General features: G+C 35.0%; 5 protein-coding genes across 6 annotated transcripts; 2 read left to right on the top strand and 3 right to left on the bottom strand.

Annotated features, from left to right (window-relative positions):
• Positions 1-599: 599 nt before the first annotated feature.
• On the bottom strand, positions 600-3,068 carry LOC110649117 (actin-97). The gene is made up of 5 exons (XM_021803539.2): positions 3,009-3,068; positions 2,434-2,503; positions 1,796-2,189; positions 963-1,576; positions 600-839 (listed from the first exon to the last, which is right to left on the bottom strand). Exons 2-5 carry the CDS (start codon positions 2,491-2,493, stop codon positions 774-776), a joined length of 1,134 nt encoding a protein of 377 aa, XP_021659231.1. The 5' UTR covers positions 2,494-2,503; positions 3,009-3,068; the 3' UTR covers positions 600-773.
• Positions 3,069-6,803: 3,735 nt separating this feature from the next.
• LOC110649118 (very-long-chain enoyl-CoA reductase) lies at positions 6,804-10,734 on the bottom strand. 2 transcript variants are annotated; one of them, XM_058133590.1, is made up of 5 exons: positions 10,493-10,734; positions 10,121-10,221; positions 9,850-9,889; positions 7,841-8,595; positions 6,804-7,188 (listed from the first exon to the last, which is right to left on the bottom strand). In XM_058133590.1, the coding sequence occupies exons 2-5, from the start codon at positions 10,187-10,189 to the stop codon at positions 7,120-7,122; spliced, it is 933 nt and encodes a 310-aa protein (XP_057989573.1). In that variant the 5' UTR covers positions 10,190-10,221; positions 10,493-10,734; the 3' UTR covers positions 6,804-7,119. The 2 variants fall into 2 exon arrangements, with proteins under 2 accessions (XP_057989573.1, XP_057989572.1); XM_058133589.1 differs by having other exon boundaries at positions 10,121-10,733.
• A 16,895-nt stretch (positions 10,735-27,629) lies between these two features.
• On the bottom strand, positions 27,630-29,181 carry LOC110649123 (KIN17-like protein). The gene has a single exon (XM_021803553.2). The coding sequence runs from the start codon at positions 29,006-29,008 to the stop codon at positions 27,815-27,817; it is 1,194 nt and encodes a 397-aa protein (XP_021659245.2). The 5' UTR covers positions 29,009-29,181; the 3' UTR covers positions 27,630-27,814.
• Positions 29,182-33,025: 3,844 nt separating this feature from the next.
• On the top strand, positions 33,026-40,441 carry LOC110649119 (uncharacterized). Its single transcript, XM_021803548.2, has 7 exons — positions 33,026-33,396; positions 34,361-34,674; positions 34,728-34,867; positions 37,385-38,148; positions 38,304-38,492; positions 38,591-39,167; positions 39,321-40,441. Exons 1-7 carry the CDS (start codon positions 33,026-33,028, stop codon positions 40,155-40,157), a joined length of 3,192 nt encoding a protein of 1,063 aa, XP_021659240.2. The 3' UTR covers positions 40,158-40,441.
• A 16,384-nt stretch (positions 40,442-56,825) lies between these two features.
• LOC110650619 (uncharacterized) lies at positions 56,826-58,550 on the top strand. The gene is made up of 2 exons (XM_021805676.2): positions 56,826-56,973; positions 57,440-58,550. The coding sequence occupies exon 2, from the start codon at positions 57,494-57,496 to the stop codon at positions 58,256-58,258; it is 765 nt and encodes a 254-aa protein (XP_021661368.2). The 5' UTR covers positions 56,826-56,973; positions 57,440-57,493; the 3' UTR covers positions 58,259-58,550.
• Positions 58,551-60,948: the final 2,398 nt, after the last annotated feature.

The raw sequence follows: 60,948 nt of genomic DNA, 5'->3' as shown, positions 1-60,948 counted from the left end.
TATTAATATATAATATTTTATCAATATTTCAGTTTTTATGTAAAAAATAATAAATAAAAAATAATTTATAATTTATTTTGATTAAATATTAATTTAGTTGAAGACAACTTGAAACTTGCTATTATAGGTTAGAAAAAGATTTTTTTATTAAATAAAATTAAAATTAAAAAATTTTATTTTAATAAATTAAAATTAAATTATTAAAATAAAATAACCATATAAATTAGAGACATACGGTATAATTTACCACTATATTTCCCCTTTTAGGTTAATCCAAAAACACACCCTCATGCTTATTTTTACCAATCTATGTAATCTATACATGAAACTGAAAAATAGATTAACCCAACATTGCCAAGTGCAAGCTATTTTTTCGCCAAATGGCATCTTATATGAAGAGAAGAGATTCTTTATCTCCTTTTTCGTGGCTTCCCACTTTACATCATTCACACCTGCATCTCGACACCATCACTGTATGAAACAAAAGCACGAATTGAGAGACATTAAGAGCTCAGGGTGCAGCCAAGATGAATCTTAACAGTAAAGAAGAAAACTTAAAGCTCAGAATAGTGATAATGAAAGAATTGTGGACGAGACCATTTGGGCAATCAACTCATTGCCTTCTCAAAATTATCACTCCAAAATGTCATAATAAACATAGAAGCACAATAAAGCTAGAATGAAAAAGTGGGCAAGCCACCCACTTGCTTGCCAAAGAACAAAACAGTACTTTCTTTTCCCCTCTTTCTTCAACAATCCTATTCTCAAAACATTTAGAAACATTTCCGATGCACGATTGATGGCCCAGACTCATCATATTCTGCCTTTGCAATCCACATCTGTAATCAATGAACAAGCAAACAAAGTCCCAATGAGAGGCAAATAAAAAAATAAATAAAATACTTGGGTTAAACTCAGAGTAAGAAACTTATGCGTATATCCATGAATGAACTTGAACCAACCTGCTGGAAAGTGCTGAGGGAAGCTAAGATGGAGCCACCAATCCATACACTGTACTTCCTCTCTGGTGGTGCAACCACCTTGATTTTCATGCTGCTTGGGGCTAAAGCAGAGATTTCCTTGCTCATTCTGTCAGCAATGCCAGGGAACATGGTTGTTCCACCACTGAGGACAATGTTACCATACAAGTCTTTCCTGATATCAACGTCGCACTTCATGATGGAGTTGTATGTGGTCTCATGGATGCCTGCAGCTTCCATTCCAATCATGGATGGTTGGTAAAGGACTTCTGGGCAACGGAAACGCTCAGCACCAATTGTGATGACCTGCCCATCAGGCAATTCATAGCTCTTCTCAACTGAAGAGCTAGTTTTGGAGATCTCTAGCTCCTGCTCATAGTCGAGGGCAATGTAAGCCAGCTTTTCCTTCATGTCCCTAACAATTTCCCGTTCAGCTGAGGTGGTAAAAGAATATCCACGCTCAGTGAGGATCTTCATCAAGTGATCAGTAAGGTCACGGCCAGCCAGGTCAAGACGAAGGATGGCATGTGGGAGGGCATACCCCTCATATATGGGGACTGTGTGGCTGACACCATCACCAGAGTCCAACACAATACCTGCATAGCAAATTCCACAAATCACACTAATAAATAGGATAATCAATTTGCTAAAATAAAACATATGATATGCTTGGAATAAGATGAATTAGACTACCAGCAAACAACAAATTAAATAGAAAATAAATTAACTACAGAATTATTATTTTTTTTTTTTAAAATGCTATTTGATTTTTCAAATGAAACCTTTTGAATATTGAAATTCATTAGACTGCTTACCAGTTGTACGGCCGCTAGCATACAAGGATAGGACAGCCTGAATGGCAACATACATGGCAGGAGTGTTGAAGGTCTCAAACATGATTTGGGTCATCTTCTCACGATTAGCCTTGGGGTTCAGCGGAGCCTCAGTTAGAAGTACAGGGTGCTCTTCTGGGGCAACACGAAGCTCATTGTAGAAGGTGTGATGCCAGATCTTTTCCATGTCATCCCAATTGCTCACAATACCATGCTCAATTGGGTATTTCAAAGTTAAAATACCACGCTTGGATTGAGCCTCATCACCAACATATGCATCTTTCTGACCCATGCCAACCATCACACCAGTGTGACGAGGACGACCAACAATGCTGGGAAACACAGCACGTGGAGCATCATCTCCAGCAAATCCAGCCTTAACGCAGATGTTGAAATCAGTTTCACAAAAATGTTACAAATAATTAAAAAGCATACCCAATGCATTAAGCAATAGCACAAGAAACAGTAGTCTCATTGATCTAGTTTCTAGAGAGAGTCTTTTGTTCTTAACAAGATGAGATCTGTTATTTTTCCCAAAAACACATTGGACAAAGGTTCCCAACACAACTTTCCAAAATCAACAATAAAATCTTTTCACAATAAAAAGTTCAATGAAATACCTTCACCATTCCTGTTCCATTGTCACAAACGAGGGGTTGCACATCCTCACCATCAGCCATATTTTAATGCCTGCAAATACCAAAATCTGGTCAATACATGAAGTTCATAATCTTTCATAACAACAAGGTCACTGAGTCAATTTATCCCCTAATGTAGACTCATGGCACATCCACATTATATTATTAAGCTCAGTAAATCTATTTAGTGAATTCATTTATCAAGTAGGAGAAGTTGGCGAAGGACAGTGACATGAAATGTTTAAATATTATTAGGAAACAAAAAGAAAAGAAAAAGAATCCATCCAAATGCAAGAACTAGTTCAAAATTTCCCAATTGATTTACTTTTCATTTTGAAACAAACCAACAGAGCCACCACGAAGGAAAAGCAAAAATCTGATCTTAAAATTCAAAATTTCCCAATAAAATCACTAACTTAAGATATCAAATTGCATTCAAGAAAAGAGAATGAAGAAAAAAATGAACAAACTTCAACACTTTCTCTGGAAGATCCAATTGCAGCTAAACAAATGAATGATAAAGAGTAATTAATCAGAGATTAAAAGAGAAAACAGACCTTAATTAAGAGAAGAAGAGACAATCTGAAAGAAAGTGAGAGAGAGAGAGAGAGAGAGAGGAAATAGGCGTTGGAGGGTAGTTTAGTTTACTTATGAATGGAGGGGAAGGGAAATGGTCATATAGGAAGGGCGAGATGCAATGTGGGCCGTCAGATTTTTTTTAAATTTTAGTGTGGGGCTTTGCTTGCAGCGAACAGAAGAACGCGTCATGGGCTTAATTCCCAACTCCTTCCGTTTATCCAGTCATTTTATTTTTTGGCTACCTTAACCCTTTCACCTTTTCCCCTTTTTTTTTTCTTTTAAAAAATTTATTCTAAATATTTTTTGAAAAAATTTAAATTTTAATTCCTTATTAAATCTAGTAAAGTTAATAAAAATTAATTAGTTAAAATTATGTGCATCTCAAGTTATTTATTTTTTTATTTTATATAAATAAATATATTCTTATTGTAGTTAATAAATAAATAAATATTTTTAAAATTAAAATATTTTAATTTTAAGTTAATTATATTGTATCATGCATACTATTATTTTAAAAAAACATAATATTTTATTTTAAAATATAATAAATTAATCTAAAATTTAAATAAAAATAAATTTAAACTCAATTCATTTTTGAATTAACAATGATTATAAGCTAAAAATTAAAAAAAAATTGACATTTGTATTCATCAATAATTTAAAATTTATAAATTTTAAAATATTTAAAATTTATTTTAATTTATCTTCTTTATTTATAAAATCGTTTATATGTATATGAAAATTAAAATTAAAGAATACAAAAAATATTAACAAAAATTTAATTCCTATATTCATCAATAATTAACACTCATAACTAGAAAAATAATAATGTTATTTAAAAGGTGAATTGGATAAAAAAAAAAGCTAAACATTTTTCTAATTAATAATTATGTCCAAATGTTGTACTTTTGGATCATATATTCTAACATTTAATATTGGGGTTAATTGTATTCAAACATCAAAATTTTAACATTAATTTTGTTAATAATAACAAAATGTATTGACTATAAATTGCTTTTTCACTTCTCTTTTCTATTCAAGGGTGCCCAAACGGTTCGGTTTGGTTCCAAACCGAATCGAATTGATAAAACCAAAAATTAAAAATTTTAAAAATCGAACCAAACTGATCATTAAGAGACAATCAAATTTAACAAAACCGATAAATATCGATTTGATTCAGTTTTAAATTGATCAAACTGAATTTTGTAAAATTTCATATTTTTAACATTAAATCTCAATAACAAAAATAAAAAAAAAACCTTAGAAATAAGAACTCAAAAATCTTGGAGTTTTCTTTATATATATATATTAGTAATTTCGATTTGGTGCGATTTTTTTTATTTTTTATGAAAATAACAAAACCAAAATGATTAATTGAAATGATTAAAATTTATAAACCGAATTAAACCGATTGAATTTCAAAATCAAACCGATTGAACTAAATTGACTTAATTTGATTTGGTTTTTTAATTTATACTGAAATGTGCTCATCCCTATCGCTATTAATCTTGTTAATTTTGTTATCAATATATTGTTTTTGGATTAAATGTTGAGACTTCAATCGAGTCATAATTGAACGGGATTATTTAGTTGTGATATAAACAATTTTTAGTAACTCTAAATTCTTGCTAAATCTATAAATTTTTTAAGATATTTTAATTCAAAATATCGATTCAAAATTTTAATTTAATTAATTATTTCGTTAAAAATAAAACATTACTATATTGGTATACAAATCAATATAATATAATAACTAAAGTTTTCATCAATATATAAAAAATAAATAATTTAAATTTTATTTAATTCAAGTTAAATAAAAACTAAAAATAAAATTATTATCATGCAATACGCAAGCGCATGACTAGAATTTTTTTTAATGGCATTTTTTTATTAAAAAAAAAAAGAAAAGGATAAGAGAAAGAAAAAAAAAGTTAACTAATTAACTAATTAAAAAAAATTAAGAGTCTAATTTTTGTGTAAAAAGCTAAGGAAAATGGAAAGAAAAAGAATTTTGCGGGATTTTATGTAGGAAAAAAAAAACCTCTTTGAGCAATTTTATCTTCCTTCTAAATTAGGCGAAAAAAAATGAAAAATAATGTTAATTTTTTTATTTCCTAGTTAATTTTTTTCCTATTTTTAATTTAATTTAACTTATTTTTTAATTTTATAAAATACTTAATTTTATTTTTTAATTAAAAATTTACATCATTAAAATATTTATTCAAATATAATTAGCAAAAATTTATGTTAATTAGTGAAAAATTTTAAAACTCAATTTATCATAAATTATAGTATCTATTAAAAAATATATATCTTAATTAAAGTAAACTGTGTATAAAATATATATTTTATTTAATAAATACTACGATTCATGTGAGATACATTGTTTTCAATTATATATTTATTTTAAAATTATTTTCTAAAAATGTATAAACTTATTTTACACTTTATATTTATATATATAATTTTATTTGACTTCATTCAAAAAATAATTACTTTAATTTTAATTAATAAAATATTTTTTAATATAAAATTTTAATTAAAAATAAATATAGAACATATATTTTTTTATATAAAATTTAATCAATGTACTAAAAATATTAAATCGTGATTATATCTAAAATTTTATTTTTTCAATCAAATCACAACTATGATAAATTTTAAAGATTTAATTAATTTACATGTAAATTAAAAGTTATTTATATAAATCTGAATTGACCCAAATTTTGATATTTTTTTATATAATTGGCTAAAATAATAAATCAGTCATTGCCAATAGTTTAATGGTTGAATGCTCCTATAATAATGCAAGAATCAGGATTTTGATATTGACAATCCAATAACTTTTAAGATTTTTTTAAAGTACCAAGAAAAAGGAACCCACTTTCATACTGGATTGGCAATTTTGCGTTGGAAAAGTAGTCAGAATTAGCAAGTGCTTTTTCCAGAATTGTCATTCGAAACTAGCTGGAGCAAGCTTTTCCAGCCTACAATGGTTGTATTGAAGCTTTCCACTTCAATACTTGGTGTAGGCCACCATAGCTATGGCCACAAAAGTACTCATGGACATCACAAGTGGAAATGATGATGAGTTGGTTTCAGATCAGGAAACCTAAGTTCCTCACTTGCTGTCTATCAATTATGATTTCCATTGGAACTGTAAGCTTTCGAGTAAATTCTTGCTCTGCTCATCTAACTTTGATGTCAGCAAGAAAAGAGATTTTGCAGATCACATGTATGGCTTTAGTACCTTAGTTTACATATTATATTTTCACCATGATTGATCTCTATTCCTTCATTGCTTCCCTTAATTTAATGTTTATAATATGATACTCAAGTCAATAAAAAGTCTCACGCTCATGCTCTCAAGATTCTAGAGATTACCCACAACCTAACTCAGCTTCAATTATTGTAGCTTTAACTTTCTACCAACAGTCATCATAGCCACAGCAGCCATAAAATAAAAGGTTGAAGACGTCCATAGCTCATGGCAAATCCCTTAAATGCATTTCTCTCAAATTTGGCAGACAATAAGCAAAGTTAAATGGGAACAACGTGGCCAGCAGTTCCTGTTTCACGGTGAGGAATCTTAAAATGACCAATATTTTTCATATCAGCTATCACTATCAATCAGAGTTTAGCTTAAGTTTCCAAGTTGAACATCAACTTAGCCATTGCATTTCATATATATAAATTTAAAACCCTCAGCCATTGCTTAATGGAAAATCCATGATAAATTCTAAAGAAAGCATGAGAAATATACCAAGTAATGATGATCCTCAAGAAGCCACAATTCAATAAATTAGTTAAACCAATAAGATTCATAGAACTCCGCAAGTAATTTAACAGACTGGAGATAGTTTTAATAAAATTTAAAAAAAAGAAAAAGAAAAAAGCATTTGACATGATTATCCCCTATTTTCCAGTAATTTCCTGTCTAAATAAAAGAGACTAAGATCTTCAAGCAATTCGTTGAAAGTGTGAGCTCCTCCTAATATCTGAGAAGAATGAACCACAATCTGGAATTCACAATGTTGCCCAAAACCAAGTGCTGAAGCATCGAACAAGTAGCAGAATAGCTGGTCATTTCTACAGGAATGGGGGCAGGATAACCCATCGGCGAGGATATTTAGGTCTTCCATCCTTTCCATCAAAAAGCTGCAGAAGTCAAATAGATGTTAAGGAACATTATAGTAGCAACAGCAAAGAAAATGAGTGTATGGAAAGTCTCCCATTTTATATTTTGAGATTACTTTTTCAACTCCAGTGAAAAGGGGAAAAAGAAGAAAAAATTGTTTACCATGGCAAATACACACCAAAATATTTAGAAGTCCAAAGAAATAGAAAAACAGTTAAAAGTTACTCATATTTTCTAGCCATATTCACATATTATTCTGTAGGCAATGTAATAGTCAAGGGAAGGAGGAAACATTATGATTATGAGTTGGATTGAAAAAAAAAAAAAAAAAAAAAAGAGAGCAATCAACGAACACTTTATATTGATTAATCAAATCTACTAGGAAAAATCATGCATATAAGAACATGTAGACATCAATATGAGTATTTGTCTGGTATACAAGGTGTATTCCATAAACATAATGAGAAAAATTAGATGCACTATCTTTTCTGATATTCATATCATCTACCGACTAAGGCAACAAAATACAATCTTAATGCTTTAGATGGTATACAAAATTCAAAATAAAAAGATAAATTCAGGTTGCATATTTTTAAGGTGAGATTCGTGATTTCCAACCTTCATGCAGAATATAAAATAATATAAACTAGCTCAAAAAGTATAGAAGGTTACCTTCTTCAATCGCCGGTGCTTTGCAAGGGCCCAGTTGGTCATGATCATAGCAGCAACCACTAAAAAGGCATAGCCTGCAACAGTCTGTGTTGCAATAGTGAAACCCAACCACTGATAAATCTCAGTTGTGTAATTTGCACATGTCACAATATTGAAGAGAAACCCACGTGGGATTTGGTACCCTCCACTCCCATCTGGAGTGCGAAGATTTCTCAGCAAAATGTGGCAATAAAAATTTGCAACTTGACAAATCAAACCAAAGCCAAATCCAATCTTCATTTGAAGATCACTAACAGGAGTATAAAGTGGGTGGTTCAGATAGTAGGCAATGTAGGAACCAAAGGTCCAATAATAAGCACAATTTCGGAAAACATTGGACAGAGGTGAAGTTGCATGACTGAATCGGTGCACAAAAAATGTTTCCATAATACGTTTGAAGTAGTGGAAACACCAGTAGCATAAAGCATATGTCTGAACTGGATGGATGACACGTTCCCCCTTGTAGCCAAAGTACTGGTACACCGGGAAGAAGTAAAAGACAGGGTATAGGATCAAAGGACCCAAGTACTCCCAGAAAAAAAGCGTGCGGTAAGAAACTTGTGGACCCAAGTCCTTGAAAACTACAGTTATGTTGTCTGAATTCCCATCACAGTAATCCTTAAGACTCTTCTTGTAATTGAGGACAATAGGCCTGTCCTTTGATCCTGGTGGAAGAGGCAGGGTCAGCCGCTGTCTTGAAGGGTAGAATTTTTTAGCTGTTGATGTAAGCAGTGAATCAGGTTACAAAAATAAAATCACATCTGATACTCCAAATGCATACGTAAACAATTATCATTTTCATTTGCATATTCTAGGATGGGTTGGGAAATGGGCTTTCCAAATAGAATCATTATTTTTCATATTCACATCTGAATTAACAAGTCTAGATTGATGAACTAGAGACAAGTATGCATGATACATCAAATACCTTTCAAAATTTTAAATAAAAGGAACCACTCAAATTGAATTTCAATATAATTTGGAAATTTAACAAATGAAAATGAAAAATGAATCCACCATGGAAAAAAAATAACATACAAACTCAACACAAAAGTAAATTTTCATAAGATAAGATAACCATACAAAAGACATTTTAGGTGGTTCAACTTTTTGGGGTTTTCAATTTGAGTGTCTGAATTTTATTTCTATGGACTTAACTACCTGAACTGAAAACAAACTCGCAATCAAGTACCTTTACACTTTCCAAGTGATTGGAAATGCATAATAGATTAAAATATAGGAAAGCATGGAAATTTTAATATTTAATATATTTTTTTAAACATAGGCATGGAATATTTAATTTTTTTTTTAAATATGACCTCTCACTTTCTCTTTCTTAGATTTTTTTCCTTTTCAAATTTCTCATCTTATAACCCTGAGCATCCATGAAGGTGTCACTTCAGGATTTAAAAAAAAAAAAAAATACAGTCCATGCATGATCCATCTGCTAACTTCATTGCACTTCCAGTCACTCAATTTCACAAAAAATAAGTTCAAACCCTCAAATGGAAAATTCCAAAAAATTTAGGCAACTTAATGTCACGATCCCTATGATATAAACAAAAGCCTATAGATAACTAAGCCCCACACGAGCTTGTGTTATGCATTTTTTTCATGAAATTCTTACATACCATCATAGCCATATAGTTGAACTGATTACTGACTGGGAAGAAAGAAAATAACATGTTCTGCCAAGTTTCTAGTTGTTCCAGCCAGTAAACTCAACTTTGGCGAGTAAATTAAAATAATGCATTTGTGCCACACAAGCAACAATACAAGCCCTAACACCTGCATGAAGCAAATCAAAGAAATTGTGTGTGTGTGTGTGTGTGTGTGTGTGTGTGTGTGGCGAAGGAAGATGTAGACATGAGATCAAATCATGATACGATCTACAAATTAGACTCAACTTCAATGTTCCAGTCATTGAAATAAGCCTCAAAATCAAATAATGAAGTATATGCAGCACTTACTTCTCTTATAAATTGCCTCCTGCAGATCAGCCACAGAAGCCTACAAAACAAACCAAAAACATAAAATTGCAATTGAAATCCAGAACAATCAGGGAAACTTAAGTCTTCTACTTAATTGAACCAGAAGAAATCTTTTATTTTCGTTTTATTACTTACTCTCCCATTATGGAGTCACAGAGCAAATTAAGAACATCTTATTTCTCTTTCCACCGCTCTCAAAGCAACCAACCATACTAATAGAGTAATTATAAAATCTAGAGAGAGAGATTACCGAATCATTAAGCTCAAGGCCTCCTTTAACCAGCTCTCTACCACTGCGTGAAACCACAGTGACCTTCATTTTGGAGATGAAATGAGAGAGACCCAATTCACCAAATGAAAAACAAAACAAACACTTTAAACTTCAAAGAATTCAGCTCAAGATTCACAGATAACAACAGAAACTGAGAGAACCAAAGGAAGAACTGGGAATTTTGAACGAGATGTCATACAGACACCAAGTAGAAGCAAAGCAGCGGTTGCAATAAGAAAATAAGAGATGAGTTTGGGCCTCTATCAGGGGGATACAATAAAGACGTGTGGCTGGGAGGTAGGAAAGCTAACAATGTTGGGTTAAATGAAGAAGATGAACCGCACACCCACCTCAATCGCCATTCGGTTAATTTCGTATCAGAGGTAGCTTCCAGTATTGTGGACTTGTGGGCCAGTATTGACTCCTCCCATAACAATTGGAAAGTGAAATATCAAAGCTATATAAATCAAGTCGGTATGAATTTTTAGAAGTTGTTCTTTTTTTGGTACATAGAAAATTCAGAAATTTCTTGCTTATGTTGATTTGAGTTTTCGTATGGACAATCTAGATAGATATAAAAGTAAATTTATTTATTAATTTATGCAAATTTTATGAAAAATATATAATGCTTTGTGAATTAATTGCGAATGGATAGCACTTGTTTGATATTATTAATTTTATTATTTTTCTTCTTTAGATCGGATCAACAATTTAAACATGTCTACTAAAATTCTGGATTCTTAGTCACATTATTAGTTTTCACTTCCCCCATTTCATATGATATCATATTTGTGGTTTAATTGTCAAATACTACTTTCATCCTATGTTAAGTAATATTTTAGAAAATTTTTTTATTATTTTATTTGTTATTTTAAAAAAATTAAGAAAATAGTAATTATTTTTTTAAAATTTTATCTTTTTTATTATTATTTTCAATATATTTATTTCTCCTTGACTTTTCCATATTCTAGGGTTACTTCTGCCACGACCCAACCTATGGCGGGACTGCACTAGGACAGTGACCTAAGCCCCGAGGCCGTAGTAAGCCTGTTCATTAACCCAACTCTAAGGCCCATTTGGGCTCAAATTCAAGAAATCAAACGGACAGAGTCCGGCCATAAAATGGACTTTCCAACGGGGAGTTTTCGACTCACCCGACCTATAAACACAATAAATACTCAATTGGGGAGCTCAGCTCACCCTCCACATACTCATCAGCATAAAAATAAATGGGAGCTCAGCTCCCTCATCCAATCCATCAAACATGCATAGCATATTAAGTTTACAGGTCCCAAAATAATAATTTAGTTTACAGACCCAAATCAAATAAACATTTCTAACACATGCGAAAATTCTAAGATTTTACAAGTTTATACAAACATTAGTAATCGACCTGCGAGAGAGAAAGCAGGTTAACCTCAAAAATATCCTCCTGTGGCCTGTAAAAATTTTTGAACAGGAGTGAGCGTTCGACTCAGAGAGTAAAATATCAATTTTAACCATAATCTCTATAACTATATAGTACTAATGCAACCTGTGGAGTGAAATGCAACAGCAACAACATTTTCACATCATAACATCAAAAAGGTAATTTGGAGCACTCACGCACCCTGTAACATCAATCATAATATATGGGAGCTGATCCCCTATACAGCTCTCTTAAATCCAACCTGGTGCCAGCGAAGAACTCAGCTCGGACTTCCACTTAATAACCAAATCGGGGGTCCCAGCGAAGAACTCAAGCCGTGACTACCCCCCGAAGGATCGGGTCCCAGCGAAGAACTCAAGCCGTGACTACCCGTCCTATCCATAGTCTACATCACATCACACGCACGCCAACTCACGCACACTGCTCCAAATTACCACAACAATACTCATGGCACGTTAACAGTTATGAATGCAACATAAATCGTGCCTAGAGTTTAACTACATAAATATATGCATATAAGTGATGCATGGGCATGCTGAACATATAATAATATCGAAATTACAATTAAAATTAATATTTTACTCACAGACTTGACGACAATCACTGTGGCGGCTGGGCGGAGGAAGAAGGTGTCGCTCACGACAATTATATTACAATTATTTAATACAATCGACTCAATACAAACAAAGAAAAAGACCAATACGTCCTAAGTCGCAGAAAATCCGTGAGTCTCACCTATACCTAGGACCTACCCAACCTGCAAAATGGCTCAAAACACACTTCTATATTTACAATCCATATATCCACAGCTCAGTCATATCACACAGCCCCTCCTGGGCCCATCAAATCAATCATCCATCACAGTATGTAATATTTCAATTTAGTCCTTATAATTGACCATTTTTGCAAAAACTGCCCAAATAAGTTCTAAAAATTCTAAAACTTTGCCCCGCGGTCCTTAGCAATATTACTAAGCTATTGCAAAAAGAATCATAATTTTCTAAGCTACCACGAATATTTTACGGATTTTTAATCCTATTTAAGCACTAGAAAATTACGTAAAAACAAGGTTCGGGTTTACCTTTGCCGATTCCGACTTCGGGGACGCGCTCGGGACGTCTGACAATGGGGGGCTAGCCAAAACCTCGGTCCAATTCGGAGACTTTTCCGGTAACGGGTCTGTCTGGCCGGAATTTCACAGACCCGGTCAACTGTCGAATTTTCGCGAATTGAGGATACCTACACGAAGCCCATAACACGGGGGTTAGTACATAAATTTTTCAGAATTTTCTAAGCTCATTTAATACTCGGAAATACACTGCGAAGTTCCGTGGGACCCACCGAAAAACGGTGTTGGAAAAATTTGAAATTTATGTCGCCGCGAAGCTCTCGACGAGTGGAGCGTGCTGGTACCCTCGGTTTTCTCGTGGGATTCACGGTTTTCGAGAAATCTAGCCCAAAAGTCGAAATGGGCTAAAATCTTCCCGAGCAAAAATCGGACAAACCGCTCGATGGATTTCGGCGTTCTTGGTGTCTATGGAAAGCTCTCGTCGAGTAGATGATTTTAGACACAAGACCCGGTCCAATTGGTGGCCGGATCGGCCGGATTTTGGCCGGAGAAGCCGAAACGCCGCGCTGAGGAGGCGTTTGTTTTCGGCCGCTCGGGCGGCCGGCTAGCTGGGGTGGCAGGGGGTGGCGGCCGCCGGGTGGCAGGGGGAGGTGGCTGGCCGGCGGCAGGGGAGGGAGGAGAGAGAAAAGAGAGAGAAAAGGGAGAGGGAACGACGCGCGCGGGGAAGAAAAAGGGAAGGGAGCCGGTCCGATTCGACCGGTCCGATCCGGTCCGGTTCGATTCGAAATACAAAATTTTAAATTTTAACTCTGCCTCGGAACCGAAAACGAGGTCCAAAAATTTCGAAAAAATTTCAGAAAACTCAGAAAAATACGTAGACTCCAAATATATTTTTAGTTTTGCCACGTGGTCTTTAAATTAATTTTTAAAAATCATTAAAGTTTATATTTTCGAAAAATCGAACCCGATTTTTAAAATCCGAAAAATCTCAAAAAAAAAAAAAAATTCCAAAAATTTAATAAAATTAAAATACCAAAAATGCTCATAAAATTTAAAATTTTGGGGTGTTACATTCTTCCCCCCTTACAGAAAATTCGTCCTCGAATTTTACACAAGGCAGAATAAAGCACATGATTATACATTGAACAAATAAGGGTACTTGCTACGCATGTCCCGTTCTGACTCCCAGGTGCACTCTTCCACTGACTGACTCCTCCACAAAACCTTAACCATAGGAATCTGTTTTGATCTCAGCTGTCTCACTTGGTAGTCCACTATGGCTATAGGCTGCTCCTCAAATGTCAAGTTCTCTTTTAGCTCTATCACATCCGGCTGCAGTACATGAGAAGGATCTGGAATGTATTTCCTGAGCATGGAGATGTGAAACACAGGATGAACGTGAGAAAGGTTGGGTGGTAGCTCCAACCGGTAGGCAACTGCTCCAACTCTATCAGTAACCTCAAAAGGTCTAATATACCGAGGTGCCAACTTGCCCTTCTTTCCAAATCTCATGACTCCCTTCATTGGAGAAACCTTCAGGAATACATAGTCACCCACTGCAAACTCCACATCCCTCGTCGGGAGTGCATAACTCTTACATCTCTTGAAAGTTGTCCTCGATCGTTCACGATTAAAGGAACTACCTCAAGTGTACTGCACTAGGTCTACATCATGCACCTTCGCTTCCCCATTTCATCCCAACACAGAGGAGACCTACACTTTCTTCCATATAATGCCTCATAGGGTGCCATCCCTATCCGAGTGATAATCGTTGTTGTAGGCAAACTCCACCAAAGCTATTGCTCATCCCATTGACCTCCAAAATCCAAGACACTCATGCGAAGCATGTCTTCGATGTTTGGATTATCCTTTCTGATCTGTCCATGCGAGGGTGGAAAGCCGTCTTGAAGTTCAATCGTGTGCCAAGTGCCTCTGCAACTTTCTCCAAAACCGAGAAGTGAATCGGGGCCCTCTGTCGGATATTATGGGCGGAACTCCATGCAATCGACTATTTCTCGAATGTAGAGCCGGGCATCTTGTGCCACGAGAATATGTAGTCTTCACGGGTAAGAAGTGGTGATTTGGTCAAGCGGTCCACAATTACCGATATCGAGTCATATCCTCGCGTGGTACGAGGCAACCTACCACAAAATCCATAGTGATCATTTCCCACTTCCATTACGGGATAGGAGCTCTTGCAGCTTCCCGACAGTCTCCGTGTTCAAACTTCACCTTCGACAAGTCAAGCACTTGGACACAAAGTCTGCTATGTCTCTCTTCATGCCATTCCACCAATAGCTATCTTTCACATCATGGTACATCTTGGTGGAACACAGGTGGAATCTTGTCTGTGTGTAGTGTGCCTCTCGCATGATTTCATTCTGAGGTTGTCCACATCGGGCACACATATCCTAGAACCTTGCACTAGGGCGCCATCATTGGCAAATCCAAACTCACCACCTTCACCTTCTTTGTACTCTTTCTATGATCTTCATCAATTGTTGGTCTCTGTCTTTGGGAAACTCTAACTCTGTCCCTCAAGTCGGCCTCACGAAAAATGAGCCAACAATACCCCTCATCTGAAAGATCTAGGATTAAACCTTGATCCATCAACTCATGTACTTCTGAATCAACGGTCTCTTCTCTCTTGAAATGTGCGCCAAAGCGCGGAAGATTTTCTGCTCAAAGCATCTGCTACTACATTGGCCTTCCCAGGGTGGTACTGGATGGTGCAGTCATAGTCCTTTAGAAGCTCCATCCATCTCCTCTGTCTCAAGTTTAAATCCCTCTGTTGGAAGATGTACTTCAAACTCTTGTGGTCGGTGTATATCTCACACACTTCGCCATACAGGTAGTGTCTCCAGATTTTCAGTGCAAAGATTACAGCCGCCATTTCTAAATCATGGGTGGGGTAGTTCTGCTCATGCCTCTTCAGCTGTCTTGAAGCATAAGCCACTACCTTTCCATTCTGCATCAAAACACACCCTAGGCCAACTCTGGAGGCGTCACAATACACGGTGTATCCTTCACCACTCACAGGTAGTGTCAACACAGGGGCAGTGGTTAGACACTCCTTAAGCTTCTGGAAACTCACCTCACAGTCATCTGTCCAAATGAATGGAACATTCTTCCTAGTCAACTTAGTTAGGGGAGCCGCTATCCTGGAGAAATCTTGCACAAAACGCTGTGTAGCCACTAAACCAGAAAACTTCGCACCTCGGTGTTGTTGTAGGCCTAAGCCAATCGATTCTGACTTCAATTTTCTTGGGATCCACTTGAATACCGTCACTAGAAACCACGTGTCCCAAGAATGAGATGCTTTCTAGCCAAAATTCACATTTTGAAAATTTGGCATATAGCTGGTGCTCCCTCAAGGTCTGCAACACCATCCTCAAGTGCCACACGTGTTCTTCCTCGGTCCGAGAGTACACCAAAATGTCATCTATGAATACGATGACCAAACGGTCCAAAAATGGCTTGAACACCCTGTTCATCAAGTCCATGAAGGCTGCTGGTGCATTAGTGAGTCCAAAAGACATCACCAAGAACTCATAATGACCATATCTTGTCCTGAAAGCCGTTTTGGACACGTCCTCATCCCTGATTCTCAACTGATGGTAGCCTGATCGCAGGTCTATCTTGGAAAAGAATCTAGCCCCTTGGAGCTAATCAAACAGGTCATCGATCCGAGGAAGTGGATACTTGTTCTTCACAGTCACCTTGTTCAGCTGTCTATAGTCAATACACAACCTCAATGACCCATCCTTCTTTCTCACGAATAGAACAGGAGCACCCCAGGGTGAAGTGCTCGGACGTATAAAACCCTTGTCCAAAAGCTCTTGTAGTTGCTCCTTCAGCTCTTTCAATTCTGCTGGTGCCATCCTGTAAGGTGGCATTGATATGGGGTTTGTACCCGGAACAACATCAATGCAGAACTCTATTCCCCTTTCTGGTGGCAACCCTGGAAGCCCTTCAGGGAAGACATCCATGAATTCTCTGACAACATGAACATTTTCCATGCTGACACCTTCTACAGATGTATCTCTCACCAATGCCAAATACCCTTGGCATCCACGCCTCAACATTTTTCTGGCACTAATTGCTGACACCAAATTATATGGAGCCACGCTCCTGTCACCATCAAAGCTAAACTCTTCCACACCAGATATGTGGAAATACACCTTTTTGTTCCTGCAGTCTAAGGTGGCATAATGAGTTGCCAACCAATCCATCCCCAAAATTACATCAAAATCCATTACTGGTAGAGGAACCAAGTCTGCTGGAAGGATCTTTCCATCCACTACCACTGGGCTACCCGGAAAAACCATATCTACCTCTATGTTGTCACTAAGTGGGGTAGCTACCGACAAAGGGCATTCTAAAGTTATAGGGTTTCTACCCAACCTCATGGCAAACACAGGGGAGACAAATGAGTGCGTAGCACCCGGATCTATTAAAACACGAGCCTCATAGGAACAGACCAGAAGAATACCTGCCACAACTGCATTGGAAGCTCGAGAATCTCGGTGGGTCGTGGTGAAAACCCGAGCTTGACCCCTACCCTGAGTGGCGTAACTCGACATCGACTTCTACCTCGACCGCCTCCAAATCCATGTCCCCCTTGTCCTCGGCCCTGTTGGCCACTGAACTGACTGCCTGCCATGTTGGAAGCACCTGGATACATCTGGCGAGGAACATTTGCAATAGAACCCTGTGACCCCATCTGTGGCTCACTGAAAACGGGGCATTCCCTAGCAAAGTGACCTGGTTGGCCACACCTGAAGCATACTCCTGAACCCATCAAACAAGGTCCTGAATGTCCTCTTCCACACTGTGTACAAGGTGCCAAGGAGGATCCTGAACTGCACTGTACCGGCGCGTGACCACCGCTGATCCGTACACAGTGCGAATCCTCGTGGTTTGTGTCTAAAACCACTTCTCTTGTTCCTACTCTTTCCTCTGTAATTACTCTGGCCACCACTATCCGGAGTACCCATTTGGGGAACACCGGTAGAACCCTCTGCTCTGTTTTTCTTTGCTCTTCCGCTGTCATCCACAGCATAGCTAATCTCAATTTGTCTGGCTCGATCAACCACCACATCAAAAGTCTGATCAGACATCATGGCCAGGTTCGCATACCTCCTGTCAAGCCCCTTTAGGCATCTCTTCACCTTCATAGTTTCTGTAGCTACTGCTGTAGGGGCATATCTGCTCAATTCCAGAAAATTGCAGAGCATATTCATCTACAGACCTGCCATTCTGTCTTAAGGCCTCAAAGGCCCACTGTTTCTGATCTCTGAAGCTTTCTGGCACAAACCGATTGATGAAAAGTTCCACAAACTGAGTCCACGACAAACCCTCCATCCGAGGTAACACGTAGTCATTCATCCATTATCTAGGCATAGGCCCCATGACATGCTGTATACACTCTATTAGTCTTCTATCACCAATCGCACTGCTCTCGCCTGTCTCAGAATCCAAAAACCGATATGCATCGTCTGACACATCATAAGTACCAGGCACCAACTTCTTGAAATTTATGATCTGTTTGTAAGGTTCTCCTCTTGGTGCGGTGGACTACTGCTGTTGTGGAGGGTGGACCATATACTGCGCCATCATGTCGATGGTTCTCTGCAGACCAGCTAGAGTAGCTGCCATTGGGTCCATGGGACCCTGTGCCATAAAGGATCGATCTCAGATCGGGGTGGCTGCCTCTACTTGAGCTCTAGGCCTCCTACCCCGCCTTCTGGCGGCGCCTCATCTGGCCGACACCTCGTCAGGCACATCTGGTTCTGGTGCAATGGCAGCTCTCCTGCTTCTACGCATTTTCCTGAAATTCAGCAGCATTAGCCCACAAAATTCAAAACTGCTCATTACACAGCTCTATAGACTCATATTTATACATAATATATGGAGCAGAAACTAGAAGCAAAGACGACAATGCAAGACGAATGTGGACCCTATTTTTCCGCATGTGACTCCTAGTAGACTCTTCCCAACACTTTAGACAAACATTCCCTAAGAATCTGGAGCCTAAGCTCTGATACCACATTTGTCACGACCCAACCTATGGGCCGGACCGGCACTAGGACCTGGGCCAGCCTAAAGCCCCCGAGGCCAGTAGTAAGCCTAACTGTTCATTAACCCAACTCTAAGGCCCATTTGGGCCCAAATTCAAGAAATCAAACGGACAGAGTCCGGCCATAAAATGGACTTTCCAACGGGGAGTTTTCGACTCACCCGACCTGTAAACACAATAAATACTCAATTGGGGAGCTCAGCTCACCCTCCACATACTCATCAGCATAAAAATAAATGGGAGCTCAGCTCCCTCATCCAATCCATCAAACATGCATAGCATATTAAGTTTACAGGGACCCAAATCAAATAAACATTTCTAACACATGCGAAAATTCTAAGATTTTACAAGTTTATACAAACATTAGTAATCGACCTGCGAGGGAGAAAGCAGGTTAACCTCAAAAATATCCTCCTGTGGCCTGTAAAAATTTTTGAACAGGAGTGAGCGTTCGACTCAGAGAGTAAAATATCAATTTTAACCATAATCTCTATAACTATCTAGTACTAATGCAACCTGTGGAGTGAAATGCAACAGCAACAACATTTTCACATCATAACATCAAAAAGGTAATTTGGAGCACTCACGCACCCTGTAACATCAATCATAATATATGGGAGCTGATCCCCTATACAGCTCTCTTAAATCCAACCTGGTGCCAGCGAAGAACTCAACTCGGACTTCCACTTAATAACCAAATCGGGGGTCCCAGCGAAGAACTCAAGCCGTGACTACCCCCAGAAGGATCGGGTCTCAGCGAAGAACTCAAGCCGTGACTACCCGTCCTATCCATAGTCTACATCACATCACACGCACGCCAACGCACGCACACTGCTCCAAATTACCACAACAATACTCATGGCACGTTAACAGTTATGAATGCAACATAAATCGTGCCTAGAGTTTAACTACATAAATATATGCATATAAGTGATGCATGGGCATGCTGAACATATAATAATATCGAAATTACAATTAAAATTAATATTTTACTCACAGACTTGACGACAATTACTGTGGCGTGGCGGAGAGGAAGAAGGTCGTCTGGCTCACCTGACAATTATATTACAATTATTTAATACAATCTGACTCAATACAAACAAAGAAAAAGACCAATACGTCCTAAGTCGTACCGAAAATCCGGCAGAGTCTCCCCTATACCTAGGACCTACCCAACCTGCAAAATGGCTCAAAACACACTTCTATATTTACAATCCATATATCCACAGCTCAGTCATATCACACAGCCCCTCCTGGGCCCATCAAATCAATCATCCATCACAGTATGTAATATTTCAATTTAGTCCTTATAATTGACCATTTTTGTAAAAACTGCCCAAATAAGTTCTAAAAATTCTAAAACTTTGCCCCGCGGTCCTTAGCAATATTACTAAGCTATTGCAAAAAGAATCATAATTTTCTAAGCTACCACGAATATTTTACGGATTTTTAATCCTATTTAAGCACTAGAAAATTACGTAAAAACAAGGTTCGGGTTTACCTTTGCCGATTCCGACTTCGGGGACGCGCTCGGGACGTCTGACAATGGGGGGCTAGCCAAAACCTCGGTCCAATTCGGCTTTTGCATGAACGGAATTTCACAGACCCGGTCAACTGTCGAATTTCCGCGAATTGAGGATACCTACACGAAGCCCATAACACAGGGGTTAGTACATAAATTTTTCAGAATTTTCTAAGCTCATTTAATGCTCGGAAATACACTGCGAAGTTCCGTGGGACCCACCCAAAAACGGTGTCAGAAAAATTTGAAATTTATGTCGCCGCGAAGCTCTCGACGAGTGGAGCGTGCTGGTACCCTCGGTTTTCTCGTGGGATTCACGGTTTTCGAGAAATCTAGCCCAAAAGTCGAAATGGGCTAAAATCTTCCCGAGCAAAAATCGGACAAACCGCTCGATGGATTTCGGCGTTCTTGGTGTCTATGGAAAGCTCTCGTCGAGTAGATGATTTTAGACACAAGACCCGGTCCAATTGGTGGCCGGATCGGCCGGAGAAGCCGAAACGCCGCGTGGAGGGCGTTGCGCATGGCTGCGCGCTGGCTGGGTGGCAGGTGGTGGCGCGGTGGGATGGGGTGGCAGGGGAGGTGGCTGGCCGGCGGCAGGGGAGGGAGGAGAGAGAAAAGAGAGAAAAGGAGAGGGAACGACGTGCGGGAAGAAAAAGGGAAGGAGCGGTCCGATTCGGCCGTCCGATCCGATCCGGTTCGATTCGGCGGTTCGATTCGAAATACAAAATTTTGAATTTTTACTCGCCTCGGACCAAAAATGAGGTCCAAAATTCAAAAATTCCAAAAACTCGAGAAAAAATACGTAGACTCCAAATATATTTTTAGTTTTGCCACGTGGTCTTTAAATTAATTTTTAAAAATCATTAAAGTTTATATTTTTCGAAAATCGAACCCGATTTTTAAAATCCGAAAAATCTCAAAAAAAAAAAATTTCAAAAATTTAATAAAATTAAAATACCAAAAATGCTCATAAAATTTAAAATTTTGGGGTGTTACAACTTCAAGCATACTTTAACCAATTAATAATAATTTTTTTAATAAAAATAAAATTATTTAATATTTTTTCTTAAAAAATACTTGAAATAAAATGTATGGAATAATGATGAGGCATTCAAACCCTGGGTCCAACTCCAACTCCAACTCCAACGTTTCAATTCCGAGCCACCTTGTCTTGTTTATGGATATTATAAAGTCAAGAAAGGGGAAATTAATGCTCATGACCTCATCTTAACAAAAATTAAATTTTTATATTTAATAATATATTTTAATAACTTGTAGAGAAAATTTAACCAGCTTTATAATATACATAGATAGATTTTAACCACCAACTAATTCAAATCTACAACAAAATAATTATAGTTAAAGGTCCTCTCATATTAAACTTGGTGCCCAGTCTTAAGCTGCAAAATGGAAAAAATAGGTGAAGCATGTTATACGATTAAAACATTAGGGCGTGATAAAGGCATATTATTTAGGTCCAACTCCCAAATTCCCAAACTTGAGTTAATCATGGTTCAAATGATTTGTCGAAAATCACACAAACATGTGCAAAGCGCAAGGGCAGCAAGGCAAAGCGTGAGAGATAATCCAGTGGTTAAAGCTTGATTGTAGTGTGAAGATCCCATACATAAAACTTGACCACTGAGATGGTAGCTGACATGCATGGTCACGCACACAAATCAGTCACCTAAGCCCATTAGATGAATTCAACTTGCTTCCATGCTATGAATCCCGTTTGAGGATTCGCATGAATCACGCACACAATTACTTTGAGATCCAAGCATATGGCATCGCAAAGGATTGAAGCCAATCCACACCTGTCTTTCTAATTGCATTTATACTCCTAATATTGTCTCTTAACTGTCCAATTTTCAAACGAACAAAAATCATATGAAGGCTTTTCAGCAACACATGACATAGAAGCTTGATATTAGAGACTTGTAATCTTGCAAAGAGAAGAAAAACAAAAAACAAAACAATAGTTCATTAAGTTAAGAATGGGCAGAGAAAAAGAAACATAAAATGAAATCAGGCAAGGCTTTAACAATGACTATGAAAAGATGAGCAATAGTTGATAACTAAATTCGATGACTATATATTCATGTTCGTTTGTAAATGATTCACAATCCAACACATGATAACTACTGCCAGAATTGCCAAATGATATGATAATAAGGGGAATAGGAACCGTGAGAATGTATGGGAGGAAAATATTGTACAAATAGGGTAGCATTGTAACCAATTGTGTTAGCCAATAAGTCAGTAATATAAGAATTACTTCTCTCTTTATAATTCTCTCTCTCTCTATTTCTTATCCCTATTTCTTCCGTTCTCTCATCTCCTTTTTTGTACTTCTCATCCCTATTTCTTCTATTCTCTCATCTCCCTTCTTCTTATTATCTGAGGAAGTACCCTAACTCAGGGATTCTGCAACAAATTGGCATCAGAGCCCTTTAATCAGTGGGCAACAACTAGAATGCTTCATCAATGGGAGATCAGTAATAGTCTCCCAAATACCAGGTTTCTTTCTATTCTTATCTTCCTTTCTTCTTTTCTTTCCTTTCCTCTCTTTATTCTCTCTAATGCTGTTCTTCTATCTCTTCCCTAATTCTTTTCAATTTCTTCCCAATATCTTCTATTCTAGATCTGTAACACTAGAACTAGGGTTTCTTCTTCTTCTTCTTCTTCCTTCTTTCTCTATTTCTTCTTCCTTCATATCTAAGATTCCTTTTCCTTCTTTGCCAAAAATTTTTTTCCTTTCTTTCTCCTGTTTCTTGCTCTGTTTCTTCTTCTCGACAGAACCCTATTCTTTTTCTTCATCCTTTCTTCTTGAAATTCCAAGAATTACTTGAAATAAAATCTCTCCTTCCTTCAATTTTTCTATTTTTCATCCTCTTTCTATCTCTTCTTCTTCAGATTTCTTTAATTTCTCTTTATTCCTCTTCCCAATTCTTCTTTCTTGATCTGTTAGGGTTCCAACTTAACTCAACTCAGCTAAGCCTTTATCCCAAAAATTTGGGGTCGGCTATATGGATTCGCTTTCTCCACTTTGAATGATTTTGGGTTAAATCCTCATAAATGTGTATCTGTTAGGGTTGCAAATTTAGATAAATATTCTAGCATTTCCCTTTCCCTTAATTCTTTCCATTTCTAGCTCCGAAACTCTATTTTAGTTTATGGAAATAATTCCTTGGTTCAAACCCTGCTCTTGAAAATCTTGACTCTTACTAACCTTTCTTTCCCCGTTCCTATATTTTCTGAATATGGACGTACAATCTTGGGAACAACAGTTAAGGAATTTGGAACAAGGCATTTGTGAAATTGTTGATGGGGCATTTAAAAGGTACAAGGAAAGGCTGGATAAAATATAGGAGAAGTGGGGGATATCGTTTCAAGAGAAATGGAGAAATTTGAAATAGAGGACCAAATGTCCATTAATAATGTGAACATAGCAGAAGAGGACCACAATGTAGACTATTTTCATGTGCAAATATTGAACTTAGATGAGGAACAAGTGGAAAATCATGCTTCACTTGCTACTGAGGAATTTAGAAGTGACTTGCAGCCAGGAGGTAGATGTTAAGGCTCATATCCTTAACCTGAAGTTGGAATAAGTGAGTCATGATATTCCAGAAAAGCAGTCCATAATGATTTCAATTGGTGATCAGACAGATAGGATATCATTTGAGCTAGTGAATTAAGAAGAACAACAAGGAGATATTGTTTCAATTCCTGAGGAGGTGCCAAAAACTGACCAAGTTTAACTAATTTCTAGGCGTTACTTTTGCTACATATGATCCTTTCCAAACACATGGCATAACCTGGATGACTCAAGGGTAATTAAGGTTGATGAAGAGGTTGCTTTTGAATTTCATTGCTATAATTTGGAGTGGGTTTCCTATGAGATTATTCTTCTCAAAGAGGATGAGTAATAGAAATGGCAAAAAAACAAAATGAAATTAAAATTCTATCATTGGAGGGAGAAAGTGCAATGGCTGATTGTAAGAAAATATGTGCAGAAAATTCCAGTACATCAACATTCTAATTGGAAAGGCAATCTTGTTTAGATAAAATGCTTCCTGCCAATTCAATCCTAGCATTCAAGTGCAGCTCCACTGTAGCATTCAAGATGCTTACATAGAAGATTTTTCTTTTATTCATGGAACCTTTTCATTCTTAGGACAAGAATGATCTCAAGAAGTGGGGAATGTTATGATAATAAGGGGAATAGGAACTGTGCGAATGTATGACAGGAAAATTTTGTATAAATAGGGTAGCATTGTAACTAATTGGGTCAGCAAAAAATTCAATAATACAAGAATTACTTCTCTCTCCATAATTTCTCTTTCTCTCTTTCTTATCCCCATTTCTTCCGTTTTCTCATCTACTTTCTTCTACTTCTCATCCCTATTTCTCCAATTCTCTCATCTCCCTTCTTATTATCTGAGGTAGAACCCTAACTCAGGGATTCTGTAACATGATATTCCCTCTAATCCTAGTTGATATGATTCTTCCAATGTGCTCACAAAAACACCCTGGCTCTAAATAACATAAATGCAAGACCTTTAAATTGGAACTAATTTTATTCTCTCAATAACCTTATAATCTCTGGCAACGGGGACATTTAGTCTAACAAGCGTTAGAATCTATGGGAAAAAAAATAAAAAATGCAAGTTAAATAAAAATATGCATATTAAATGCACCAGCAATGTGGCTAGCTGAAATGCATCCATATGCACGCAAATTATTTCACATGCAACACCATCCCAGATCACCACTGCTTCTGGTATAGCCAAACTAGTGTCTTCTTCATTGTGGTCTAAAAATGTGCACGGCACAGAACTGAAAACTACATATATGCCATGAAAAAGCTAAAATAATGCATCTGGCATTATTTTTCTTACTTCCAATTCCAAAAGAAAACATTCCACAGATATTTAATCTCAATCTCAAATGCACCCAAAAGAAAAGGAAAATTACAAAGCTCTGAACAAAGCAGCATCTTAATAGGATTGTGAAGCTAAGGAGAGTGAGAATCAAGAAGCTACAGCAAAAGGAGCCTCCAATCAAGAAAAAGTGGTGAAAAAAGTCATGAAAACCAAATAATTGAAATGGAAAATTTTTTTTAAAGAAAAAGGGCAAACAGTTTATTGGCAAAAAATTTAGCACACAACCACTATCTAACATATTTAAGGAGGTGTTCTCTCAATAACAGCTCTAACATCAATCCAAACCATGGTTTTAAATAACAACCATTACCTAATTTAAAGGTTTTTTAGCTTCTTGTTACGTTACACCCGTTATTTAAAGGCAATAGAAAAAATGCACCTATAACAGCCGTAATGGCCTTTATGTAACGGTAACGACCATTATTAATGGTAACGGTTCGTTACCTCACTTTTTTTTGTCCTTGTCGAAATGGATGCAGTAGCTCTTCCTTAGTTTTAAGCTGCTATGTCTCGCTTTCTCTCTCAATTTTCTATTTTTAACAAATCTTTCACTTCCTTGTCTGTTGAACTAAGATAATCAACTAGTATCTTTCTAGTTCTACACATACATATCTTGCAAAAGATAAGTTATTTATTTATTTTTGGCTTTTTTCTTATTTTTTGAAGAAAAATATGTTTGATGCTAGGGTTTTTTTATTAAATTTATAGCATGAAGCATGAGTTTGCTTGATCTATATGTTATTATTTTTTTTCCTAATTTGAACTATTTTCAAAATTAATTTTAGGAAAATACATAAATAATTAGAAAATAACATCAAAGACACTTTTAGGCTTTATTAATGTTTGTTTAGTGTAATGTTAGTTCTTTACTATCTACATATAGTTATTTTAGTTTTGAATTGATTAATGCCAATAATGTCAAAGAATGATAGATTTAATGTTTTTATTTGATATATGTATGCATATTATTTAGTTGTATATATTACTTCTACTTATATTTTTAAATATCTATTAATTTCGTGAACTTTGCAAATTTTTTAAAGAACTTTGTGCAGCTATAGACTGTTACCGTTATCTTGCAGCCATCATAAGCCTATTTCTGATACCTGCGACCGTGACCACGAACCAGCCACGATTTAAATCCTTGATCCAAACAGACCAAGCACCTCCTTAAATATGTTAGTTAGAAGATACTAAAACTGGTTTAAAATTAAATTTGATATATTTTAGTAATAAGAACTGCAAATAATTAACTAACTTTTTTCAACATTGAAAATAGTGCCTTTTCAAAGTGCGCTTTTTTAGCCTTCCAACCTCAAACTGAAATGGTCCCTTATATGGTTCCATTTCCTCTAAATTGTAAAAGAGAACTGAGTAAGAAACAATAGCAAACTTTAAAAACTCCTAATATGCAACCAGCTGCTTTTATTTTGGCATCAACTGGTTTATGATCTAATCTTGAGTGCAAAGCAGTAATCTGAGCAACAGGTTAAATCCTAACACAAAATTCATAGATTACAATAGACGAGAAGAAAACATAATTAATCAAACCAGTAAAGAAAGTCAACCACAACATGATACATGAGATCCTAACCTCAAGAAGCTAATTCAAATTATATTTCATAAAAAATGGGAAGATCTTTGATTGCCAAATCCATGAAGAAAATAAAATGCAAAGTTATGTTCTTGTGTCAAAGATTTTCCACTTTACATACCCTTATTCACGAGGAGTAAAGATTAGTTTAGACTCTTCAATCCTTAAGCAGTTGAAAATAGTGCAAAGAATTTAAACCAGCTACAAAGTAGCAACAAAGTAACTTTGACAACATATTGTCCTAGAGACTTTTATTTCTCAGGAAACCCAAATCAACAGTCAATATATCACTAGTCTTTACTATAGAGATCTATGATAAGCTTCTCTGATGAATTCATGTGAGCTACTAAATACCTGGTAGAAAATTTCAAAAGGAATGCAGGTAATGCAACAAACCATCACCTAGAAAAGAATTTGGAGAAGTCAACAATGACTTGTATTACAGAGTATGATAATGTTGATTGTTAAGTTACTTAAGCTGCTTGACCAATCTACAAAGAGGGGCACTTAAACAAATGTAGCCTAGCAATTTCATATCAATAATTTAAACAGCATTGCTTAGTCATTCAACTGCATGTCTGTCAGATAATTATGAGGATAATTCATTTAATTATCTATTTAAGTAGTAAATTGGAATTCAATAAAAAAGCAAAGTACAACTTGCCATGTAATCCTAGAATGAGTATAATAAATTGTGGATATGAATTCTACTAATATCGTATTTATATTGATGATGTTGCACTGAAGCTCAGCAAAGCAAAAAAAGTTATATGGCACATGACAAATTAACAAGCAAAAAAACTTGCATCTAACTTACAAAAGGTAAGGGGGTATGAAAGCTGGAAGTTTAAAGATGAGTTTCTCAATTCTTTTGTCAATTTATAAACAGTTTCTAGATCATCCATCCAGAAGGAAAAGATACAAGATGATAAAAGATGCATCAACAGACTCTAGAAAAGATTAAAAAAAATGAGGAACAACCACAAAAGTTGAAAGATAATTCCTGGCACTGAAGTAAAATGTATCCAAACTCACTGAGCAAGTTTGCATATGTCCTCGTACTCCACAGCCTTGAGCACTCTTCCATCATAAATCCCCTTCTCTACCTGCACCTTGGCGCAAAACTTCTCTGTATCCACTCCCAACAACCTCGCATTTGACCCTCTGTAGGCTCCATTAACTATTCTTACAAGACCCCCAATCTGTGGAATCACAGTTTCAAGTTCTTCCTGATCAACTCTCAACACATGCTTACTCTCAAGCATCTCAATTTCCCCAACATATTTATCAATCACTTTCCTCAACACCCCTTTTTGCTTATAATAACCTTTCTCTGCCAATGTCTTACTCATCACCTTAACAATTATCCCTTCACACAGCCAATAATCCTTCCGATTGCTCCTCTCCTTGGCCTTCTCTTCCTCCCTCATCAACTCCTCCAACGCCGATTTCCCACTCTTAACCACATTACCATTTTCTTCATTCTTTCTATCCTTCTCCTCAATTTCTTCAAATACCAATCTAGTGGAGCTCTCTCCTTTTTCCTTAACAACATTATTTTTTGAACCAAGAGCAAAGCCAATCCTAACCCCACCCTCCAACTTCAATTCCTTAGCTGCAGGCTCCACCACTTCAGTACTCTCTTTCTCAGAATCCTCATTTCTAATTGTTGTATAAAATTGCTCAGCCTTCTCAATCTGTTTCTGGATTTCCCTCTCTTGCTTCTCCTCCTCAGCCAAATCTGCTCTAATTCTCTTATTCTTCATCTTTTCCTTAAAAAGGGTCTCTGAATCTCTATCAATATAAGTAATAAACCACCCTTTCGGCGTCTCCTCAACCTTGCACTTCCCCGTCCGACCCAAATACTTAACAAATTCTGTCAAGGTAGCCCACTGCGTGGAGTTCATATGTACGTGATGCCTGTCGTGGATATATTCATTGTAAACGACGGTAGCAGCCACCCGCGAGAACCGGTGGCTCCGCCGCATGAGGTCGAGGAACGTGTTCTCGAACTCGTCGGAGTAACCTTCGACGATGCGGTGAGGGTTTTGACCGAAGATTTGCATCTGACGCTGGTGGCTCTCGCTCATACAGTGGCACTTGAAGCCATTCTCGTCGCGGCACTGCTTCTGACACATTTGGCAGTACCATCGGAGCTTCTGGAGACCTTTGGCTTTGATTCTGTTGGCGATTGCTTTTGGAGTGAGAAAATCGTTCTTACCCATTTGAGATCAGAGATAATTGAGCTCAAAGACAGAAATTATAAAGGTTTTCGAGATGGGTTTGGATTATGTATAAATATTCAGCGGGATTTGAATCTAACTGAATCGATTTCAAGAAAAAGAATTGAATCAATTTTTACTGAGAAAAAACAAATTAGGGCAAAGAGCTTAACGAAGACAGAACATTGTTGGATTTTATCGATTATGGACCTCGTGTTTGGGGTGGGCCTTTCTCTTATATAATATATATAAATTAAAATAGATTTTACTTTAATATTCTGCAGCCTTTATCAGAAAAATATTGAAAAAAAAATTATATATATATATATATATATATTTCATTATTTATATTATTTATAAAAATAAAAAAAAATATATATTTATAACAATAAATATATTCGTTACTATTAATATGCATTAGCAACAAAGAGTTCACAATCCATCGCTAATTAATCTTTATAATGAGGAATTAGGAGACTATACATAAGAATGTTCCTAGTAGTTTCAAGATCCATCAAAGCATTTGCTTTCAATCATATATTTCGTAGAGTACAATGAATGTTCCTGTATACAGATAGAATACCTAAGTAATTATATATAGAAGAACTAATAATCAATCAATCCCTTCCTCTAGCTCACCCTCTCAGCCATTGTTAGAGATCCAATCATTGCTTTTACAACTTCTATTATAGTTCTTGTTCAATCCCTTGCTAAATTGTTTTAGCTTTGTCTACATGGAAGATAGGGTATGTCAATTAATGTCAATTAAATTACTTATTCTCTTCCACTTGACGCGAAAATACTCATCCTGTCGATAGATTTTGGTGATTTACACTATGTTTAGATTATGATTTGGAACGATTTCATATTATATGATATAATTGCTTTATATATTTAAAAAGATTATTCTTAAAAAATGATGGTTTGAGGTTGTAAAAGTATAGTTTTTTAACCATTATTTTATCATAACTTTTCTAACCACCAAATTGGTGATTTGATATGGTTTAGAATTTTTATTTTTCCATTTTATCCTTGTATAATATATAAAATTTTAATTATATAGCTTTAATTTTATATATTTACAAGGCATATTTAGTGATGAATTAAAAAATATAAGATGTATCTTTAATTGTTATTATAATAACATTATTTATAAATTAATATTTTATTTAAATAAATATTTTTAAACCATTAATATATTTAAAACAATAATAAATGATATTTTAATAATTTTTATATTTATTTTACCATACTATACTATCTAACCAAATAAGAGATAGTTATTAAACCATCTTATACCAAACAATCTTTTTAAATATGTTAACAATAAAAATTATATTATTAAATGCAATACAATATTTTATAATATAATACATTAATAAATCACACTACGCTCAATTTAACCTGCAGACTTCTCTGAGTGATTTTGGTGATTAAGTTATCCTATTGATAATGATATGCTTTTGCAATTTTACTTGCTGATTTTTCTTTTATTAAGTGCCGAAATTTAGTAGAATTAATTTTTTTTATAATGTGCATTGCTTTATTTATACTCGTTGCATACATTCATTTGCACTTTTATATACAGTAGATTATATATATATATATATATGTGCAAAGGAGAATTTCCCACCATGTTTCCCTAGCCAATATATATATTAGCCAATCGAGAGCAACACCTTTGAAAGATTAATATATATATTGGCTAGGGAAACATGGTGGGAAATTCTCCTTTGCATTAACTCTGTTGGAAAGAGACCATAGACTTGTAGAACAAGGAAGTTACAAGAATTTATGTTATATATGCATCTGTTGTAGTATAAGAGATTTAAATATTAATAATATTTTAAGAAAATTTTCAATATAATTAAGAGAAAAAAATATACTTACAAGCGGTGGGAGATATACATTGAAAAATGAGAGGTCAATTGACTTTTATATATATATATATATATATACTCCTTTATATTTATACATGTTTATACATATTGATCCCTCATAAATTTAATTATTGAATTATCTTTTTGATAAAATTTAAAATCATTTGAGATAAAAAAAAATATTATGTATTCAAAAGTTTATTTACTTTAAAAATTTTGGGAAAACTGCCCAAAAATCCTTGTAATTTTCAAAATTTTGTGATTCTATCTCATACTATGATAATTACTAATTAAACCATAAACTTTTTAATCATTGCCAATTCTACCTTACTATTAAGAAAACTGTTATTTTACTAACAGAAATGCTATATAAAACTCCATGTAAGTATAACCTAATTGCAGTTAATATGGAAAAGGAAGACATATATCTTTGAATGAAAGGAAAAGGATATGTTTAATTCAATATAAGTACTTGCTATTAATATGTATTTAACAAGTTGCACTTAAACAGTTCTTTACTTAATAGATGAAACAAAAATATGAAATTAGAATATTTGAAGAGACTGAGAATATATATTATGTTAATATGAAAAGTATTGCATATTATAAAAGTTGCATTATTATATAGCTCTTACATGCCATATCTGTTAGTGAAATAACAGTTTTCTTAACGGTAAGAGTACAATTGGTAAGTGTTAAAAAGTTTAGGGTTTAATTAGTGATTTTTATAGTTTATAGTAGAACTGTAAAAATTTGAAAAGTATAAAATTTTTTTGGCAGTTATCCCTAAAATTTTATCATGACTTTCAATAATGAACTTTATGAAAACAAAATGATATAATTATATGTGTGATAAATTAGTAAATGATATTTAGTTACTTATATAGATATATGTATTTAATAGCATTAATAGTAATATAATTTTTTATTATTTACTTTTTACATGTTGACCGTAGAGAAAAAATTTTCTAGATCAGCCATTGCTCACAAGGCATTCTCATAATTTTTTTTCTCAACAATCGACATCAAATAATTTACGGGGATTAATATGAACAGAAAACCAGATGGTTATAAATTAGGATTTTTCTTACCTAAACTTGGTTTACTATAGATCTAACATATAAAATGTATAGTGTGACTCATTTTTTAAATATATGAGCCTTATATATTTGTATTTTGATTCTATAACAAATTGAGTCAAGGAAAGAATTTCCTCTAAATTAATACAAAATCCATCAAATAATAAGAAATTCACGTAGATACATTAATTGATGAGATGAATTCCACCACAAATAGATTAATTCTCAATCCCGAAGACTTAAAATACGTTATACTCTTGTTGACCAAGGATCCAAGTAACTTTTTTTTTTGGTTGAAAAGATATAAATTCATTGAAAGGAAGACTAATGCCTCATGGAACCAAATACGTAGTAAACAAGAGAGAGAGAGAAAATTTATCTATTGACAAAAAAAAAAAAATCTCACAATGTTAAAATCTCGCAATGTTTTGGCAGCTAAAGAGTGAGCTGCATCATTGCAACACCTACGCACAAAATGGAAATGAACTTCTTGAAACCTTGTAGCTAACAAAAGAATGTTTTCAATCAATCCTTTGATAGGGGAGGCTCCTCGGAGAGATTGGACGACAGAGCATCACCTTCAACGATTATCCTATTGAAGTTCTTTGCTAGAATCATTGCAGACCTGCATGCCATAGCTTCCACAACTAAGGGATCTACAATGGCTTTAAGTGCAAAACCAGCCACATGATCATGATATACAATGAATATAATTTGACCACTGATTATGATAAGATTCATGTGGAACTCACCATGATAATGAAACTATTCTATGTAGTAGAAGGACTTCATTCTGCTTTCATGAATTTTCACAGACCTTCTTGTAGAAACATCAAGGCACTTTCTCATTTTAATTCTCTGCTATTCACTACTCACTTTTAAGGATAACAAATTCTGCTTCTTTCCCTGATCATCATCATTCGCTTTTTCTCTCCCCAAAACCCTTGTAAATTTTCCTTGCCTCCACAAAAAGAGGCCACCATCACTATTCATCTCCATATTGGCTGTTTTAATTGGTATAGTTTAAGTTGTTGATTTCTTACTTCTCTCTTTTTCTTGAAATGGAACTATTATTGGAAGCTTACCAAGCAGGAAATATAGATGGTTCGTATGCAGCGATTCGAGAGAATGCTAATATTTCGGCTCAAATTGATGGTGTGCCATGTGTGGATACTCCATTGCATGCAGCTACAACTGCAGGACATATCCAATATGCCATGGAGATTATGAGACTAATGCCATCATTTGCTACAAAATCAAACCATGATGGGTTCTGCTCCATCCACCTTGGATTGCGCAGTAGGCATATTCAACTGGTGCTTTGGTTGGTAGAAAAGGATAGTGACCTTGTTCATCTCGAAGGAAGGGAAACCATTACTCCTTTGCATTATGTAGCTGATCATGAGCAAGGAAATCTTGATCCCTTGGCCAGGTTTTTATTAATTTGTCCAAAATCAATCGAAGATGTGACGATTGGGAATGAGACTGCTCCGCATATTGCTCTCAGAAACAAATGTGTTTGAAGCTTTTGAGTTCCTGGTTGGTAGGCTTCACTGGGACTGCCATGAAGAGGCCCATTACTGAGAGAAAAGGGTCCTCAACTGGAACGATGAGATAGGTAACACTATCTCGCATATTGCAACTTCTAAAAATCAACCACAAGCAAGTTTATTGTTATAATATTTATCTATTATAACAGGCACACACACAAATCGCACACGAGAAGAAGAACAATACAAGATTTAATATGGTTCGACCGTAAGATCTACATCCATAGACAAAACAAGAGAAAAAGTTCTACTATGATGAAAAAAAGCAAGATACAATCACTCAAAACTTTCAAATCCTAACTCTAGTGTATTTTTCGAATATCTCACAACTCTTCAGCAAGAGACAAAATATTATAATATTTATACTGGTCCATGCCCTCTGCTACTATTACAGATATTACTTTTTATCCCAATTGAGTCCCAGAGTAAAAGCTTTCGGATCGGATCATAATTTGGATCCATAAAAACATATCAAAAATTCAAGCAACATAAAAATAAATATTATTCTTAACAAATCACATAGAGGGAAAGAGGTTTTGACCTAAGCTAGAGAATTTAAGAGGAAGCAATTTTTTTGGTTAAATGCTCTTGCTATATAGTTGAAGACATCCCTTTAAGGTATAATAGTTACAGTAGTAAATATATTGGTTATATTTAGAGTAAAAAATTATGTTTATTGACAATGGAAGATGTGATACCCATGAATGTAACCTTACATGAAGAGGGTGAATCACTTGGTATTTTGTATTGCACAATAAAAAGTTTCTTCTCTTTTATTTTAGTGGTATTATCTATATGATGTTTCCAAAGCATTAGCTAAATTAATAACTTCGTATCATTCGTCAGAACGGATCAAAAGTTGAAGATGGCTTCTAAAGTGGGGGAAATTCAAGGCTTGTATTCAATTATAAAAGAGGATCAATATATTCTAGAGCGCATTGATCAATTGCCATTTGCAGATACACCTTTGCACATAGCTGCATCCAAAGGGCATACACAGTTTGCTTTGGAGATCATGAGGTTGAAACCATTGTTAGCTAAGAAGCTAATCCAAGATGGGTTTAGCCCTATGCACTTGGCCCTTCAGAACCAGAGTTTCCAAACTGCTCTGCGGCTTGCAGATGTGAATGAACAACTTGTTTGCCTTAAAGGAAGAATGGGTGAAACTCCTTTACATTTTGCAATAGAAAATAAGAACTTGAACTTCTGGCAGCATTATTGATAGCTTGCCCCAAAGCTATTTATTTTGTCGCTGAACATGAAGAAACTGGCCTGCATATTGCAGCGAAAAATGATAAGGTGGAAGCTCTGAAGCTGGTATTTGGATGGCTTGATCAGTATGGAAAGAATAAGGTGCTAAATTGGGGTGATGACAACACCTATTAAGTTTGGGATAGTGCTGGCCAAATTTCTTATTAATTATTTTTAATATGGATTTATATAAGTGATTGAATTATTTTACATATCAAAACAATTAGTTAAATTAATGTTGTAATCTAATCTTCTCTATGCGGGACTTAGATTCCCAACCAATCAAAGGAATCAAATTGACATGACTTAATTTTCTCTTTATTTTTTAATTGTGACGGAGATCCATTTATAAAAAGCTATCATTTATTTTGTAATTGCTGGATTTCTTTTTTATTTTTCCTTGGGTGTGCATTGATGCTCTTCTTCCTCAAATCAACTTTTTCTAGGTGGGAAACAATAATACAACTAGGCTAATGAGAAAAGTGGGCTATGTGAGAGTTTTCCTATAGAAAATAGCCAAAATTTTGACTGGAAGGGTTGAGTTGGCCTCTTCCTATCTCCCGTTCTCTGTTTTACCATGCCTCCACCCTTCCCCTACTCTATTTTTTTTTTCAATTTCCTGTTCCCCTAGTCAAATTCCCCTTTGGTCCTTCTTATTTCTAGATTCTTCCTTCTTTCTTTATTAAAAATTTAAAAAAAAAAAAACAGAGTGTTACAGAAAGACTATGAATTAATCCTTCAAAGGTAACCTCTCAATCGCTAGGGAAATATGGTGGGAATGATCTGTAAAACAAGAAAGTTACAAGAATATACATATAAGGGGAAAAAAGTATACTTTCAGGAAATTCCCCATAATTTTTTTTTTCTCAATATTCGGCATTAAATAATTTTATAGGGATTAATATAAACAGAAGACTAGATGGTTCTAAATTAGTAAAAAAACCCATCAAATAATAGGGAAATTCGACCACAAAAAGATTAATTCTCAATCTTGAGGACCTAAAATACGTTACTCTTGCTAACCAAGGACCAAAGTAACTAATCTCTTTTGCTTATTAAAAAAAAAAAAAGAAAAAAACATTAATATCTTTAGTGTGTTTAGATGGAGTGAGAAAAGATTTTATAAAGTAAGGTAATGAAAGATAAGGTAATAAAAGATTCTCAATCCATCAATTTGATGGGATGAAAAAGTGAGGATGGGTTGAAAAAAATGATAATTTTAGAGGTTTTAAAATCTTGGATAAGTTTACCTCATTAAAAAATATTCTTCACAAACAAGTAAGATACTTTAAAATTCTTTTCTTTACCTCCAAAAACTTTCTCGCAAGCAAGGTGGTTTTGGAGTTCCCATTTACTGGTGTTTCTCCTTGCAACTTCCTTTACACTTTTCTTAATAAAAGTTTCCTTTTGTTATCAAAATAAAATATCTCTCAGAAAATTTGACATATTTTCGGATGAACTTCCAAACAATAACCTATCTCTATCTCTATAAATAAGCTTATTTGTTGTCGATTGAGCCCCATCTCTCATATCAAAAACTCTATATATTCTTGCTCATTAGGCCTGACATTTTTTTAAGCACTATTATTAAGTTATTAGGTGATTTAATTTGATGAAGGGTGTGGCAGGGTGAACGCATGTGAAATCGCGAGCTAAGCTATTATTGCAGTAGAAAATCCCATTGCCTCTTCCTATTCAGTAGATTCTACAAGATATTAAATTTTGGATCAAATGACTCAAATGAAAAGGTTCATGGTTGGATTCTTACGACGTCATTTCCTTTATCTCCGTGATCTGTTGTAGCCAACGAAATTTCATCTCAATATTTTTTAATAATAATAATAGCCATCATGAATAATTATTAAATGAAATTACAATGTGAGACTCATCGTAATGAACAGTGAAAATATAACAACTCCTTTGGACTTAATTCTACTTCCATGAATAATTAAACTTAATACGAAAAGGACTTCTTAAAATAACCTCAATATTAATAATAAAGAAAGACTATGAATTAACCCTTCAAAGTGCTGTTCTGATTAGGAAATTTTTGTTTAGACCTTATCTACTGTGGATTCCACATATTTGTGTCTTAGGTTCGGACCAAGTCTCTGATGAAAATCCCTCTTGTTGGGCTATGGAAATACAGCTAGAAAACAACTCTCTAACTATTAATGCAGACATCAGCACAACTAACCAGCCGTAATTTATACTCTTCCCGCCAATAATTCTGCTCCCATGAATTTTCGCAGACCTTGTAGTAGAAACATCCAGGTTCTTTCTCACTTCAATTCTCTGCTATTCACTATTCACTTTTAAGGCCTATAAATTCTGCTTCTTTCCCTGATCATCAGCACTCGATCTCTCTTGCGCCCAAAACCCTTTGAAATTTTCCTCGCCTTCTCTATAGAGGCCAAAATATTCTGATTGTTTCCTTCACTCTTGCGCCTAAAACACTATACTTAGAAATTCTAATAGATGGGAAATAGACTTTGATTTTTCTTTCTTTTACACTTCTCCGAATTTCTGTTCTATCTCTATCAAACTTTGTGATCCTTAATTTTCTGTCTCCTGATCCTCTTCCTCCATCACTTCTCATCTCCATATTGTCTGTTTTAGTTCTTTAAGCTGTTGATTTCTTACTTCTCACCTTTTCTCGAAATGGAACGGTTAATGGAAGCTAGCCGAGCAGGAAATATTGATGGTTTGTATGCAGCGATTCGAGAGAACGCTAATATTTTGGCTCAAATTGATGCTGTGCCATTTGTGGATACTCCATTACACGCAGCTGCATCTGCAGGACATATCCAATATGCCATGGAGATTATGAGACTAATGCCATCATTTGCTACAAAATCAGACCAAGATGGGTTCTGCCCCATCCACCTTGCATTGCGTAGCGGGCATATTCAACTGGTGATTCGGCTGGTAGAAAGGGATACGGACCTTGTCCGTCTCAAAGGAAGGGAAGCCATAACTCCTTTGCATTATGTAGCTGAGCAAGGAAATCTTGATCTCTTGGCCAGGTTTTTATTAGTTTGCCCAAAATCAATTGAAGATGTGACGATACGGAACGAGACTGTTCTGCATATTGCTCTCAGAAACAATATGTTTGAAGCTTTTGAGTTCCTGGTTGGTAGGCTTCACTGGGACTGCCATGAAGAGGGCCGTTACTGGGAGAAAAGGATCCTCAACTGGAAGGATGAGACAGGCAACACCGTATTGCATATTGTAACTTCTAAAAATCAACCCCAGGCAAGTTCAGCTATTATTGTTCTTATATTCATCCTTTTATATGGTCCTGCTTATAAAGTTGTTTACAATCCGATGGACTTGCTTGCAAATTTCTTACATTTTGATAGAATTTGCTCCAAGACTAGAGCGTTGACTTAATATTGTGTAATTATATATGAATTTCACAAAATTTTATATTTATAATATGATTTAATTGTATTGAATTATAAAAATTTTTTTTAAGAAATTTAATTATTTGTTCCAATGCTGTGTTGATTTTGATTTCTGAGACGTTTTCTTGATCTTGCATGCAGCTTGTGAAATTGTTAATAAGCTGCAGTGTTGATATAAATGAGAAGAATGTTGAAGGTTGGACACCTTTGGACTATATACAAGATGAAAGCCAAGCTGAGATTAGGGATTTGCTATGCAGTGCTGGAGCAGTCGGAGCTTCTTTACTCCCTATCATTGATAATTCAGCCCCTTTCCTTAGGTGGAACTTACCAGTAAAAAGTTTTTTTTTTTAGTGATATTATCTATATAATGTTTTCCAAAGCGTTAGCTAAATTAAATTCGCATATCATTCCTCAGAACGGATCAGAAGTTGAAGATGGCTGCCGAAGTGGGAGATATTCAAGGCTTGTATTCAATTATAAAGGAGGACCAATATCTTCTAGAGCGCATTGATCAGTTGCCATTTACGGATACTCCTTTGCACGTAGCTGCATCCAAAGGGCATACGCAGTTTGCTTTGGAGATCATGAGGTTGAAACCATCATTTGCTGAGAAGCTAAATCAAGATGGGTTTAGCCCTATGCACCTGGCCCTTCAAAACCAGAGTTTCCAAACTGCTCTGCGGCTTGCAGATGTGAATGGACGACTTGTTTGTCTTAAAGGAAGAATGGGCATAACTCCACTACATTTTGCAGCAGAAAAAGAGGAACTTGAACTTCTGGCGGCATTATTGATAGCTTGTCCCAAATCTATTGATGTTGTCACTGAACATAAAGAAACTGCCCTGCATATTGCCGCGAAAAATGATAAGGTGGAAGCTGTGAAACTCCTACTTGGATGGCTTGAACATAACGGAAAGAATATGGTGCTGAATTGGAGTGATGATGAAGGCAACACGGTATTGCATATTGCCAGTCGTAGGAATCAAATTGAGGTGACTTAATTTTCTCTTCATTTTGTAATTGTGAAAGAGATCCATGTATGAAAGCTACCATAATTCAATAATTTTATTTAATTGAAGTTGCTGTTGTTGTTGTTTTAAAATCTTTGTTCTTTTTTATATACTAATTACTTGCTAATGTTGCAGGTGGTCAGGCTCTTAATTGGTGATGTTAGATGTTTTCCCTCATTCCTTATTATTCGTGAAATTTTATCTAATTTCTTCCCCTTTATCTGTGGAATAGAAGTTGATTTGAAAATTAAAAACTCGGAAGGATTAACAGCTGTGGATATTTTACAAGAAGAGGGCCAACTGGACATTGGGTTATTTGAAGCTACGCGAGCACTAGCTAAATTCAACGGACTTTCAGATGGACCTGATGCAACTGGTGTTGTGGATTATTTAAGGAGAGAGATTTTGAGTTGTAGGAAATGGTATATAGGTGTTTATCGTGACAATGTACTAATGCCAGATGGAAATCGAAATGCCGTACTTGTGGTTGCTGTATTGATTACAACTGCCACATACCAAGCTGTTCTCAGCCCCCCTGGTGGACTTTGGCAGGCGGATCCTACTTTAATTTCCTCCGACAGCTCTCACATTAATGCCACTGCAAATAGCACCAACATCCACAAACTTGAACCTATGCCCGGCACTTCTGTTTTGGAGTGCAACGACTGGACAGGTTTTTCGATACTAAACAGTTGGGCTTTTTATACTGCGATACTAAAGATAAATAACATCTTCCCTGGCGGCCCTTATTCGATTCTACCTCTCACATTACCATTAGTCCTTTGCTATACTTTGTCAATGATTTTCACCTCGCCGTGTGGGGTTGGAAATTTATTATGGTTAATTGCTCCCGCGACGAGTGTAGTCTATTTCAAGTGTATATTTGAGGGTGGCTTGATTCGTAGAAAGCTAACTACAGTCAAGCGGCTCCTGTTAAACACTCAGCACCAGACCATGCAGAATGAAACATGACTCAAGTGTCAACTCCTGAAAGTCTGTATCTTGTTAGATCCCAAGTTCATAAGGATGTGCAAGTGTTAGGAAGAAAAGAAACCAAGAGAAAGAGAGAAGAAACAGAGGATTTGACAGAAGAGAAAGAGAGATTAGGAAGGCGATTATTATTTTTTAAGGTAGAAAAAGAAAGAAGAATCTTGACTGTATTCAATTGCATAAAATCTAGGGATAAATTACAACCATGGTACCTGAACTTAAGGTGTATAATAAAAAAGTACCTCAATTTTAATTTGTTACAAAAAGTGCCCCAATTTCAATTAAAATAACATAATTCTATATTTGGATTGAAATAACTGGATTTAGATTTAATTTGAGTGTGAGTTATTGATACAAGGCAGGGGGCATTGGCCCTTGAAATTTTAAAAATTAAGAATATATTGGTAATTTGCAACTTGTAAATATAAAAATCTTTAAAAATAATAATTTTGGAAAAAAAAATTAAAAACAATAGTCCATTAATGCAACAACTATTTTGCTTTATATTTTACTAGGTTTTTTGGTAAATCATCAATAAGTGATAAATTTTAATGTTCATAATTCTAAAAAGATGCATTTTCTCTTTAATTTATATAGTGTGATATTTCAATGAGTAACGGTATTTTTCCTTAATAATCTACGATAACAAATTTTTACAAAATGTTGAGGTGATGAGTATATATATAATTTGTGAAAATTGTATCTAATTTTTAATTTTTATCTAACATCAAAGTTTGGGTAGTTAAAAAAGTAATTGATATTTGACATTGAAAATTTTGAGCTATAAACAAATTTATTAATATGAAAATTCAGGAAATTATGTCAATTTTCATATTATAGTTTTAATTCTCAATTCAAATGTGTGGTTAACTTTGAGATTATATTTATAATGATGAGATATATTTGCAAGTATTGACAATAAAGTTATTATGCAATGCTGAATAAAAATAATATTATTGTAATATAGTTGTGATAATTGATTGTCTACAAGAATAATTTAATCTATTTATAAATATTTTTATTTGATATATATATATATAATAAAAAATAGTTTTACCTAAAAGTTACAAGTGACATTCTATTCATTTGTCACTTGGCCCTTTATAATATTTTTTCCACATTTCCCTATTTTGCTCCATATCAATCCAATCTCATTTATCTCCTCATTATTTAGTGCTTTTTCTTTCTATTTTAAAACCAATTTAATCCATATGTCTTTTGGAGTCGCTTGATGGTTACAACATACTGCCACTTTATTATAAACTAAAACTAAATAACATATTATATCAAACTGATAACTTTTAAAACGCAAACTCACAAGCCACTTTTTTATTATCCACTATAATTATAAAATTATATACTTAATTCCTTATAATAAAAAAAATTTATAATTATAGTTGCAATTTAATTAACAGGGTTAATTGTCAAAATACCATGAAATTTGCTAATTTTTATAATTCAACTTTGAAATTTATATAATTGTCAATTAAACTCTTATATTTTATTAATGTCTCAAATTGACCCAACTATCAATAAACTGTTAATATGTGATGCTTGGGAGGTAATTGTAATAGCTTTTGTTTTGACTATTTTTGTAACACCCCCATTTGTATAGCCTGGTATATTTCACTATTCCGGTGACCGGAGTCAGACCGGACAATTAAGGGGATTAGAACTACACTTAAGACAACTAGATAAGCTATAAACACAAATAATTAGTAATTGCCAATTAGTTAAGTATAAACAAGAAAAACATAACATAAGAAGTTAAACGAGCCGAGAGTCACAGCGATGGGTGACCTTCTCGGGAAGGACTGCGAAGTCATTTTAAACTCAAATTTCGAACCGTAAAATGTGATGCTGCGGTCCTTAGGGCCATTACGAACACAGTGGAAAAGAGAAAATCACGAAAAAGAATTGTTAAGCCAGTCAAATAATTAGGTCAGGGAGCCGGAGGAAATATTAAATTATTTACAAATCGGGTTGAACCGGCGAGGGGCAATTTGGTCAATTGACCCCAAGAGCTGACTCCTGACCTAACTGTTAAATAAAATCGAAGAAAAGAAAATTCTGAAATCGAGAATTAAATTAAAGAACTAATAGAAAAATAAATAGAAAAAAAAAGTCAAAAAGGTATTACATCATGGATGACATCAATTATGATGTCATAATTGAAATTCAATTTCCTACCAATTTTGACTAAGTTAAAGCCATAACTAAAGATTAAAATAACAAAAAAAAGAAAAGAAAACAATCTTCTTCTTCCCTAATCCCTTGTACCGCCCCACCTCTCCCATCCTCTCCATTTAAGGACTCCATAAAAGCTTGGGCAAAGCTTGAGTTCATTCACCTAAACCCTAAATTCCCCAAAAATTCTCCACAACAACTTGTTATTTTCACTTGAGGAGGCATTAGAAGAAGGAAATAAACAAGAAAAGGAAAAGAAGTGAAGAATTGAAAGTCAAGTGGAGGTATGTAAATTAACTTGAAAATTTTAGCTTAATTGTTGTGTTTATAGCTTAATGAACCAAGAAAGCTACTTAAAATGAAAAGAAAACAATTGATGAGGGATTATATATGAATTCTGCCAGTAGTAGATTAGGGATTAAATGGGTGATTTTGATGTAAATTATGAATTAGTTAAGTGTGAATGAGTGTATCAATAGCACATATACATTTAGAATTCAACAAATGCAATAATTTAGTGAGATAGGGTTTGGACCTAGGGTTTTGGGAGGCAAAATTGTGAGAAATTGGTAAATAATGTCTTTGACCTAATGTGAAGTGAAAAATGGTCATTTGTGACCAAATAAGTTGTGTTGGAATGGTTGGAGTTAGGACCAAATTCGGATGGAGTATGGTCATGCTGCTGGCAGCATGACCAAATTTCATTTGAGGGACCAAAAATGAAATTTTACATGTTCAATTGGTATGGGACCAATTGGGGATGAAAATAAACATTAAATGACACAATTTTCATTTAGGAAGTATGCCCAAAAAGTGACCAAAACCTAGTGAACAAATTGACCAAAGTTGAAAAATTGCAGGCTGCCCTGTATAAACTGACCAAATGAACAGTGTTTGTTCATTTGGTCATAACTTGAGCTAGGCAGGTCTAAATGACCTGAAATTTTACCAGTGGTTAGATGAGATATAGACCTAAAACTTTCATGAAGAACACAAACTCAAATTATGTCATTAACCAAGTCATTTGGCCACCCTAAATTGGTGACCCAAAACTGCCAGCACCAAAAATTGCCCAAAATTCTAGGTTGAATCCAATCCGGCAGCCATGGTTCAAATGGCCATAACTTGAGCTACAAAACTCCAATTGGGGTGATTCAAAAAGGAGAATAAACTTAAGACATTAGGAAACATTTTCTATGAAGAAAGTTTTGCCAAATTCCAACAGTAAAATGACCAATGGAACAGTGCAACTTAAGACTCTAAAACTGAAAATTGGCAATTTTGCCTAAAAGACCTAGGTTTTGAGAAAACAGCCAAAACCAACAAGTTTGGTGACCAAAATGTGGTATGTGGGTGAAGTTGGAATTCTCATACCTATTAAGCCTTAGAAAGTCAACAAATTGACTTGAATAGTATAGTGAATAGTAACCCCAAAATACAAAATTTAAAGAACGTCGAATTTAACAGATATAAACTAGATAAAAGTGAATTTGAATTTATTTTGGATTTATGCTAAGTTATGGTACTGAAACACTGTGAAACTGTGTGTTTCAGCTGAAAAAGACTTGGAAGGTCTGAGAGACTGAGTCAAGGCCTAGAGGCGACTCACGTCAGGTTTGTGCACAATAAACCTTATTTGAGCATTTTGTCATTGAAAAATTGATTTAGTATAATTTATGAAAAATTGATGTTAATCATGAATTGTGTTGCCACCTTGTGAATGAAATTATGACTTTGAAAATTTATCGAATTTCTCATGAATTATTTGAATAAAATGTTTGAAATGGATTTTTGATTCACACTTAGCATGACAGTGCCTTATTACTCCTCCTCCATTCATGGGGTGAGATCGATTATTTTTCCTCCCTCTCTGGTTTATCAGTTGAGGTTGTAGATAGGATGAGTACTCATTAGCTAGCTAGCCACCTCCCTCATTAATTTCGATTAGTGGGGTTGTAGATTGCTTTGTCGTGGTGTACAACACGGCATTGATCGAAAATTTTGTGTCATTGCTTAAGTTGTATATGATTTGGCAACACTTTGTTTACTAAATTATTTGATCAAATTGTGTTATTATGAGTTTTGATAATTTGTGAAATGTGATTGAGAAATAATTAAATTGTGTTTTGTCAATGAATGATTTATGTATTGTATTTTAAATTTTTATTGTGCACCACTGAATATTTTTATATTCAGCGATAGCTTGTTTTGCTGTCGCAGATAAGAGCAAGGAGAAGGCAGCAGAGTGAGTCACATCGATATTGAGGACTACACTGATATTTTTGTACGGGTATTGTTTTATACCCTTGTAGTTATTTTGATGTAAATATTGCTATGTTTTATGTATCAATGTAAAGTTGAGCAGTTGTATAATAAATTGTAATAATATTATTTTTGGAACTTCTTTTTGTAAATTAAGGTTTGTATTTGTGAATTTCACACTTTATGCACTGTGAATGAAGTTATGAATTATTTTGAGATGATAAACCTTGATTGGATTGTGGAATTATTTTGAAGTGGATTGAATTGAGTTGACTTGAGATTATTTGAAGGTTGGAAGTTGTGAAAAATTTATTGGAAGTGTTTTTCACAGGTTTTTGAAGAACTGTTTTCTCAAAATATAGACGGAACTCTGTCAAAATTTTTATAAAATTTGCGAAAAAATTAAAATGGTCGAAAATTTTTACTAGTATTTAAACTTTGAATAAATAATTTTAATTCCTACCAAAATGCTCACCACTTCCAAAATGTAAGAAAATTATTTTAAAATCCCTTGTAGGGTACTTACTGAGTTATCGGTAGGTGAAGTTCGGTAGTTCATTAGGTAGTCTACGGAAACATGTCATGCTTTACAGAGGGGTAAGGTGTGACATGTTTTAGTGGTATCAGAGCATGGTTTTGTAATAAATTTTGACTATGTGTATAAATATTTATTTGATAAGTATAACTGCTCAAGTGTCTTTAATTGATACATATGACATATTTACATCATGAATATGCACTAACAGAGGTCAACTTCCTTGTGTTTGATCTCATGAAGTAGAAATTTTGGGAAAACAGAATGGAAGAAGGAGATCATTCCGTGGAACAATCTGTTGAGACTAAGGTTCAAAGGGAAGCCCCAGCACTCCAAAACGTGAGTGGGTCAGCCACTCCAGCTCCTACTCCAGCATTACAGTTTCCTGCTCAGCTTGCATAGCAGATGGCTGCGTTTTTCCAGCAAATGGCGGGAAATGTGCTACCCCAAGCTCAGATGCAAGCACCTATAGCACAACCACAGCCCTCAGCTCGGCAATATGAAAAATTGATGAAATTTGGGGCCACCGAGTTTAAAGGCACTGTGGATCCACTGGAGGCAGAACAGTGGTTAGAGCGAATGGAACGGGTTTTCAGGAAGCTGTAGTGTGTGCAAGAGCTAAAGTTCGAGTATTCTGTTTCCTTATTGCAAGGGGATGCATATGAATGGTGGAAGACCATTCCCCACAGCCTGGTAGAAGTGGGTCCCCGATGCATATGTGGATATGAAGTTATAAGAATTCCTGAGTTTGAAACAAGGGGACAGAACTATAGCAGAATATGAGAGAGACTTCTCTCGACTGAGCCACTACGCTGGAAACTTAGTCTCCACCCCCAGAGATAGATGTAAGAGGTTTGAGGCTGGGTTAAGGCCGAATCTGAGAATGCAAGTTGTGGGTTTTCGACATCAGAATTTCTCTGAGTTGATCTCACAGGCCCTGGAATTGGAATGGATAGAATCAGAAGGGGCAGTGAAGAAGGGTACACAAGAGAAAGAGAAAACTGAAAAGACTACTGGACAAGCACCTGAGAGTGGTTCAGGGAAGAGGAAACAGTCTGGAGGATCTAGCTCTCGTAGATCTGGCAGAGGCAGATTCTCTGGCCAAAGACCACCCCGGTCTGGTCAGCAAACCCAGCAAGCACCCCGAGGAGCTTTATCAGTACGACAGTGTGAAACTTGTGGTAGAACACACGGTGGAGTGTGTTTCAAGGCCACTGGTGCATGTTTTAACTGTGGAGGGAGCGGACATTTTGCTAAGGATTGTACTAGTCCGCGCCAATCTGGACCTTCTGCTACATCTAAAGGATCAGCCCAAGTCTCTGCACCTAGAGGATCACAGCCAGCTGGTAGAGGTAGAGGCAGAGGTAGGGGTCCTGGTAATACTCCTGGAAGTCAAAGCACTGTTAACCAGCCAGTATCCAGTGGTGCACCAGTCAGAGTGTATACCATGCGTCAGAGGGAGGAGGCTGAAACATCAGACGTAGTAGCTGGTATTTTCTCCATCCTTGACCAAGATGTACATGTGTTATTTGATCCTGGCTCCACACATTCGTATGTTAGTGCTAGTGTGATGTGTTCTACTACTATTCAGTGTGTACCAATGGACTATGATGTGCTAGTAACTAGTCCATTAGGCCAGGAGGTCAGGGTAAATAGACTATATAGGGACTGTCCTTTGGTGATCCAAGGACACACTTTTCTGTCTGATTTGATTGAAATGCCCTTCAGAGATTATGATATTATCTTGGGCATGGATTGGTTAGCCATGCATCATGCGATGATTGACTGTAAACTGAAGACAATCACTTTTAGTCTCCCTCAGTATGGTGATGTAGTAATATATGGGGAGAGGCAAGCATCGCTTTAAACATCATTTCACCAGACCGCCGTAAGGATGATCAGAAAGGGGTGTGAAGCATATTTGGCACATGTGATAGACACCCAAGTGGGGAGTCCAGCACTGAGGGGCATTCCTACTGTATGTGACTTTCCGAATGTGTTTCCTGATGAATTGCCAGGATTACCTCCAGAAAGAGAAGTGCAGTTTGAAATTGATGTTATGCCTGGTGTGGACCCAATCTCCATAACGCCATACAGAATGGCACCAGCAGAACTAAAAGAATTGAAAGTGCAGTTGCAAGAGCTGCTTGATAAGGGCTTTATCCGCCCTAGTGTGTCAACTTGGGGAGCGCCAGTGTTGTTTGTAAAGAAAAAGGATGGCACTCTCTGGTTATGCATTGACTATTGGCAGTTGAATAAGGTGACAATAAAGAACAGATACCCATTGCCCCGCATTGATGACTTGTTTGATCAGTTGAGGGGTGCAGCTGTGTTCTCCAAAATTGACCTGAGATTAGGTTATTATCAGCTGAAAGTACAAGAGCAGAGTATTTCTAAAACTGCCTTCAGAACCCGCTATGGCCATTATGAGTTCTTGGTCATGCCATTCGGGTTAACTAATGCTCCGGCTGCTTTTATGGATCTGATGAACACTATCTTCAGACCATACCTCGACCAGTTTGTTGTGGTATTTATTGATGATATATTGGTCTATTCGAGAAATGCAGAAGAGCATGATAGATATCTGCGGATTGTACTGCAGACTTTGAGGGAGAAACAACTATATGCCAAATTGTCGAAGTGTGAATTTTGGCCGAAGGAAATATCTTTTTTGGGGCATGTAGTATCAGAAGAGGGTATTAAAGTAGATCCTAGCAAGATAGAAGCTGTCCTTAATTGGAAGCCACCTAGAAATATCACAGAGATTCGCAGTTTTCTGGGTTTAGCTGGATACTACCATAGATTTGTGAAGGGATTCTCCATGTTGGCATCTCCATTGACCAAGCTGCTTAGAAAGGATGTGAAATTTCAGTGGACGGACAAATGCCAGCAGAGTTTTGATGAATTGAAGAGATGTTTGACTGAGGCTCCAGTCCTGACTTTACCTACACCGGGTAAAGAATATACAGTTTACAGCGATGCTTCTCACAATGGGTTAGGTTGTGTGTTGATGCAAGATCGGAATGTCATTGCCTATGCATCACGCCAGCTGAAACCGCATGAGAGGAATTATCCGACACATGACTTGGAGCTTGCAGCTATTGTGTTTGCTCTTAAGATCTGGAGACATTATTTGTATGGGGAGAAGTGCTACATCTACACAGATCATAAGAGTTTGAAATATTTGGGCACCCAGAAAGAGTTGAATTTGAGACAGAGGAGATGGTTAGAGTTGATAAAAGATTATGATTATCTGATAGACTATCAGCCAGGGAAAGCTAATGTTGTGGCTGATGCCCTAAGTCGCAAGACTATGGCAAGTCTACGGGTTACTCCTTTGTCTTTAGTACATAAGTTAAGATCATTGCATGCTAGCTTAGAGATTAATGATGTGGGGCAGACAGCAATTGCATGGCATGTACAACCAGTGTTGATTGATCAGATCAGAATGGCTGCTCAGAATGATGAAAGGTATCAGAAGCTGTTGGAAAAAGTCCAGGAGGGCAAGAAACCAGAATTCTCAATAAGAGATAATGGTCTGTTGCTACACCAGGGCAGAATGTGTGTTCCTAATGATGTTGATTTGAGGCAGATCATTTTGAAAGAAGCACATGAGTCTCCTTTTGCCATGCACCCTGGTGGTACAAAAATGTATAGAGGGCTAAAGGAGCATTACTGGTGGATGGGTATGAAAAGAGATGTGGCAGAGTTTGTTTCCAAATGCCTAACTTGTCAGCAAGTAAAGGCAGAGCATTAAGTACCCACTGGGTTGTTACATCCACTACCAGTACCAGAATGGAAATGGGAGAGAATAACAATGGATTTTATGATGGGACTTTCAAAGACACAGAAGAGTCATGATGCAGTATGGGTCATTATCGACAGACTGACTAAGTCTGCTCATTTTATGCCAGTCCAAATGGACTACAGTTTAGACAGATTGGCCAGGTTGTACATCGATGAGATTGTGAGACTTCATGAAGTGCCAGTATCCATTGTATCAGACAGAGATCCTAGGTTCACTTCTAGATTCTGGGGTAGTCTTCAGAGAGCCCTAGGAACTAAATTGAACTTTAGTATGGCATTCCACCCACAGACAAATGGCCAGTCTGAGAGGGTAATTCAGATCTTAGAGTATATGCTACAGGCTTGTGTGATTGAGTTTGAGGGCAGTTGGGATACACACTTGCCTTTGATTGAGTTTGCTTACAACAACAGCTACCAATCAAGCACTGGGATGCCTCCATATGAAGCTTTGTATGGCAGAAAATGTAGAACCCCATTGTGTTGGGATGACGTGGGTGAAAGAAAGGTGATTGGACCCGAAATCGTTCAGCAAACTGAGGAGAAGATCAGGGTGATCAGAGGTCGACTTAAGACTGCATCAGACCGTCAGAAGTCCTACATTGATTTAAAGAGAAGGGATATTGAATATGCAGTGGGTGACAAAGTATTCCTCAAAGCTGTTCAGAGATTGATACCAGGTAAAATTTCGAGATAAAATTTATTTTAAGGGGGGGAGAATTGTAACACCCCCATTTGTATAGCCTGGTATATTTTACTATTCCGGTGACCAGAGTCGGACCGAATAATTAAGGGGATTAGAACCACACTTAAGACAACTAGATAAGCTATAAACACAAATAATTAGTAATTGCCAATTAGTTAAGTATAAACAAGAAAAGCAGAACATAAGAAGTTAAGCGAGCCGATAGTCACAGTGATGGGTGACCTTCTCAGGAAGGACTGCGAAGTCATTTTAAACTCAAATTTCGAACCGTAAAATGTGACGCCGCGGTCCTTAGGGCCATTACGAACACAGTGGAAAAAAGAAAATCACAAAAAAGTATTGTTAAGCCAGTCAAATAATTAGGTCAGGGAGCCGGAGAAAATATTGAATTATTTACAAACCGGGTTGAACCGGCGAGGGACAATTTGGTCAATTGACCCCGAGAGCTGACTCCTGACCTAACTGTTAAATAAAATCGGAGAAAAGAAAATTCTAGAATCGAGGATTAAATTAAAAAACTAATAGAAAAATAAATAGAAAAAAAAAAGTCAAAAAGGTATTACATCATGGATGACATCAATTATGATGTCATAATTGAAATTCAATTTCCTACCAATTTTGACTAAGTTAAAGCCATAATTAAAGATTAAAATAACAAAAAAAAAAGAAAAGAAAACAATCTTCTTCTTCTCTAATCCCTTGTGCCGCCCCACCTCTCCCATCCTCTCCATTTAAGGACTCCATGAAAGCTTGGGCAAAGCTTGAGTTCATTCACCTAAACCCTAAATTCCTCAAAAATTCTCCACAACAACTTGTTATTTTCACTTGAGGAGGCATTAGAAGAAGGAAGTAAACAAGAAAAGGAAAAGAAGTGAAGAATTGAAAGTCAAGTGGAGGTATGTAAATTAACTTGAAAATTTTAGCTTAATTGTTGTGTTTATAGCTTAATGAACCAAGAAAGCTACTTAAAATGAAAAGAAAACAATTGATGAGGGATTATATATGAATTCTGCCAGCAGTAGATTAGGGATTAAATGGGTGATTTTGATGTAAATTATGAATTAGTTAAGTGTGAATGAGTGTATCAATAGCACATATACATTTAGAATTCAACAAATGCAATAATTTAGTGAGATAGGGTTTGGACCTAGGGTTTTGGGAGGCAAAATTGTGAGAAATTAGTAAATGATGTCTTTGACCTAATGTGAAGTAAAAAAAGGTCATTTGTGACCAAATGAGTTGTGTTGGAATGGTTGGAGTTAGGACCAAATTCGGATGGAGCAGCATGACCAAATTTCCTTTGAGGGATCAAAAATGAAATTTTACAAATCCAATTGGTATGGGACCAATTGGGAATGAAAATAGACACTAAATGACACAATTTTCATGTAGGAAGTATGCCCAAAAAGTGACCAAAATCTAGTGAACAAATTGACCAAAGTTGAAAAATTACAGGCTGCCCTGTATAAACTGACCAAATGAATAGTGTTTGTTCATTTGGTCATAACTTGAGCTAGGCAAGTCTAAACGACCTGAAATTTTACCAATGGTTAGATGAGATATAGACCTAAAACTTTCATGTAGAACACAAACCCAAATTATGCCATTAACCAAGTCATTTGGCCACCCCAATTTGGTGACCCAAAACTGCCAGCACCAAAAATTGCCCATAATTTTGGGTTGAATCCAATCCGGCAGCCATGGTTCAAATGGCCATAACTTGAGCTACAAAACTTCAATTGGGGTGATTCAAAAAGGAGAATAAACTTAAGACATTAGGAAACATTTTCTATGAAGAAATTTTTGCCAAATTCCAACAGTAAAATGACCAATGGAACAGTGCAACTTAGGACTCCAAAACTGAAAATTGGCAATTTTGCCTAAAAGACCTAGGTTTTGAGAAAACAACCAAAACCAACAAGTTTGGTGACCAAAATGTGGTATGTGGGTGAAGTTAGAATTCTCATACCTATTAAGCCTTAGAAAGTCAATAAATTGACTTGAATAGTATAGTGAATAGTAACCCCAAAACACAAAATTTAAAGAACGTCGAGTTTAACAGATATAAACTAGATAAAAGTGAATTTGAATTTATTTTAGATTTATGCTAAGTTATGGTACTGAAACACTGTGAAACTGTGTGTTTCAGCTGAAAAAGACTTGGAAGGTCTTAGAGACTGAGTTAAGGCCTAGAGGCGACTCACGTCAGGTTTGTGCACAATAAACCTTAATTGAGCATTTTGTCATTGAAAAATTGATTTAGTATAATTTATGAAAAATTGATGTTAGTCATGAATTGTGTTGCCACCTTGTGAATGAAATTATGACTTTGGAAATTTATCGGATTTCTCATGAATTATTTGAATAAAATGTTTGAAATAGATTTTTGATTCACACTTAGCATGACAGTGCCTTATTACTCCTCCTCCATTCATGGGGTGAGATCGATTATTTTTCCTCCCTCTCTAGTTTACCAGTTGAGGTTGTAGATATGATGAGTACTCATTAGCTAGCCAGCCACCTCCCTCATTGATTTCGATTAGTGGGGTTGTAGATTGCTTTGTCGTGGTGTACAACACGGCATTAATCGAAAATTTTGTATCATTGCTTAAGTTGTGTATGATTTGGCAACACTTTGTTTACTAAATTATTTGATCAAATTGTATTATTATGAGTTTTGATAATTTATGAAATGTGATTGAGAAATATTTAAATTGTGTTTTGTCAATGAATGATTTATGTATTGTATTTTAAATTTTTTTTGTGCACCACTGAGTATTTTTATACTCAGCGATAGCTTGTTTTGCTGTCGCAGATAAGAGCAAGGAGAAGGCAGCAGAGTGAGCTGCTACTAATATTGAGGACTACACTGATATTTTTGTACAGGTATTGTTTTATGCCCTTGTAGTTATTTTGATGTAAATATTGCTATATTTTATGTATCAATGTAAAGTTGAGCAGTTGTATAATAAATTGTAATAATATTATTTTTGGAACTTCTTTTTGTAAATTAAGGTTTGTATTTGTGAATTTCACACTTTATGCACTGTGAATGAAGTTATGAATTATTTTGAGATGATAAACCTTGATTGGATTGTAGAATTATTTTGAAGTGGATTGAATTGAGTTGACTTGAGATTATTTGAAGGTTGGAAGTTGTGAAAAATTTATTGGAAGTGTTTTTCACAGGTTTTTGAAGAACTGTTTTCTCAAAATATAGACGGAACTCTGTCAAAATTTTTATAAAATTTTCGAAAAAATTAAAATGGTCAAAAATTTTTACTACTATTTAAACTTTGAATAAATGATTTTAATTCCTACCAAAATGCTCACCACTTTTAAAATGTAAGAAAATTGTTTTAAAATCCCTTATAGGGTACTTACTGAGTTATCAGTAGTTGAAGTTCGGTAGTTCATTAGGTAGTCTACGGGAACATGTCATGCTTTACAGAGGGGTAAGGTGTGACAATTTTGGTTGGGAGTTGCACTTTATAAGTTTGTACCCTGTAGTTTCACTCATTTTCATTTTAGAGTATGTGATTTATTTTGTGATAAAGTAATACCATGAGGTTTTACACTATTAGCAAACCAAGTAAATTATTTAACTCTTAGAAACAACCAAAATTTGAGATCCTTCACTTTTGGAATACCATGAAAAAATTTATCATATTCTCTTTGAAAAACTTAATTTGCCAGTTCTAGTATTTTCTGATGGCCAAGTCTCTAAATTAGAAGAATCTGACATGGTGTCTAAAAGTGTTGGAGAGTTTGGGGGTAACTTCAGCCACAAACTCTTCAAGGCAATGCTGATTAAAGTCGTGCTCAAAGTGAAGAAATATATCAGTCACCTCATAAAAGAGAGGAATAGGTGGCTAGCTAGTCAAGAGCATCGATGCAATCTAGCCGCTCCAATAATAGAATTGTTGCTGCTATCCAAATTCTCAGTAATACTAATCTAGTGACTCATCCTGGAGCTTATGCCACATCAGTGATCCTTGATAGTGATTTCGAAAGTGAAGATATAAACTCCAGGTTCAAAAATTTATTAATAGTTATTCTAAAAATTAGAGTTTTCATGCAAAACTTCACATAAGCATACCTTTACTTTTGGAATCATTGTGCCCAAAGTAAACATAGTTTCTCTTTTGTATGAAATATTTAGGTGATGTGCGAATTATTTTTTCTTTTTTTATTAAAAAAAATTAAAAATATTATTTTAATGTCACATCAACGAAAATTGATAACGACAGACAAAATATTATGATTTGCTATCAGAGCATTATCATAAGGTACCACTTTGTCACAAAGTAAATATCAAACTTTGAAGTAAAAAATGAGTGAAACTACTTGATACCCTATTGTAATTTTATATTTTACTTCAATAGCTTTTTTTTTTTTTTTTCTATGTCAACAGTTTTTCCTTTTTAGTCAGCAGCTTTTGACAGAAAAAAGACAAAAAGGTCATCATTTGCAAATGGTATACTTTATATATATACAATTTCCCCTAATTAATTTACAACTTAGCTTGGATTGATCCAATAATTAAAAATATATAACTTATTTGATAAATTAAGATTCAAGATCAAGTTCCAACTCCCCAACCTCCTTTTCAAAAAGAAAAAAAAAATTATGTACCGTATAGCGAACCTAACAAACCAAGTTTTCATTTAAGTTGTTGAGGAAAGTAGAATAGTTAGCATTTGCTTCTTGAAAATAATTTATTTTCTAAAATAAATTAGTTTTTCTAAAAAAAATCTTAATTAGTTATAAGTCAAGTGTTGATCATGGTCTTGTGTAATATGTACAAATGTTTAAAATTAATTGTATTACTGAATAAAAGAAAAATTACTAGAATTAGATGTTTAATGTTGAAATTTATTGTTTAATTAAAAATTTCAATACATACTTTCTTTTTTAAGTCAGGACAGGCTCAATAAAAAGCCTATTGCAAGTATCCGTTATTGATAATGGTGGAACATGATAACTTTAAGGGAAAACTTAGCATGCTTTGTAATATTGATAGATAATTGATTAAAAAAAAACATTTAATATAATAACATTAATTAGCAATTCAATAAATTTCTTAAAACATGTTTATATTTTAAAACATGACTTTATCACATAATAGAATTCCACAAAAAAAACATACATGCAGTAAGCAAAATGATGAGGTAACAAATCTCTGATGCTAAACAAAGTTAGCTTAATTATTACTCTACCAATTAATTAAAATTGCTTTGGGAGTGCAGAGGATGACAATACAGATGATATTGCAGTGCAAACAAATCCGATGAGAAGGAGACCAGCAGATGCATAGCCCTTGTCGAAAAATTGTGCATCTCCAGCCCCTAAAGCTACAAATAATGGCTTCAGATCCTTCGTAGCAGCAAATCCTGCAGCAACGCCTGTGGCTAGCAAGTATGAAATTACGTGCCCAAATATTATAAAACGAGTGTTCAACAGTCAATTACAGCATATGATCTTGTTATAAAATTCACTTGTTTGGAGTAAATTTTAAAATGAATTTCTTTTTAACTAAAAAAATTGAACTATAAAAATTTTAAAATTTTTAAATATGAGAATTGGTCAAAGAAAATTTTATTAAGTTAATTTCTTTTATTTTTTAGACTTGTTAAACACATTAAGTTTTTTCCTTTAGGTTAACTATGAATTAGGTTAAATATATTCTTATTGTCTTTTCCTCTCCTTTATTAGGATATAATTTCTTTCTTCCTCTCTTTGCATTGGTATAGTCTCTGTATTAGTTGACTAATAAATGATATTATATGTCTTTGGTAATTAATAATGTATAAATATTATATCAATCCTAATTAATTAAATTTGGGCATATTGCTGCAGTTCAACAATAACGAGTAGAAATTCCCTTTGAATTTTCTGCTTTGCGCGTGAGCCCTACTAACTACTAATAACATTCAAAAGGACATATTCAGTAATATTAACTGTTTTAATAACTACTATTTATCGAAGAAAAAAAAAAAAAATAACTACTATTTATTTTACTAACTGTTTGCTATTATTAATTAACTATTTATGTAATAATTTAAAAATAGCTATTAACAATCTATGTAATCATCTTATTGAATACAGTCAAAATACTCTTTTAATCTTTAAAAGCTAAGAAGGTAACTTTTTATGAACTATTCTCTCAACTTCTAATATTAATATAAATACTAAGTCACCAAATTTTAAAAATAAAAAAAATAGTTAAAATATTAAATGCTACTTTAAAAACTGTTGTTGAACTAGAATTAATTAAAATGAAATAGAAATTAACCGGCAGACTATGAAATACCATTTCATTCACACAAGAAGTTTCCTTCAAAATTCAAGAATAGCTTTTTAAAAAAAGAAATAAAACTTCAAGAGTAGCTTGATTGGAATTGAATGGTGGATATTTTATCTATATATTATAAATTAAGTTTCTGTTCTTACTGACTTCTTCAACTGACCTCAATATTAATAATAATGATAATAATAAAGAAAGACTATGAATTAGTCCGTCAATTCAAAAGTTTTGCTTTCGATCGGCCAGGGAAATGTGGTGGGAAATTCCCCTTAATTTGCATTAACTCTGTTGGAAAGAGACCAACGACTTATAAATTAAATAAGAAAGCTACAAGAATTTATGTTATGCATGCGCTACGCAAGAGATTTAAATTTCAATTATTTTTTTAAAAAAATTCAATATAGTTAAGAAAAAAAAATATATATATATATATATATATATATATATATATATATATATATATATATATATATATATATATATATATATAATTACAGGACATTCTCCTCTTAACTTTTTTCTCAGTAATGGGCATCAAATAATTTTATGGGGATTAATATGAACAGAAGGCTAGATAACTCTAAATTAGTATAAAACCTATCAAATAACAGGAAAATTCACATAGACGCATGATTGAAGACATGTATTCCACCACAATTGGATTAATTCTCAATCCTGAAGACCTAAAATACGTTGCTCTTGTTGACCAAGGACCCAGGCAACTAATCTCTTAGAAAGTGGATGTATGGGGCCGGACCTGTTGGTCTTTGGGTTTACATCTGTTGATTTTTCCCATTTCATCTTCCTTTACACTTTTCTTTGATAAAATTTTCCTTTGCTTACCTAAAAAAAATCTCTCTTAGAAACTTTCACATATTTTCAGATGAACTTCCATACAATAGCCTCTCTCTATCTCTATCTCTATATATAAGCTCATTAGTTGTCGATTAAGCCCCATCTCTCATATCAAAAAATTCTACATATTCTTGCTCATTAGGTCTTTATTCCTTCACTTCCCCAATTTTATTTATTATTTACAAGGATTTGATTTTTTTTCCCCTCTTGAAAGTCTATATTGAACATATTTCAACAATGAAATTGATTGTCTTTTAATCTTTTGGCCCGGCTACGGATATAGTTTGTTCTCTTAGAAGTATCATCTTAGAAATATGTATGAACTTAGGAATATGAATTTTCTAGTTTTTCAAATCTTACCTTGAGCTTGGAATCTTAAATTTTGACAATTAGATTGAATGGTTTTTATTTTTTTGATAGTTTAAAAATTTTAGAAAGAAAGGAGATTAATTAATATTCTCTAAATTTGTATATGAATTTATCACTCAATCATCGATATTATTTCATTGATTTTACTTAATAATTTTGTATGTATATTATTTTTTTAGTTTTGAGTAAGATAATGATCTAAAAAATATAATGTTTTTACATTGGCTGGTTGCTTGCAGGAATTCTAAGCTGTGACGAACAACCAGGTGTTTGAATCAAACTTTCAAAACCACATGTCGTCTGTTCTCGAAAGACATCACCACAGCCACCCACACCAGCTTAAGCTCAAACGTCCATCGGCACCTTATTTCTGTAGTGGATGTGAACAGATAGGTTTTGACATATGTTACCAGTGTGAAACTTGCAATAACTTTTCCATCCATGATGAATGTGCATTTCCCACCGCTCCAACTTACCACCATTTCTTCAAGGACTGCAGGTTTGAGTTTCATGAGGAATCTCCAATAACACCCAATAAAGGCAGAGATTGTGATGTATGCGGGATGGATATAAAAGGGTATGTGTATCAATGCTCCTGTAACAAATACGACATGCACCCTCATTGTACTAAGCTCCCAGAAACCTTAACCGGTGAAGGTGTGAAGCTGCAACTGAAGAAAAATGCCTCACTCAATTGCCAAAAATGCAAATTCAAGGTTAGTTCAAGCAAAGGGCCCAAAGGTTGGTGTTATGTTTCTACTTGTGGGAACTACTGTCTTCATGTAGCATGTGTGAAGCAGATGGTTTATGAGGCCTGGAAAAATAGCTACTTCAATCAACAAATTGATGCAACAGACAAAAACGATTTGGCAGTGCTGCCCAGTACTGCTAGTCCAAGCACCAGCACAAACATAGTAGAAAAGAGGGCAAAGAGCTCAAGTGGATGGAAAATTGCTATCGCAGTTCTCAAGCTTATCCTTTCGGCCATTTTTGGAGATCCAATTACTGGGTTTACTGCTCTTATAGCTACTTTTGCTCAAATTATTTATCCAAATTGATATTATTTGAGCATCTCACATCATGCGAGTTACGGTTGTTCCAACATTTAGGGCAGATATTGCTTCCTATGCAAATATTGATATCTATCGGTTTAGGTTAATTCCTGGTGTTTTTTCTAGTCTGTTGGAGTTTGTTCTGTTGGCTTTCAGCTTTGATCGTTTTCTGCTGGTTTTTATCTTTTTGGGTTTGATCCTGTTTAGGTATATGAATTCTTATATATTCTGGTCCATGTCTGCCAGTAAAGATTTTCTCATGTAATTATTTTAATAATTTCAATTTCTTTGTTATCCATTAATAGAAATATATAAGTTGGAATGTGTTTAACTTATGATAAAAAAAATTTTCGAAAAACTTACTATTTAGTGTTTTTTATTTAATAAAATTAATTATTTTATATTTTTATTTTAAAAAATATATTAATTAATCTCTATATTTTTATTTTATTTACTCTTTAATCTTTCTAATCATTTAGGTATTATTATGAATTTCATTTAATTTCTATAAGACAACTATATAATTTTTTTATTTTCTAAACCTTGAATGTAACTATTTAGCTTCACAAAAGTAATTTCTCTCGCCTTTGAAAATATTAATTAATATAAAATTTGATTTAAATTAGCTAGATAAAAAAATTAAAGAGTAAATGAAATGAAAATATGAGGAATAAATAATGTATTTTTTAAAATATGTGAAAAATAAATAATTAATTTTATTAACATATAAAAAAAATAAATAATTATTATTTTAAAATTAAATATTTCTCATTCATATCCTACAAATTTTCTATATATATATATATATAGGGATGCGATATATATAGGGATGCGATATATATATATATATATATATACATATATGGGGATGCGATCAGTCACCACTGCGGCTGCCACATTGTCAAACCTCACGTTAGAAGATAAATGGGTGAAGTGAAGTCCGGATTCCAGTGCTCTCTTTACAAAGGTTATGTTTAGTAATATTAGTTATTGTAATAATTATTTTAATAATTATTAGTTATTTTACCAACTATTAACTATTAAACATTAGCAATCAGTGATTAGCTATTTATATAGTGATTTAAAGTAAAAGTGTTTGGTAAAAATAGTTATTAAATTAGCTATTAAATATAAAAGTAGTAGCATCATCTTGTTAACTCTAATCAAAACACTCCTTCAACATTTAAAAATTAGAAAAAATAATTTTTCATAAACTACTCTCTCAATCTTTAAATATTAGTATAAATACTATACTACCAACCAGTATAAATAAGAGAAACAGTCAAAATATTAAATGTTACCTTAAAAATTACTACCGAACAAAATTAAAGAAAATGTAGCTATGTTTTGTCACGACCCAACCTATGAGCCGGACCGGCACTAGGACCTGGGCCAGCTTAAAGCCCCCGAGGCCCGTAGTAAGCCTAACTGTTCATTAACCCGACTCTAAGGCCCATTTGGGCCCAATTTCAAGAAAACAAACGGACAGAGTCCGGCCATAAAATGGACTTTCCAACGGGGAGTTTTCAACTCACCCGACCTGTAAACACAATAAACAATCCATTGGGGAGCTCAGCTCACCCTCCACATACTCATCAAACATGCATAGCATATTTAGTTTACAGGTCCAACATGATAATAATATTACAGACCAAATTCAAATAATTACTGCTAACACATGCGGAAATTCTAGGAGTAAATAAAATTACACAAATATCGATAAACAACCTGCGAAGTATAAAAGCAGGTTAACCCAGAATAAAATATCCTCCTGCGGCCTGTAAAAATTTTTGAACAGGAGTGAGCGTTCGACTCAGGGAGTAAAATATCAATTTTAACCATAATCTCTATAACTATCTAAAACTAATGCACCCTGTAGAGTGAAATGCAACATCAGCAATAAATTCACATCATAGCATCAAAAAGGTAATTTGGAGCACTCACACACCCTGTAGTATCAATCATAACATATGGGGTGATCCCTATACGACTCTCTTAAATCCAACTTGGTGCCGGTAATTACTCAAGCTCGGACTTCCACTTAATAACCAAATCGAGGGTCCCAGCGAATTACTCAAGCCGTGACTACCCCTCGAAGGAACGGGTCCCAGCGAATTACTCAAGCCGTGACTACCCCGTCCTATCCATAGTCCACACCACATCACACGCACGCCAACGCACGCACACTGCTCCAAATTACCACAACAATATCATGGCACTTTAACAGTTATCAATGCATCATAAATCGTGCCTAGAGTTTAACTACATAAATATATGCATATAAGTGATGCATGGGCATGCTAAACATATAATAATATCGAAATTATAATTAAAATTAATATTCTACTCACAGACTTGACGACAATCTCTGTGGCGGCTGGGCGGAGGAAGAAGGCTGTCCCGGCTCACCTGACAATCATATTATATTTATTTAATACAATCTGACTCAACACAAACAAAGAAAAAGACCAATTACGTCCTAAGTCGTGCCGAAAATCCGGCAGAGTCTCCCCTATACCTAGGACCTACCCAACCTGCAAAAGGGCTAAAAACACACTTCTATACTCACAATCCATACATCAACAGTCCAATCATATCACACAGCCCCTCCTGGGCCCATCAAATCAATCATCCATCACAATACGCAAAATTTCAATTTAGTCCTTATTATTGATCATTTTTGCAAAAACTGCCCA

This window comes from Hevea brasiliensis, chromosome 14, assembly GCF_030052815.1.
Source record: "Hevea brasiliensis isolate MT/VB/25A 57/8 chromosome 14, ASM3005281v1, whole genome shotgun sequence".
Classification (NCBI taxonomy): Eukaryota; Viridiplantae; Streptophyta; class Magnoliopsida; order Malpighiales; family Euphorbiaceae; genus Hevea; species Hevea brasiliensis.
The sequence above is the reverse complement of the archived record's forward strand: the minus strand, read 5'-3'. Positions and strand labels throughout refer to the sequence as shown.

Bases quoted from the DNA above. Each gene is read 5' to 3' on its own strand.
- LOC110649118 (XM_058133590.1), bottom strand. From the start codon at position 10,189: ATGAAGGTCACTGTGGTTTCACGCAGTGGTAGAGAGCTGGTTAAAGGA. The intron at 9,890-10,120 runs GTAATCTCTCTC...TTTGTTTTGTAG, and splicing joins GCCTTGAGCTTAATGATTCG to GCTTCTGTGGCTGATCTGCA. The intron at 8,596-9,849 runs GTAAGTGCTGCA...TTACATCAACAG, and splicing joins GGAGGCAATTTATAAGAGAA to CTAAAAAATTCTACCCTTCA.
- LOC110649123 (XM_021803553.2), bottom strand. From the start codon at position 29,008: ATGGGTAAGAACGATTTTCTCACTCCAAAAGCAATCGCCAACAGAATC.
- LOC110649119 (XM_021803548.2), top strand. From the start codon at position 33,026: ATGGAACTATTATTGGAAGCTTACCAAGCAGGAAATATAGATGGTTCG. The intron at 34,675-34,727 runs GTGAAACTCCTT...AACTTCTGGCAG, and splicing joins TTGCCTTAAAGGAAGAATGG to CATTATTGATAGCTTGCCCC. The intron at 38,149-38,303 runs GTTGACTTAATA...GTTTTCTTGATC, and splicing joins ATTTGCTCCAAGACTAGAGC to TTGCATGCAGCTTGTGAAAT.
- LOC110649117 (XM_021803539.2), bottom strand. From the start codon at position 2,493: ATGGCTGATGGTGAGGATGTGCAACCCCTCGTTTGTGACAATGGAACA. The intron at 1,577-1,795 runs GTAAGCAGTCTA...TTTGCTATGCAG, and splicing joins TGCTAGCGGCCGTACAACTG to GTATTGTGTTGGACTCTGGT. The intron at 840-962 runs GTTGGTTCAAGT...CATTGATTACAG, and splicing joins CCCTCAGCACTTTCCAGCAG to ATGTGGATTGCAAAGGCAGA.
- LOC110650619 (XM_021805676.2), top strand. From the start codon at position 57,494: ATGTCGTCTGTTCTCGAAAGACATCACCACAGCCACCCACACCAGCTT.